Source organism: Hibiscus syriacus, unplaced genomic scaffold, assembly GCF_006381635.1.
Source record: "Hibiscus syriacus cultivar Baekdansim isolate YM2019G1 unplaced genomic scaffold, ASM638163v2 tig00110933_pilon, whole genome shotgun sequence".
In the NCBI taxonomy this organism is placed as follows: Eukaryota; Viridiplantae; Streptophyta; class Magnoliopsida; order Malvales; family Malvaceae; genus Hibiscus; species Hibiscus syriacus.
In genome coordinates this window covers 1,356,170-1,417,877 of record NW_024062919.1, presented here as the reverse complement: position 1 = coordinate 1,417,877, position 61,708 = coordinate 1,356,170, and the positions used below count along the sequence as shown (strand labels likewise).

Here is a 61,708-nt window from a genome sequence, read left to right as displayed (position 1 = left end):
TTTTTTATATTCGAATAATTACATCGAATATACTTAGAAAATCTTTTGTAAAATCTTAAAATTCATTTAATTTAATTTGTTATATCAAAACATCAAAAATGTTTTCAACAGAAGGTAATGATAGTTCATGATCTTTACATTTGTGCTATTGTAGCTAATCATTTAGTTGTTGTATCATGAGAGACAAATGACCAACAATCTCGAGCATCAAAGGAGTGGCCGAAAAAAAATTGTCTTAAGAAAACTGTGAAGTGACAGGCATCAACTGTTTTCGATCAAAATATCAATAAAAAAGAGTATTTTTTTCTTTCTATTTATTTTATTTTTAAGAAGTTTAATTTGGTTTGTTTTATCTTCTCAAGTGTGATTATAGTATCATATTGTTATATTTTTAACAATATTAAGACATGGTAAACTCGTTCTTTATCACTAAATTTTTTACAATGATATTTGATAATTATTATCATTATAATATTTATCTATATTATTCTCAGATTAACAAATTTTGTCCAACAATCTTAAGACATAGTTAATCTTATTTTTCCGTGATGATATAAATTCTTTTAAGTTTAATCATTGTTGTATACAAGGGAAGTGCCATAAATTCGACATAACAAATACTGAGCAAAAATTAAGAAAAATTTACGCAAACGATAAGTTTCCTATTATGAATTCTAAAATCTTATGTGTAAATATTTTACGTTTATTTTTTTATGCTGGACATGGTTCCACCAATTTCTGTGTAGGAATTCAAATAATTAGATTTCAAAATCTTTGAAAGGTCTTTGTGGTTGCGCACTTTGTGGGACACACATTGAATTTTGATAGTTCAAGTTTTTATTGACAACGAAGAAGTCAATCAGATAGGTGGAATTTTAATAATTCTCTTTAATCCGAGAGGATTCAAAACTCTTTCTTCTACCTTTCTTTAATTTAAAACGATTCAGATATCATGGTAAAAATGAGATAGCAAATAAATTTGTTCAACAAAAATTATCTTGAAAGTAACTTCGGTTACTGATTTTATTTCATAATGTTGATTCTGTCCGATAACAAAATCAAAAATAAATGAGAATTACTTTCCTGTTTATTAGAATTTTTGATTTCATATTGAAAATTAATTGAGGTTTTAATTTTGTTGTCTAATAGAATTATTTGATTACTATTTAGAATAGAAATCATTTGAAAGTAACAAGTTTGTTACACATTTAGCTTATAACTAAATTTTGTTGGTGGAATAAACCATAATTTATTTTGGGTTTGTTGTTAGAATTATTATTAATTCTAATTTCGTGTGTTAAACGAAATAATGATTGTCAGTGATCATGAGCCACAATGAGAAATTTGTAAAGTTCTATATATAGAATTTCAAGATGTAATAACGTGTGATGTTATTTTATTTGGTAAATTTGGCCAAATAACGGATAATCCTTCAATTATTAGAGAGGATGAGGTAAACGTTGTTATCATATTTATTGATGTTAAAGCTTGGGAGTATTCTAGCTTCCTATATTGAAAATATATCATAAATGAATTATCAATACACAGTATAAAGTGTATAGTATCCATAAGATGGATAAAAGAATTATGGATGACATTAGACCATGAATACGAAACATAAGATGTTGACACTAAGGAAATTTTAGTGGTCAAGTTCTTTAAATTCGTAATAATGATACAAACGAGAGAAAATAAATATTTTATTACCTCCATTGATGATGCAAAAGTATTGCTATGCGTATTTGCTAAAAGAGCAAAAGTGAAGTTATAGAAAAATTTATTTTCTATAAATATGAAGTTGAAAACCAACTTAAAAGATTAAGATGGTAAGAAGTGATTGTGCACAAACATGATATTATCATGAAGTAACATCACCATACTCTCCTAAAATAGGTGGAGTAGTAAAGCATGAGAATTGAATGTTAAAGGAAACAAATGAACGCATTTCTAGAAAGTTTTGGGTTGTCATAGAACATGTGGGGAAAAGAAAAGTCGTTTTGTCAACTAATTATGTTTTAAATAAAGTCCCCACAAAAGGAAAAAAAAGGATAAGACACCATACGAGTTATGAAAACGTTGAAAATTTGTTTCATAAAAACACTTATAAATGTGGGAGGTGTTTTGAGAAAGTAAAAACTCCATTACCAAAACAATGAAAATAAATCATAAATAATGGATTGTATTTTCTTTGACTATCCTATTATCTTAAAAAGATAGATTGACGCTAGTTAGATATCAATGACACAAGTGAACATGTTTCACACTGGGAGAAGAAGTAGTGTCATAGAAATTCTCAAGAAAACAGTTATAATCATATCCACAATAGAATATGAGTTTGTAGCTCTAGATGAGTCTGGAGATAAGCTGAATGGATTTAGAATTTCTTAGAGGTTATTTCTGAATGGATAAAACATGTGCCCACATTATTCATATATTGTGACTAGCATAGAATTTCAAGTATAATGGTAAGTCGAGGCATGTGCATCGTCGACACAATATCATAGACAATTGATCTCAATTAGAGTTGTCTATGTTGATTTTGTAAGATCAAAGGATAACATCGTGGATCCACTAACTAAAGGGTTAAATCGAGAAAGTTGAGAAAACATCGAAAGGAATGCGCTAAAGCTCATGAAATTTAAAGGCTTTATGTGAAGAAAAATCCTACCTTGTTTACTGGAGATCACAAGATTTAGGTTCAAAGGGACAACCTAATTGCATAAACCGTGTACGGTTAATGTGGGGTTTTTTTTTAATCCAAAGTATGTTCTTATGATGTAAACAATGATCAAAGTGGTATAGGCTAAGTAAAACTTTCAATGACCATTGTGTGCTTTTGTGAGCCAAGCAACATAAGTTACCTATGTGAGAGTAAAGTGGGGGCGCTTTAAGAAGACTATTGGGCATAGTTTTTTCAAACTCTTGCAGAACCGGGCGGTGTTCATGGCTTTAAGGACATATCCATGAGAACTAAATTATTGTCAGAGAGGTAGTTGTGTAAAGTATGTCATCGTTTACACAAACGACAGAACAATTCAAGGACATCACGTCTACTGGTTAGCCAGTAAAGTAAATATACTGCTACAAGGGAAGGTTTAAATGAGGACACATACATGTCCTATGCAACTATCGATCGTAGAGGCTATCAACACACCGAATCAAAATAATTTTGATAATATCATCAATTTCATTGATGCGAGGGGTTGTTGGAAAGAGTGAATTTTATTGATGGATTTAATATTTAAATTAAATTCATATTCCTTTTGAATATTACAAATTAAAAGATATTTTTAATTTGAATATTAGTAGGATAATTATATTTTGAATATGTCAAATTAAAATGTATTTAAATTAAAATGTATTTGTTACCTAGTTAACTTTGAATATTAAAGATACTTATATCTTTTTAAATATTTCAAATTAAAACAATATCTATTTAAGTTTAAATAGTAAAAGGTGATTTTATCTTTTGAATATTAAATTATATCCTATAAATACTTAGTTAACTTCTAGGTTAATCACAATTTCAAAACAAGTTTTCAATTAGTTTTTGAATAGTTCAAAAGAAGAAGAAAATTTCTCCACTAATTTTTCGGTGATAGATAAGGTAATGATAGTTTGTGATATCTACAATTGTGCTATTATAGTTGATCATCTAGTTGTTGTATCCTGGGAGGCAGACAACTAATGATCTCGAGCACCAAAAGAGTAATCGAAAATTTATCTTAAGTAAATTATGTAGCATAAATCCTCAATTTTAGTATCCATCTATGACCATTTATGAGGTAATAGACAATACATGGATTTATCATAAAACTTTGTTTTCCCAATTAATTTTTTCTCCTTTTCCCCTAAATTAGCCTCCTCTTTCCCATTAACTTGGACATTGGGGCATGTGCTGAACATTAAAATTGGTCGCTTTTCAATTCTCAGGCCCCCAATCAGACATCAACATATGTCAACAAAATAATTCCCCAAAATTATTAACGGCAAGACAAATCATGCTATTGTGCTAATCAAACCGTCCTAAATTATTGTACTCACTAAAAAGGAATTCAACGCGTTGGAAGCTGCTGCCCAATTGTTTGTTTTGATTTTTGAAAACAAACTTTAACTATAATTACAAGTACAATTATTAATATCAAAATCAATTATTATAATAATTTCATTATAACATATAATTAGACTTATAATTAAAATATATTTAAATTTGAGTAGGATTATACATGTAAATTTCTTATTATTTCGAGATATAATCAAGATTCATATGATTATCGGGTTCATATATTATAGAAGTATGGCGTCAATGGATGCTCAATTGTTTCTATTGACTAAGGAGTCAAATGTTCATTCCAAGCTTTGAGATATTAGGAATTATACAAACCAAACAAGCCATGTGGACGAGGTAGGTACTCACGTTATAATGAAGTGGTGGGATCACACCATTGAGTATCACCTTCCCCAAAGTTATAATAATTGATATTTGATTTTAGTGATCTAATATTTTAAATTAGATATTGTAAAAAGTAACTTTTTAAATTTATAAATTTTTATTTATAATATTAGAATTTAAAGACAATTTCAACTATATAATAGTTTAAGGAAGATGATTAATATAAAGTGTTGAGTAAATTATTTTTTAAAATAATGTAAATATTACAATATTGATAAAAGATCGTATAAATTATTTGATATCTTTAAAAAAACAAACATAAAATACGATATCTTAAAAGGATGTATGGAAAACATAATATTTTTTTTCTAGGTGCACTCCTGGTGTCATACCTGATAAGATTTTGAAATCGGAACCCTGTAGCTGAATTATTAGGATTGAGGATTGGCATGAGCGTCATCAGCCACCTAATTTATTTTTATTTTTGGGTTGCTGTGGGCTTATTTAATGGGGAGTTCTACAGTGCGACAGTCTTAATATATTGTTAAGAAAGATGTTATCGATTTTGTTATTATTATTTTTAACAAAATCTGTAAAAATTACCGGAAACATTATTATTTATACATAAAACATTAATATTCTTAACATTTTCTGTAAAAATGCCAATAATAACAAAATCAATAGAAAAATAACAAAATCGATAGCGTTTTACCAAACCCGGTAAAACGTCCAATAATAAAAAAACCGATAAAATAAAAATATTTCCAATCAATTTTATCCGTTTTGTTAAAAAAAATAATAAAAATAATACTAAAATTGATAGTACATTTTTTTAACCGGATATTAAAACTACATTGTGATCATTTCCCTGTGCCATCTAATCCCCGCAACACATTGGAAGCTTTTCACTGATTGACAATTATTGTGGTCCACTGCTACATGAAATTGTCCACTCATTTTACAACGAAACAATTATTTCCACCTCACTGGTTTTGGTTTTATTACACGTGTAGATACATTATTTTCAAAAATTATTTATAAAAGCAATATTTTTTATATTCTTTTATTATATTTCTATCATGTAGAATAAAAATTTATTATATTAATTGTGTCTTTGAAAAAAAGTTGTATTTGAGTGCACGTTTGTCTTACGTGATAAAATTAGATATTATTTCCATAAGTAATTTTGGTCTCATGTTATATTCATAAAATAATTTTAAAAAATAATCTTTTTAAGTAATAAATCCTCTTGTTTTATTTTTTTGCGAGAAACTAATTTGGATATCTTAATTTATTATCTTTTTATTTTTAATTTTTTCTTTATTTTTTACTTACTACATCCATATTAGGTATATAAAAGATAAATAGATTAAATAAGATTATGATTTTTTATAATACAAGACAATTACAAGATATTAAATGTTCAACAGCTTTCTTAACTATTGATAACACACATTGTTGCATATGTAGATGTTCAAACCCATAACCTTTAGGGAGAATCGACCATGCTTCACAACAAATACCGTTTTATGAATTTTTATATTTGAATAATAATACTTGAATTTAATAAAAAGAACAAACAAATGTAGGTTTTAAAATAGATTTTTAATTCAAATTTAAATTTCACAAAAAGTACATATATTTAATCTATTATCGTTCATATAATATTATCTGGTAATACTTGGATGGTAATACTTGACAGATGGACAATCAAAGACAGATTAATTCGATTTAGCATAGTGATTGATAATGTTTGTGGGTTATGTGGTGGCAGTCAGAAATCTCGAAACCATCTTTTCCTGGAATGTTCCTTTGCAAGGGTGGTATGGTGTGCTATTATGCAGGCTTGTGGACTCCAACATCAGGCGTTGAACTGCTGGGATGATGCCCTGCATTGGTTGATCTTGAATTTGAAGGGCAAATCCCTTTTAGTTCACATTCTCAAGCTAGTTTGGACTGGTTTTGTTTATTTTCTTTGGGAGGAACGTAATCACATGCATTCTAGAGGTGTGATTCGTTCGGCTGATGCAGTTGTAAATAATATTAGAGAGCCTGTTAGAATTAAACTATATAGGTGTCGCATGAATATGATGAATGATGTAAATAGGAGGTTGTGTCTAAATTAGGGTCTTATCTAACTATTTGTCATATAACTTACTGCTTTCTTTTGGATGAATAAAATTTTTATTTATTCAAAAAAAAATATTCTCTGGTATGCTGTTTTCACATCTAAAATATGTAACCTAAATATAAATATTTTTCATATGGGAAAAAGAGAAGGAAAATGCTTAACATGAAATAAGAATTCTTCATACATTAATTCAAACCCCCAACCCCTCCCCCCCAAATTACAGATTTCCACGTGATCATCTCTACTGTTTTTATTCTCTGAATAATTAAAAATACTTCATCCTTCAAAAAACTCAATTTAATTCTTTTAAAAAAAATTCTCTTAATTTAATACAACATAATATAAAAATATTTATCGACAAATATTATAAAATATTTATTTTTAATAAAAATGGATATTTAATTTAGATATGGCATTCTTATAAGAGTTAGGAAGAAACCTTAAATTTACATTAATTTTTAATCTCTTTAATGGTTTTAAAATAAAGTAATTATTTATCATTTACAGCTCGTGGTAATAAAATACTGGAGAAATGGATAGGGACGTGATAATAATGTTACACATGTATTCCGCGTTTATTATTAATTAATCCCATTAAAGATAGATTAGGTTAGTGATTTAAGTCTAGGATAAACTAAATTAAATATCACTGAGTTTTAGTGTTTGTATTAATTTTATCATTAAACTTTCAATTATTTCAATTTTAGCATTAATTTTTTGTTTGGCTTCGATTGTATCATCAAACCTCCTCAAGTGCATTTTATATTTTTCCTCTATTAAAATGGCATCGTTCTTCACATCGACAATTGTCATCCACGTCATTATACTATTATCAAATTAACAGACCAGAGTGATAATTAAAATCAAAATCAAAACTTAATATTAAAAAATCGAAGCAGTTGAAAGTTTAGTAATATTTAATGTAATCAAAACACACAAACAAAACAATGACAACCTATGAACTTATCTCTCAAGCAGATGGATATTTACGTTCCACGTCAGCTTAATCTTTATCAAGTAAAATAAAGCCACTTGTGTAAAATAAATATTTTTTCTATTACCTACTTTCGTTTTCATGTCTCAGCAAACATCATTATTAACACTGTTTTTAATGAAAATACGAAATAACAACTTGTTTGGCTGACTGTGTCACCTGGGTATTTTTCCTTTTCATGTAGTATTATACTTTCAGGGGAAAATTATGGTTTCAATCTTTCTACTACGCTCTATTTAGGATTTAGTCCCCAAGTTGTAATTTGACATATTCTAACCCCCCTATTTATGTAATGTGATTAATTAATCCAAAGACTAAATAGGCAAAATCTCGTTGATAGTGCGTTGAAATTTTTTTTTTTCGTGAAATAGTGGGATCGCCAGATTAATTGCTAAAGTAGTGTCCTCTACAGTACCGGGGGTAGGTCGCTCGCCTGCACGCCCGGCGACCTACCAGGTCGCTGCACGCCCAGCGACCTGGTAGTCGCCATGCATGCCCTGCGACCTACCAGCCATGCACACCCAACGACCTCCATGCACGCCCAGCTCGCCAAGGTCACCATGCAGTCCATGCTTGGACTGAACAACGTTGGGCCATGCAGGATAGGTAGCCATACAATCCTCTCCACTTGCAGCTGCTCAGGAGAACCTATTCCTCCTGCTCCTCGCGTGATTCCTCTTACATCTGCTCAGGAGACTCATGCATGCAGCTGTAATAGCTGTATTATTGCAGCATGATTTGAGCTGCAAAGTGTCATAGATTCGTGCCCTAGCTTCTAGCCATAGCTTGTCCCTCATGCCATAGCTTCGAGACTGTTCCTCTTGTTATCATAGCTTATTGGTGCAGCATAAAATCAGTTGTGTTTATTGCAGCGTTCAACGGTTGAAAAATTTACAGCTTTCACGTGAATTATACAGCTCAATTGATTGCAACTTACCTACCACCGTTGAAATATCATTATATATTGGATATGAGGGGTTTAGGGTAGAATCATAAGAAAGAAATTTGGCGAGAGAAAGGAAATGAAAGGAAAATAAGAAGAAAGGAATGGAGATAAAGGCTCAAATATCGTTTGTGAGGTAATTTTTAATTGTTTAATTTAGTTTTATTAATATGAAATTATGAAATAATTAGTTTGTTAGTTTAGGGTTTAGGATAAAACAGAAATTTAGTTAATTAGTTTGTTAGTATAAATTATTAGTTTGTTAGTTTAAGTTATTATATTATTTGTTAGTTTAATTATATTAGATTATATAAAAAATTAGTTAATTAGTTTCTTAGTTTAAGTTATTAAATGTAAAAATATTTAATTAATTTGTTAGTGTGTTTAAACGTATATTAAGTTGTTTGTTGAAGTTTAAGTTAAAATATTAAAAGTTAATTAGTGCTTAATTAGTTTGTTAGTTTGTTATTTTAACTAAATTATATTATAATAAAATAGTTTATTAGTTTAAGTTATATTATAATATTAGATTATATATTTAATTTTTTTAATTTATTGTTGTTTAAAGAAATAATTTTTTTACACGTACAGAGCATTATTCCACAACATTTTTTCCACGTACATGATTCGAAGAAAAAACAATAAAGGAAAGGAAAGGAAAGGAAATGAGCAACAACTTTTTCACGATTGTCCATTAATGGACAGATTATGGAAAATGAGATCGGAGTAGTTTCAGTCTGAAAACCATAATACCACTTGAAGAAGATGATGATATTGGAACCATGGTTCGATACATGAGTTAACCAATATAGCAGTTATTGAGTTATTTGTTGATGTGCATAACATATGTGATGTTCCTGGGTCATCAAGAGGTGTGGCTCAAAATCCATCTGAAATGACTTTATATAGTCAGTTTGAGGAGCCGACATACAGTTTCCCGAACAGTTTTATGGCACTATTGGAAAGTGTAAAGAAGTCGGGGGGACATCTGCAACAGAAGAGTGTGAGACGAGAAACATACGGAATTGGTTGTTGATATTGACGCTGAAAATCGATGGGGAGAAATTCATGATGATTCAAGCGAAGATGAAGAAACCGAAGAACCCGTTTTGGGCGGCGACGAAATATTTTGGTGGAGGTGCAATTGATGAAGTTCCGCACCGTATGAAGCTACTCCTCACATGTAAGATAGACTATGATGCGATGAGGGCACCTGAATTCCCAGACATGCCACATTACCTCCATACCAAATGACTGCATCATTCGATAATTCTGGTGTGAATTTTCAGTTGGGGTGCAATTCGAGGAAAAAATGAAGCTACCCTAGCGATTAAAGAGTACTGCATAAAATGCCATGTTGATATCCATGTTGCAGAGTCCAACCAGAAACCCTATACGCGAAGTGTGTAAATATGGCCTAGAGTGCAAGTGGAAGATCAGAGTGTCGAAAAATCAAAGGCACGATTGTGGGTCCTCACGAGGTACAATGGTCCGCACACGTGTTTGCGAAACTTCATCGAACAAGACCACCGACTATTGGACTCCGATGTAATATGTGAATACGTGAAGGCGATGGTTGAAAAGGATCCAAGGATATCTTGTTCAGTGTTAGCTGCATCTATTCGAAGCCAATTTGGATATAAAGTAAAATATGGCAAGGTGTGGAATGCGAAGATGAAGGCAATGAAGCTGACGTATGGAGATTGGGATACATCGTACAATGAGCTACCACATTTGCTACAAGCAATGAAGCGATTTATCCCAGGAACAATAGTGAAGTCTCAAACCATGCCCGCATATGACGAAGAAGGTCAACTTCTGCCAGGGAAGAAAATATTTCATAGACTATTTTGGGCATTCAAGGCATGTATTGAAGGATTTCCATTTTGTAAACGTATGATCCAAGTAGATGGTACGTGGCTGTATGGTCAATATAGGATTTCCAAATGACTTGAAATATGTTCATTTTCAAGTCTCAACAGTGGAATTTGGTCAGCCATTGGAATGAATCTGTACAAAAGTAAACAACAATATTTAAAAATTCATTTAATGTAACTAATATAATCTAACTAACTAACTAACTATTTTACAACACAACAAAAAAAATTTAATATAATAACTAATATATTAAACTAATAACTAACAAACTAAACTTTTAAATATAAATTAAACGTAAATTTTCCCTTAAACAACTAATAAACTATTCTTTAATATAAATTAAACTAATAAATGATTTTTAATTATAATTTACTACTAAAAAACTAATTAACTCATTTTTTTATATATATAAATTCAACAAACAAATATAACTTAACTATTAACTAACACAAACTAATTACATATTTTTATATATAACTAACGACTAACACAACTAAATATTTTATTAATATGTAACTATCAAACATGCTTACATAATTTTTTATTTCTATATGATATAACTTAAACTAACAATAATATAACTTAAACTAACAAACTAATTAACTAATTTTTGTTTTACCCTAATTTATAATAATAAACTAATTACTAATAATTTATAACATAAACTAATTTAAATAATTATTCTTTTATAACTTAAACTAATAAACTATTTTTTATTATAATAAACTTAAACTACTAATAAACTAATTTTTTATATAATATAAATTCAACAACCAAAATATAACTTAACTATTTAACTAACTACAAACTAATTAAATATAGACTAACTAACACACTAATTAATTATTTTTTTATATATACCATCAAATAAACAAATTAAATAATTAACTAAAATTTTGTTTTAACTTAAACCATAAACTAACAAACTAATAATTAAAATAATAAACTTATTAAAATAATTAAAAAAAACTTACCTCGATGTTGTGCTCTCCCTTTCTTCTTCCTCCTCTTTTTCTCTGCTATCTTCTCCTTTGCTATTTTCTCCCTTTCTTTCTCTCTTAATTGCCATCCATCCAATATAATACAACAACCGGTATTGCTTCAATTATAGGTGGCCGATTCACGTTCACGGGCTGCAATAATGCAGCAATAAGTGCTGCAATAATGCAGTTGATTTCACACCCATGTTGCTGCAATAATGCAGCTGATTTCACGCTGCATGGGACCAGAGACGCAGAGGCAGCAAAGTGGGGCAAAGGCATAGGTCGTCCAGACGCATGCCACGTTGCCCTGCAGAGACTCCAACCTCGCCCAGGGCCAACCCTAAACCACCAACATTGTTCAGTCCAAGCATGGACTGCATGGTGACCTTTGGCGAGCTGGACGTGCATTGCATGGTGACCTTTGGCGAGCTGGACGTGCATTGCATGGTGACCTTTGGCGAGATGGGCGTGCATGGGCGTGCATGGGCATGGAGGTCGTTGGCTGGTAGGTCGCAGGGCATGCATGGCGACCTACCAGGTCGCTGGGCGTGCATGGCAACCTGGTAGGTCGCCGGGCGTGCATGGCGACCTACCCCGGTACTGTAGAGGACACTACTTTAGCAATTAATCTGGCGATCCCACTATTTCACGAAAAAAAAAATTTCAACGCACTATCAACGAGATTTTGCCGACTAAATACCATTAACCATTCCAGTTAAAATGTTGAGGTGATGTTTTCTTTTAAAATAATTCTTCCAATACAAAAAGTCATATTAGTAGGGGAGAGATCGGATCGGTTCGGTCATGTCTATCAAATGTTTTAAATCATCCATGATAATTTGATCCGAATTGATTTAATTATTGACTTTTTTCATATGAATTTTGTGGTTTGATTGTTTTTAGATTTTATTATGATAAAGTTTCTTTATTTTATTTTATAATATAACATACTTATTTTTACATTACAAAAAATCAAAAGTAATTATAAATTAAAATATAACTCAATTCGGATAATTGTGATTTTAAAATTTGTGTTCTACAATAAGTCCAAAATACTACAGTTCGAGTCAATTTCAATTTAGTTCAATTCCCGTAACCATCTTAACCTAAACAATTGACCGTGCTAATCGTTTGAATTAAACAATGGCGAAATCAAAGAACGACTAAATAATATCAAATTAAAATATAGAGATTAAATGTCAAATTTGATCACCAAAAAGGGGACCAAAATAAAAATTTGATCATGTTAATATGATGGAACAATCAATCACGCATGCGGCATGTCATGATCGATCATCAAAGGCTAAGGTAAATGTATGGAATAAAGATATCCACGTGGCTTTGATGATGATTTATTGACCACTGCTTCTTTTTTGGTGTATATAAAAGATTCTTTTTTTTTCAATATACATATATTAAATAATTATATCGAAAAAAATCTCATTGAAAAAGTTATTCATTAAAATTAAATGTACGATTTATATTGATTTAAATTAATTAAGACGAAACTTTGAGCAGGACAAAAAATTTTACACCATAATCATAAACTAAACACTTAATTAATACATTTTACTATTAATTTTCTCAATTATTTGTTTTCCCAATTAATTTTTTGTCCTTTTACCTTAAATTAGCCTCCTCTTTCCCATTAGCTTGGACATTGGAGCATGTGCTGAACATTAAAATTGGACACTTTTCAATTCTCAAGCCCCAATCAGACATCAACATATGTCAACAAAAACTAATTCCTCAAAATTAGTAACGGCAAGACAACATCATGCTATTGTGCTAATCAAACCGTCCTGAATTATTGTAATCACTAAAAAGGAATTCAACAAGTTGGAAGCTGCTGCCCAATTGTTTGTTTTGAGTTTTGAAAACAAACTTTAATTATAATTACAAGTACAATTATTAATATCAAAATCAATTATTATAATAATTTCATTATAATATATAATTAGACTTATAATTAAAATATATTTAAATTTGAATAGGATTATACATGTAAATTTCTTATTATTTCGAGATATAATTAAGATTCATATGATCATCGGGTTCTAGTGATATATTATAGAAGTATGGCGTCAATGGATGCTCAATTGTTTACACAATAACCTTAAACTAAACACAAAATTATGATATTTTTCGATAATCATTGACACCATAAACTACACGATCACAAAAGAACTATACAAGAAAAATGTTAGAAACCTAACAAAAAATCTCATGCAAAAGATAAATACGAACACATCTGATCACATCTATAAACGAATCATAAAAGGGGATCAAGTTGTTGAAAGACCACCGACAAATCACAAATCATCGTCGAGTGATGTGAGAAAACTATCTTCGAACGTAAATTGTGTATCCAAATCTAATCCGAGGGTCAAGAACAGGGAAGATCAACATGATAACAAATAAACGTCATCTTGGTGGCGATGTGAAATTTAACCCTAAAAAGAAGATAAATGGAAGGAATTATCTGATCGAAAACGTACCAAAAGATAAAGAAAAATATGTCATAAATATAGAATTATTAAAAATTAAAAAAAAATATGTGATATAAGAAAGTATATTGAAAATAAAAATTACTGATGTAATGATAATACCAAAACTATTATCGTCGTATATCAAACAAAGATGAAGAAGAGAAAATATGTTTGTTAATATATAAAATATACTAATACTAATCATACTAGTCAGCAGTTAATAGCAACATGCCAAAAATTAACGAGAAGAAAACGCAAATTTGTCTACAACTACCCTCCTCCCAAGTTTCAGATATATATATGCAAGGCTCGTCCAAGCCTCCATATTCCACCTCTCTTAAATTCATATCCTCCTCGCCGGAAAAATGTCCACCGATGATCCGAAAACCCCACTTCTCCCCATTGACGATCGGGACGAACCGTCGTCAAGCTCAACCTTTTCTCTCCAATCCTTAGTGACACTCAAAACTTTGTATGTCCTATTAGGCCCCATATTGTGTGCTATCGTCTTTCTTTTTGTCAAGTTCGATGGCCCAGTGACTAGCAGGAACATGTTGGGGGTTCTAGCCTGGGTGTTTTCGTGGTGGCTCACCGAGGCCGTGCCGATGCCGATTACCTCCATAGCACCTCTGTTCTTGTTTCCTCTCTTCGGAATATCTTCTGCAGATACTGTTGCACATTCTTATATGGACGATGTGATTACCCTTGTTCTGGGTAGTTTCATACTTGTTCTTGCTGTTGAACGTTACAATATTCATAGAAGATTGGCCTTAAATGTGAGTTTTTATTTTTGTAAAAATATTTTGATTCCATTAAATTTTATATTCAAATCATTTTAAATTCGAACCATTGAATATAACAACAACTAATGGCTCTGCGTGGGTCACATAGATCACATCACGATTCTGCGGGGAACCGGTGAATCCACCTCTGCTCCTACTCGGCATCTGCGCCACCACGTTCTTTGTCAGCATGTGGATGCACAACGTGGCGAGCGCCGTCATGATGATGCCGGTGGCCGCCGGCATCCTACATCGTCTCCCGACGGGTTCCATCCAATCAACTCATGTCCGCAACTTCTGTCGGGCTGTCATCCTCGGGGTCACGTACGCCGCACCCATCGGCGGGATGAGCACCCTCACTGGAACCGGCGTCACTTTGATATTGGCGGCCATGTATAAAGGCTCCTCGCCGGAAGCCGATTCCATCAGTTTCAACACATGGTTCTTCTTCGGTTTTCCATTGGCAGTGTTGATTTTCTTCGCCTTGTGGGCAATTCTCTGCTCGCTGTATTTACGCCGGGGATCGAGCCAGGCGCTCGCTCCCTACTTGGATAAAGCGCATCTGAAGCGAGAACTGGACTTGTTAGGTCCGATGGCTTTTGCCGAGAAGATGGTTTTAGCAGTATTTGGGGTTAGTATTTATGGAAATTATTCTATACATATATCGAATACATAATCTTATCTATTTTAATGTTAAATCCTATCGTCTAAAATCTTAAACCCGAAATTCTAATCTGGAAATAATTTATTTTCTCTAATCATTGATTGTCATGTTAATAATTTAATGACTTAATTACAGATGATGGTAGCTTTGTGGATGACCAGAAGCATAACAGAAGACATTCCAGGCTGGGGAGCTCTCTTCCATGGCCGTGCAGGCGATGGAACTGTCAGTGTGAGTAATATAAACTTTGGGTTTAGTTATGGTTCAGTCCCTGTCCTATTTATTTCAAGGATTTAGCCCTTGCACTTTGGTATATAATTTGGTTGTGATCAATTATGATATCATGTAGGTTCTCATGGCTACACTTTTGTTCGTAATTCCAAACAAGAAGCAGAAGGGAGAGACATTGATGGACTGGAACGAATGCAAGAAGCTGCCGTGGGGCATTATTTTGTTACTAGGGGCCGGTTTCGCAATCGCCGATGGCGTCCAGTCGAGCGGACTCGCCAATGTCTTATCGGGGAGTCTAGAGTTTCTCGAAGCGGTTCCGTATTTAGCCATCGCCCCTGTGGTTTGTTTGGTTAGTGCCATAATCACCGAGTTCATAACATCGAACGATGCTACCGCGACCCTCGTGCTTCCACTCTTGATTCAAATGGCCAAAACTATGCACGTCCACCCATTGCTCCTTATGGTTCCCGGCGCGATCGGATCACAACTCGCTTTCATGCTTCCGACCGCAACTCCTTCGAACGTCGTCGGATTCATGACGGGGCATATAGATATTCCTAATATGGTGAAGACGGGGATACCGCTAAAGATCGCCGGCGTCGTGATTTTGTCGATATTAATGCCTACACTTGGTACACTGATTCTTCATTATTCAATTCTGTTAACCCCTTAATTGATGAATTAGTACCACTTACTAATTAGTCGATTGTTTTGATGGTGCAGGAGCTTTTGTTTTCGGAACAAACCAAGGAGTTCAATAGCTGCTGCCATTGAAAGTTCGATACATTGTGTTTCAATATTCGATATATTTTAACACAAAACTCGAATTATCAACATAAAATTTCAATCACTTATTGAAATTATTGGAGCGAAAGCTCCGTTCGATATGTTGCAACACTTCGAGTGTTGCAACAAAGTGATTAGTGGTCACAAGAGCTGTAGGGGAGAATTCCCTTTGCTCTCTCATTTTGCTGTGTATGTATTTCACTTGTTTTTTAATGTTATATAGGAAATGTTTATTTATATGTTATTATAGATTTTTGTGAAAGGGTCGATAATTTTTACTTATTTTATTTATTTAATTCCATCATTTCATATTTATTTGGCCCGGCCCCCTCTGCCTGCTGCTCTCACTTTTCTCCTTCTATTGGGTTCTTAGTGGGCAACAGCCAGCATGATTAGCAGAGTTCACGTGCTTGGATGGGTATAATTTGGAATAATTTACTTTTTAAATAAATTAAATCATTTTTAAATTTAAATCGTTTGACGTTCAAATCATATATACGTTTAACTTTTAGAATTGAGCCATTTCATGTTGAAATTAGAGATTAAATAGTTTGAATCATTATAAATTTATTTATTTTTTGGATTAATCGACAGAAGTTGATACGATGAATATATATATATATATATAATTCATGATTGCATAATTTCATATGTATTGTAATTTTTTTAAATTTCATTATAAAATTAAATCGATTCATACACAGAAGGGATAAAACTTTTTTCCCCGATAACTAAAGGAAAACGTAAGCCTAATCTAACTTCCCAACTGCAGCCCTCTTTACTCATCAAAATCTCCTCAACTGTAGGTCAATTTTTTTAAATTATTAATTAATATTAAATATATATATATAGATATATTTTAATTTAAATAAAGAAATTTATCATGCTCCTCTCAATTAAAAAAATTTGTATTTATAAAAAATAAAATATATTTTAATCTCCACTATAATAAATTCTTAGTTCTGCCCTTAATTCCGCCTTTATCAACTTGGTCATTCCATATGCTATCCTAGAAAGAATTCCTAATTCCTCGGAGAAAAGTAACGCTATATAAATTTGATAGTTGTGTTTTTAATAGTTTATAGAATACTTACTAAGTATTAAATTATCTCTATAATTTTTATTCATGACAAGTCCTTTTTGGTGTGTATGGTCGAATTTTGATCGGATGAATATTTGTCAGTCTAATTTAATTATGCTCTAAATAAAGTGTCGATCAATCAATGTGACATATTTAATTCGATTTATAACTACATTGGATAAAAGTGTTACCCTACATATCATGTATTCGTTGGATGACATAGTCGTTTATAGAAGTTGACTATTTAACTTATAAAACGACGACAAATTGAAATATTAGATCCTCTAAAATAAATAAATAAAAAGATAGAGTTTGGCCATTTGTTTCTGTTTTAAGCCTACATTTACTGCAATTCCGGGAAATCGATCCACTTAAAATACACACAAATTGCAGTTCACACCAACAGATCATAATCCAACGGCTCCGCTGAATTCGTGTTGCTGAGTTCCACTTTTGAGCTTCGCTGCGTTTCTGAATAGCCCAAGCCACGCGGCAACACCATTATTTCCATCCATTTCAAGTCTTAAACCCGCCTGCTACGTTTCACATTCCCCAGATCTATAAATAGATTCCCAAAACCTAAAATCAAACTAGGAAAAGAAAATCCCCCAAAATTCACGCAATGCAGCGGAAGTCAAGTTCCTCCATCTTCTTGCTTTCCCTCGTCTTTCTTCCTCTCATTTTCTCCGACGCCAGAGAGTCGAATCTCCCCGGAGGTTGGTCGCCGATCGAGAACATCACGGATCCGCACGTGACGGAAATCGCAAAGTTCGCCGTCAGCGAGTACAACAAGCAGTCGAAGGCGAGTTTGGAATTGGTGAAGGTGGTGAAAGGCGAGAGTCAGGTGGTTTCAGGCATGAATTACCGGCTGGTTTTGAAGGCGAAGAATGGAACGGCCGTGAAGACGTATCAGGCCGTCGTGTGGGAGAAGGAGTGGCAGAATTACAGGAGTCTTACCTCCTTTAATCTCGTCAAGGGTTAAATTTGATTGTAATTATAATAATATGTGTTTATGTATGTTCATCGTGTTGTTTTATGTCGAACTTTGATGTTTACTTAACTGATTGGAGAATAAAAACTAGAGTAATTTACATTTGTGTGTGTGTTTTTTGGATTAAGAAATTGAGTTTGCCGTTGTTCTTTTCATTTCTTTTATGTACAAACAAGAAGATAACCTACAAAAATTATATATAAAAAGTAAAACGGAAAATAAAAGGCGAAAAGAAAAATCCACCGAATTGTACGTTTCGGTTTCTTGCAAAGAAAATTTATTTGACCGAACCGAACCGAACATCAAGTCCAAATGTCCAATGACTAAACACTCATTTTCTACTCAGGGGTCGTGTAGTATTTTTACAGGGCCGATTATATAATAATATTTTGTTAAATCTTCTTATCATTAAAAGTTATAGAATTATCTTTAGACTATAGGATGCTATTTTGTTAGGTCTTTTCACTATTAAAATTTATAAAATAATCATCCAACTATTTTTATATTACAAACTCTCTTTTTTTTTGTTAAAAAATTGGTGATCGTCTGAGTTAGATATTAACTTAATGATTGAGATATAATAAAATTATATTTTAATGATGTCTATCGACACTTTCGTTGTTTTTTTAGTATTGACTTAATGGAATAATGTTTCAAGCAATTGCTTAATATATAATGTAAACGGATAGTTGATCTACAAAATACAACTTATATTTTACTCAACACCTTAATGTTCAACTCAGACGATCTCAGAATCGTTTGAGTTGTATTTTGTTGATCAACTCTCCGTTTACATTATGTCATTGAGCAAGTGCTTGAAACATTATTCCATTGAACCAATACTTAAAAGCAACGAAAGTGTCAATAGACATTATTAAAATATGATTTTATCATATCTCAGTCAATATGTTTACATCCAATTTTTTAACATATAAAAATATGAATTTGTACTTTGTAATATATGAATAGTTGGGTGATCATTTTATCAATTTTAATAGTTGAAAATCTCAACAAAATAGTACAACATTGATCTACATGCTTTGAATATGCTTTACGTTAGATTCGAGCTATTATTTCATGCTAAATCTAACCGTTATACTGACGGAAAATTCTGATTGATACATATTGAAATATGATAGTAATGCGTACTAGTTGTTGCTAGAACAGGATGCCCGTCCATAGTTTCCTAGAACTACTTATGGGCTATGAAAAAGAAGGCCAGAATGTTTCGATGTCTGCTATGGCTTAGCACCATGGCCGTTAACCCCATCAATACCATACGGTGTCTTTTCTTCACCTTCTGACCTTTTCCTCTGTAGGAAAAACCATGTGTAGACTTCCAACATTACAGCATTGCAGGCCAAAGCAACGACGAGACCAATGTAAGCATTCTTCCACTTCTTCTCAGGTTCCAGGATGTCGAATCCCTTGAAAGGATTATGACAGTATATCCCACCAAATGGTGATATATGTTCCAGTAGAATCTGTATTTGTGATCTGATTTTGGCCTTAGAAGCAAAGCAAATACCTAAATCCAAATCAAAACTCTTATCAGTGCCAATATACTACATTTACCAAAAGGGGTTATTGGCACCACTTATGCTGACAAGCTAATGGAAGGATTTGATAGATACAATTCTAAAAACATCTGAAACTTTATGAACTAATTTAGAATATGAATGATATTTTGAGAACGGTTAGTGCAATTAACCCATAACCAATATAAGATATATACTAGAAGAATAGATTGTCTTTGGCATTGCTTTTTGTGTGTGTTTTGGATACCTGAAGTGTTCCAAGACAGAAAAGGATGATCCCAATGGTTCTATGAGCGTTGTATTGAATACCAGGAGATTCACTGCCTAGTTTTAGACCGGTACCCCATCCGGCAACGCCGATGACATAGGCCGAGAACTGACATGAAGCGTGCAGATAAAACCATGCAGGATCAGCAGATTTGAATACCTTCAAGTACCTTGCTATCATGGCTCCTAGTGGAATCAATATAGCCCAACTTACTGCGTTTAGCACCCCATGTATCTGAAAATTTCGTTGCATGCAATCTGTAAGTAACTTCAAGTTGATTAAAGTTTATTTCCAGATAAAACAATTTACCATTTTACTTCTTTAGCAATTTTCTAATGTTATAAGTAGGGTTTATTTGATCTCCATACTTTAAAGTATTTTAGTTAAGTCCTTAAAATATAAATATCATATAAATAATATCCTGCTATCTTAATCATTAAATGTTAGCTTCAATTTGACTTTGAATCATATTTAAAATAGGTGAATCAAATTTTAAATACATGCGAACCTACTGTACTGATAATGTTTTAAATGTTGTTCAAAGTCGGATTCCAAGTAACATTGATATTTAAATCAGTGGTTATACTGATAGAATGACCTGATTCATACAATATTAATTGTTTACCTCTTGCTTTCTTTGTATGGAGCTTCCCCCTCCGATTGTTCCATCCTCACCGGAAACTAAATTCAAGGTCCCCATGGACTGAATATTAGCACCAGAAGCAGCATGCATCTGTGGTGTATTCCCAGACATGGCACCTCCTTGCCAAACGTGATTCAAAGTAGTCCAATTATCAGAAATCCCCAAAGTAGCAAATATGATAATCTCATTGTCCCCATATGCAGCCGATAAGTCTGAGACATCGAGACTAAGCTCACCGTCATGCAGCTGAGTCTGGTATTGTGCGATAGGAGATGTATAAACTCTCATACTTCCATCACTCATTCGATAGGCAACGAGTGCTTGTGACCCGACCATGCCTTTGGAATTCGGATTTATGGCCCATGCAACCCACGTAGGGGAAGTGATCCCAGTGTGCCTATAGGCAATCTCCAGCTTCCCCGAAATGTTATCGTAGTGGTAATGAAGAAAATAATTCAAGACAGGAAGATCGGAGCATGACTTGAAGACACGGTTGTTGGAGAAGGTGTATTTGGCACAAGTATGTGCATGGGATGTTGGAATCGAACACGTGAAAAGACAGAGATACAAAGCAAGCTTTAACGTTCTTTACATGGTTTCTTAAACTTTACAAAGGACTGATAGGTGATTTAAATGATACGAAGATAGTTTTCGGGGAAGAAGAGAGAAAGGCGTTAAATATAGAACTAGGTGATGTTAGGTTGTCGGTCGGTTGGTTGACAAATACCAATTAGAATAACATATATTAGAGTATGTTGGATTCAGACAACTACAACATTGAGAAATCAAGTTCATGGGTCACAACTTAGATGTATTACTTCTTAAATCATATATATAATTAAATTTATGTGAATATTTAAAGAATTGGTAATATATAAATTTATGTATTATAATAAGCTAAATATATTTTACCATTGAAAAGAATTCATATAAGTTTAATTATAAAATTTTATGATAATGCGTATATAATTATGTATAGTTAGTGTATATGAGCATGATCTAATTACATTAGTTTTATACGTTTTTAGAGTCGTTGGACAAGAGAAAGCAAAGTATGAGATTAACACTAGGAAATTATATATATATATATAACACTAGTTAATTTTGGCTTTTGATTTCCACTTATCCAACGATCATAAAAAGGTGTAAAATTAAAAATTTAACATTGGGTGTAAATGAATCTTAACCTTATATATATATATAACGGTCCTAAAATAAATGTAAAACTCTTAATTTTACAGTCGATGTAATTAAATTCTAATATATATATATATATATATATATATATATATATATATATATATTATAGAAGACATGATTTGCTTGAGTTGTGCAAACACATTAACTACGTGTTTGTTTTGTAGTGCTTGAAACATAGTAGGAAAGTGTAACATTTAGGCATCAATGGTCGACTATTTTTTATATTATAATAAAATGGTATCAATGGCTATACAAACTAGAAAGCTTTTCTACCAAATTATATCATTAACTAAAGGGATGGTTGTTATACTTAGAGGTCTTAGATTCGAGTATTAGTAACTACAAAGGTATTTGAGTTTTCATTGTTAAATGATTGTAAATCTTTAGAACATATACTACCTTGTAATCACCCTAACTTAATAAAAGAAAAATAGAAAGCGTTTTACATGTATTATTCAGGGGTGTGTTTATGGTAAAATTATATATGGTAAAAATATGTCTTGACCTCTTAAAATAAAAAATATATAATTTAACTTTTATAAAATTACAAATTAAAATAGTGTTAATTTTGTATTTTAACTTGTATTAAAACTATATTTCAATTTCACCCGAAAAAAAAATTGAGCCATGGGCATATATAAACCTTTCTTTCTATAGGCTCATTCACAGGCTGGATTTATATAGGCTCATAGTCCATGCTGAATTTACATAGGCTCATAGCCAAACCATTTTTCTTTTTTCTTTTTTACTTCCTACATTATTAAAGATGAATACAGTGAGGCTGTATTATTTATAATTATATAATGATAGTTTTATAATATTCTAAATAATAATAGTATTTTTATAATTATATTCTAACTAATTAGTGTGTATACATTTTAAAACTGGCTTCGTCCTCAATCTCTTTTTTTTTTTTAAAACGTTATAATCTTAAAAATATCGATTTTATAAACTGAATCAAATCAAAATACATCGGTTTCAAATTTTTTCACCTCATCTCTAATCGTAACACTACAATTACTTGGTCCATTTGTCATGGATTTTATTTCAATTTTTTCATATGAAATCAAGTAAATTATACGTTTAATACCTAAACTATCAGTTTTGATCCGTTTTAGTACATAAGCTTTTAATTTTTTAAAAACCATACCTAACATTTAGTTTTGTTTCATTTTAGTACCCCCATTAAAAACTTAATATAAAGTTTTGAAAAAATGAAAGTTTAGATATTAAAACGGACCAAAACTGCTAGTTTAGGTACTAAACGTGTTAAAATTTTAAGGCAGAGTACTAAAATGAAACAAAAATTAAAGATTAGGCATGGTTTTGAAAAATTAAAAGTTTAGGTACTAAAACGAATTAAAACTGATAATTTAGGTATTAAACGTGTAGTTTACACTTAAAAATCGTAAGATTCGATTTGAAAAAAAAAATCAAATTCAACTACTAATTTGAAAAAAAAAAATCAAGTTCACCAGTCAATTTGAACCAATAATTCAAATTCGGGTATTTAAGTGGAGAAAAAAAATTCAAGTACCAAATTGAACCTTAAATTTGTGTTCAAGTATCAAAAAATATATATATATCCAACTTGAATCAAACATTACAACGCATTGTTGGTCTGAAATTGTTTTTAAACACATGAATAGTTGAGTTCATGTATCAAACTATATAGTTGTTCATCCTAAATCAAACGTTACGACTCACAATTAAATTGAAATTATTTTTTATCTAAATATAACCTACACATAATTGAACTTAAACTAGAATAAAATATAGAGCATAATTTATGAAACTTCAAACTTAAGATCTTAAAATTTTCAAATTTCAATCTCAATTTAATCTTTCTAGATAAGTTAATTTTAGTCTTTGGATTAGTATTTTCCCCCTTAATTTTCTTTATATCTTTTTTTGTATAAACTACACTTTTAATATCTCAACTATCACTTTTGTTATGTTTTGGTCACTCGGTTATTTTCTTTAGAACCATTCATAACGTTACGCTTCGGTTCATTTTGGTCACCCATGGTTAAAATATTAATAATGATGTTGATGTGTCACCATAAGATAATGCCACATCATCACTACAGAAAATAAAAAAAAATCATGTCAACATTTTTGTTAATTTGTTAACGGTGGATGACCAAAATGGAACAAAAACGTAACGTTTGGTATGCTTTTAAAAAGAAAAATAGTTTGATGACCAAAACGAAACAAAAGTGATAGTAAGGATACTAAGTATAGTTTATCTTATATTTTTTTAATGAGAAGCATAGTAAAGGAAACTGTTGTGTTTGGTTTAAGTTTGATATTGGAATTTATTGGAAAAATAAAGGCAAAACAGAGCATAAAGGAGTAGGATTTTGAGATAACTTTACATAAGTGGAGTGTCTGCTGCCGACACCAAATCTGTTTGGTAGATTTGGTAAAAGGTTCAATTTTTATCGAAGCCAAACCAACTGTCCATGTTTGGGCGAGAGTGGTTCGGAAGTTGCTGTCCTAACACTCCCATCAAACCCGACCTGTTCACGCAGACAATTCTAAGACTCACATTTAGATTTATTATTCAATGGATCCAGTTAATTTTAAGTCGTATCAATCTAGGGTTTTCTAATCTAATAAGGTTACATTCATGAAAAGGCGTGACGCATGATTGTATATTCGGAGTAAACTTTTAAAATTTTAAGATAAAATGAATTTATAAAATTTTTAGGGGACGAAAAGATATTATCAATTAATACTATAAAGAATTCTAAAATATATGATAATTTAATTTTTTTTTAGAAAAACAACTATTTTCATCCATCCCTTCAGTGACCGAAAATGTCTTATAATATATGACTTTAACCATTTTTTTTGGATTTGAGAAATTAACCAACAAATTCGCAACGCGAACACCAGTTTCGCAACACAGTTTTCAAATTCGCAACGCAATTCTCCAAAATCGCAACGCGGTTTTCAAATTCGCAACGCGATTCTCCAAAATCGCAACGCGAATTTCGTTTTCGTAACGCTAATTACTGATATAGGTAAACACGCAACTCAGATTTTAAATTCGCAACGCGATTCTCCAAAATCGCAACGCGAATTTCGTTTTCGCGCTAATTACCGATATAGGTAAACACGCAACTCAGATTTTTTTGTTATTTTCGTAAATCCAAAAAAGTTTGTTAAAATCATATATTATAAGGTATTTTTGGTCATTGAAATTATTTTCTTTATATATTATCTATGGTGTTTGGACGAGATTGGTTTAGAAGTCGCTATCCTAACACTCTTAAGAAGATGAAGTTATTTACATCAAAAATTCAAGGTTCCAGTTATTTGCTTAGGAACACTATTTTTTAAATTAATTATTGATATTCGATTTATTGACTAACTAATTTAGATCGAATTTTATAGAGTACATTAAATTTTAATTGAAAACGCACATCTCATACTATTAGTTGTCGATAAGATTAGTTATTGTAGCTATAAGACTAAATTCAATTACGAGTGTAATAGTAGGGTGTATTACATTTTCATAAAGTGAATTTATGTTTGAATTTTAGAGATAATATTATTAAAAATGATAATTACGAAATTAAAAGATTAGTCTTTGTGAACATCAAAACAACTATTTTAGTTATTGATGTAATTATTTATCTAAATCGGGATATATCATTTTATGTATTATTTTTTTGGTCCAAATAGATTTTTGAACTTATTTTATTCATGATTCAATTTGATATCTAAACTTGACTTTTTTATGTTTAAATTGGTACTTATAATAAATGACTTATTTTAATAAAAATTAACAATGATGTCAAGTTTAAGTACCAATTTGAACAATAAAACCAATTTCACACAAAAAAAAATTAGGTGCCAAAATTGAACATTTAGGTCAGGTTCGGGTACCTAATTGGATAAAAAGACTTGGATATCAAATTGAACTTTGAAGTAAAGTTCAAGTACCAAAGTGTATATTATCTCTTGAATATATACATATATAACTACACAAAAAGTTGTCCCTCAAAGCCATTCCAAATATTCAATCGAGAATTTTGAGTCATTAATCGAATGCCACCCTACACAAGTCATTAACAAAAATCCCATTTTAGTAACTTTGAATTATTATTTTGGTGAAATTATGGTTTTGATACTTTAATTATATTTAAATTTAAAATCTAATCTTTATATTTTAATTTGAAAAGATTTTGTCCTCTACTTTAATAACTTCATTCATTAGTTGAAATAATCAAGACTTTTTGTTCTTAAAAACACCCTTCCATCTCAAGTATCATTAACTGGTACATGTATTTATGTTGTATTTTATATTATTATTTTATGCCATATTTGTATTTTTTTACAAATTTATATATAATATTTTATATAAACTAATTAATTATTTTATATACTTAAAACGTTAATTTGATTTTTTTTCAGTTGTGAGACTGAGAATTATTCCTAATTTAAAATTCGATTTTTCAAATGGTTAATAAATAATATCAATATTTTTTTCTTTTTTTAATAATCTAGCGTGATTACAAAATAATATATGTTTAGATTATTCTTAGTCAATGTACACACATGTCGACGCACCTACTTTTTCCAAGCATAAGTACTTAAACTTTTAATTCATAAAGTAGATATAGTTGGCATTAGCATTGGGTTGACAATATGAATGGTTTACATTCAATACCAAATATTCAAAACCCTAACATATGCCTTCTTGCCATTTTATTTTATTTTGGCTTAGCATAAAAATAAGTGTTCAAACTATAATATTATTCTCATTTAGGTGCTTAAATTATTTTTCGGTCAATTCAGGTGTCTAACATTATAATGTTATCATTTTCAATGTCTTGACTGCAACGGCCGATAAAAAATCTCGTTAAGCGAAACGTGTTACCATTTTGATAATTTTGAAGATTTAATTAAAAAAAAAACTTAAAAGAAAATTATTATATTTTAAAATAGTTTTATTTAAATTTCACCTGTTCTTTTTTATTCATTTAATGTTAATATTTCCGTATAAAATTAATAAATTTTACATAAGTATAGATAAATTATATTCATTATGAATTAAGCAACATATAATCTTAATGTGAAAAGAGTTCATGCCTTGACCACAAAAATAAGCTTGAAAGAAAAGTCATACTACAATTTGTGAAAACATTCTTGAGGTTGAGGATATAATCATCAACGTATAGAATTGAAACAATTCTCCAACTTCATATTTGGTGCTGAAACGAGGCGCCCGCCATTCTATTAGTCAATGACAAGGACGACAACAAAAGTAAAACTTCAAATCATTGGTGATAGGGGATGCATACCTAGATTAAAATTAGAACGTCAGTGTGATAAGACATACATTAAGTTACTTGATTTGATTAAAATTTGGCTACTTTTTAAATTAAATAAACCTAATTTAAGTTCGAATTCGACTCAAATTCTTAATGAGTCGAAGTGAGCTAGTTGATATCCGACCCGAAAAGTTTGTAAGTAATTTAAAAATTAATATATTAAATTTTTAGATTGTTTAAATTAAATTATTAATGATATTAATATTTATATGTTGTTTTTTTAAAATAAAATAAAAGACTTTCATGTACTTAAAGTTCAGGTTCAAGTTCGAGTTCGTGTTTTAATCGAGTTAAGTCTGAGAATATTTCGAGTTCAAGTTTTTTCGAGCTCGAGTCGAGCTTAAAAATTTTAAGTTCTTGAGCTTTCGAGTCGAGTCGAGTCGAGCTTCAATTTTTTTATTTTGAGTTCGAGTTAAACTTGATAATTTTAAGCTTGTGAGTTTTAGAGTCAAGTCAAATTCAGCAATACTCGAACTCGACTCAGATCGTTTAAAACCCTAATTAACATGAAAAGAAAAAAGAAAAGAAAGGAAGATATGTGACAAAAACACTAAGATACTATTTTTGGACAAATAAAATTTTTATATAATAATTAACTTAATTTATTTTTCTTAAATAGAGTGGTTTTTATAGTAATGTAGAAAAGTCGCATAGACTACTCGACGTTTTCATGAAGACGTATGAAAGGCCCAACATCTTCTCCTAAGATGCATGCATATCTGCAAGCTAACAACACTGCAATTCGAATGGTGTCTTCCCAAAGACGTTACGTAATCCTAACGTCTTATAAAAGTCGCCAAGTAATCCAAGCATCTTCCATCTCTTATACGAGAAAATACTCTTTTCAACCTCATTATGTAAGACAAGTTGTCAAAATATGATGGTAAACACATGGTTGAAATATTATATTAGTATTTATTTAGAATCGATAAATTACTATTAAGTCGTTGAAATTATGATAAGAGGATATCCTTATAAATGAATTTTGTAATATCAGATAAGTTGATTAATAAATTAAATATTAATATTTAAATAAAAATAATAATTTACATGTAAACTCGACATGATACATCAAAATACAATGACACATACTAAAGATGTATATGCAAGTGGACGTCGTAGGCTTGAAGTTTTTCAATCCATTCACCATCTAAACTCATGGTGACCATTATGAATATAATAATAATAATGAAGTTGCTTAGCTGGCTTTGAGAGTGGAAGATTATAATTGCTTACTTACACGGATATTCTACTCGTTATTTGTGAAGAATCAACATCGTACGCATTACCACTGGAAAACAACTATTCATGGACCAACTTGCAATAACATCTTCCCATTACCAATATCATCCCCTCAGCTAGCATACATTTAAATAACATTTATACCAAAATATTTTATCCAACTAATTATAACTTCAAAATTTTAGACTAAAATAATTAATTTCCAAATAAAGTGAAAGGGTTAAAGTATTTTTATAGTTAAAATGTGCTGATAAGTAGAGTGATCAACAACCGTAAAAGGTGGTAAAAAGTTGATTCTGGTGATAATTCTAGTAGTTCTTGTGGGGACTTAATTTTGTGATGTACAAGTGTGTCTGTTCCTTCTGCTCTCTATTAGATGAGTATTTATAATGTCTTGGACAGATGTCAATTGGGAATTGTTGTGTCATTGATATGGATAAATGATCGGTGGTGATTTCAATCCACATTTTTCAAGTCGAAACCTAATTTTGGGACTCAACCAAAAGACAGTTACGACAAAGTGAAAGGGTTAAAGTATTTTTATAGTTAAAATGTGCTGATAAATAGAGTGATCAACAACCGTAAAAGGTGGTAAAAAGTTGATTCTGGTGATAATTCTAGTAGTTCTTGTGGGGACTTAATTTTGTGATGTACAAGTGTGTCCGTTCCTTCTACTCTCTATTAGATGAGTATTTATAATGTCTTGGACAGATGTCAATTGGGAATTATTGTGACATTGATATTGATTGAACGTCATAGGGAGTGATGACTTAGATTAGGATACACGTGGTAGCTGGTGATGTTACGTGAGGCGTGTTTATAAGAATAATAGGTGATCGACATGCAGTCACCTGCAGGATACGAAAGTTCGTATAAATATATATTATGTACGCATGCCCGAAATTCACAGAGTTAAAGGTTCACAAATAGTAACAAAATATAAACTGAACTTTTAGATAAAATACGATTAGAAGAGACTTAAACCTGCATTCGTGTGAATATAGATCTCAAACGTGAGTAATCATCAAAATTTATATCTTTTTAAAAGAGGGAAAAAGAATGTCTTCCACATGTTAATTTGCAGTTTGCTTTGCGTGGAGACTTCGTGACTATTATACAAAGGTTTTGAAGGTGTCAAACCCCCCCACTTGAGTAATAATTTAGTAGCATAAATTTGATCCTAATGTTAATTTCAAACTAAAAAGTAATTGATTAATACCTCCAACAAAGATATGATCTTCGTGTTCAAATCTGCAGAAAGTGATTTTTTACAAGTCTGCGCAGTCATCATGAATCTCACAAAGTAATAATAAATTAGGGTAAACTAATTATTTGGTATTCCACCTATTTTTATGTTTTTATTTTTGACATTCTAACTATTTTTTAATAAAATTATATCTAATATTACGTTTTCTTTTTGTTATGATTATCGGATGTTAAAAATTTAACATAGATGGTGATTTGGGACGGGGTTTATAAGTCAAGGGTTTGAATTCTTAATTCGAGTTGGACAGGTCAAATACTTAAGGTTTGATTCGATGATGATTGGGTACAATGATGGTTGTGTAGCTACATCACCATCTATGTTAAGTCAACAGTTAAAATTAACGATAAGTGACCAAAATAGAAATAAAAAATGTTATATATAATTTTACAAAAAAATAGTTAGGGTACTAAAATAGAAGTACAAGAATATTTGGGGTACCAAATGGATAGTTTACACAATAAAATAAAATATAAATGAATTACTTTAGGAAGTAATAAGTAAAAGGTCAAACTTTACCATTAACTCTTATACTATGTACAAGTTATGAATTCGGTCCATATAATTTAATTTAGTCACGTGACTGCTATATTGATCAGAATAAAATTTTAAAATTTAAAGGTACAAGAGTAAAAACAACAAATTGAAGTATAAAGATTAAATATATAATTTATATATAATATAAGGGCTAAATACATAAATTATACATAGTATAAGGACTAATAAAAGAATTGACCCAAGTAAAAAAGACATGGGATTAGACATGAATCAAGGTTTATTTGAAATTAGATATATCAATAAGTTTGGTGACTTTGTGGTTGAAATTTCTTATTTAAATTTATTTTTAGTCAAATTGATTTTTTTTTAAAATTAAAATTTTAATAATTAAGACTACTTAATAAATTCTATAATTTTTTATTTACAACTATTTATACTATAGACAAAAAAATTATTATTGCATGTTGATTAAGATAGATTGTTAAAATTCGTCCCTATTATAGTCAAATTTATAAATCATAAATTTATATTAGTATTATTCTATTCTGCTAATTAAAATTGGATTGTCGGTAAGCATGGTGTTTGTCGGATCGACAAATAGGACAACTTATTACATATAATAAGATTTACATAAATTAATAAACTTTCAATCACTCTTATTATTATTATTATAAATTATGTGAAAAATTATAATAATCATATGTATTAATTAAATTAAATGCGATTTATCAATGTTTGGGGAAAGACAAGGGTGATCTTTTCGATTTTAATTATTGTTATATTGTATACTAAATAAGAATGGTTAAGTTAGGGTGCTAAACAACTCAGCATTCCATGTCATGTTACGTAATTAAGGGACAACCATATAATAATTTATAATATTAAATCATAAATGGTACAAAATTAAAATCAAAATCTTTTTCATGAATAAAATTAAAAATATGTTGAATGTTTTTTATATTTTAAAAAATAAAATAAAAATATTTTTCTTGACAAATTCTAAATTTAATCTTAATTTTATCTAGAGGGAGGAGAAGGAAACATAATGCTCTTAATGGGTATAGAACACATGACTTGAGGTAATATGAGCGAGTAAAGATAAGCAGTTTGATCATTCGACCAAATATGCTTGTTCAAATATAAATAAATTAAATATTTATAATCATTTTAATCATATTTGTATAATTTTTTTAGTAATTCAAAATAATTGTAAAATAGCATATATTCAAAAAAAAATTATTAATAATATAAATATTTTACACGTAATTGTTCAAACTCATATCCGATATTGAGAAAAAACAACATATTTTTTCATCAATGAAACTACTCAATAATTCGTAAAAAATATTTTTAATAACAAAATATCCAGTAATGATTTATATATTTATTTATTTTTGCAAAACCCAAAGTGGGAATGGGTGAAATTAGATGTATAAATGGCTCTTAATGTGTAAGGTTGATTGGCTAATGGCTACCCAGTCTTAAAGTTTTGCCTTATACGTTGAAGGAGACAATATTGCTACCAATTAAACTTGGCTCTGCTCGAGGCTCTGGGGGACCAGAAATCAAAGCTTCTTGTTGAAGAATTGTGTTTCATTTAAAAAAAATGGATCACACATTAAATTAATTCAATTATAACTCATTAAATATTCTCAATGATAAAGTTAATTATTATTTTTTCTAAAAGATTCGTATTTGAATATCTATGTTTGTAGTGTGTTTTTGTATTGTTAATAACTAAAAAAATTATGAACAAATAATATTTTGTATCTCACAAACTGCGTCATACCAAATCTCCCAGTACTTCGTCAACAATTAATATTCACACATACCTTTTCGCTTATCAAAGACCCTAAAAGTTTAGGTTCTCCAAGTACAACCCCTCAAGTTAACTACAATACATAAAAAATACCTAGACAAGACCCATTACAAGTCAACATGACTTACTAATATGAAATATAAGGTTTGATCACAAGATTTTGCTAGCATGATAACCCTACGAATAGTCATTATGACCCTATTATTTACACCTTAAATATCATTATAAATACCTTCAACCGGAATTGAAAAAGGAGATAGATCGCTTATAATCAATCGACCCTCCTCGTCTTCCTCATGATAGTTAATTGTCTCCCTCTTCCAAACATCAAAAAATTATCATTCTCTCGTTGCATGCAACTCTTCATTAAAATTAAAATGTAACTAACCAAATTTATTTCAATCAATAATATTAATAACGATGGCAAGCAAAATATATGAACCATTATAGACAGGGGGTCCTGTTTTGGAAAAACAATATGGCCAACACTAATTTGTTGTGAAATTAAAAATTATTTGAATGATTTAACGAAAACAATTGGGAATATTTGGCTTAAATGATAATTACTGCAAGTTTGAGTGGCTGTCTGTATCATTTACTGTTTGTGATCTGTAGCAGGTAGGCTGGAATCAATGGTGCCCAGTAGAGTTTAAAAAAAAAAAAATTCGAATATACGATTTTGTGTAAAAAATATCTGAAATTAGATTTGAGAAAAATCAATTTTTTTTAAATCGGATCAGATATTTAAAAAAAGATAGTATAACCGGTTTGGAAAAAAATTAGACGATCGATTTTTTTACCAGATTAAAAATCGGTTTAAAAAAAAATTGATTTTTATCCGAAAAAATCCGGTCTCGGATTTTAAAATCTACCCGGTAATATAGCCGTTGGGGGGGTTTATGACTGTTTTTTGACCGTTTTTTTTAAATCATCATTTTACCATTCTAAATATGTATAAATAGTTTGGGGATGTATTTGGTTGATTACAACTTTCTCAAATCTTATTACACAACATCTAAATATCTCTCAAATCTTATTTTTGTAATTTTTTGTTCATCATGACTACAAACCGATTTTTTTATATTCGTTTTTTTAAATCGATTTTTTTCAAACCGAAACCGGTTACACCATATGACCCTCCAAACCGATTAGGATCCAATCAAATTTTTTAAAATCTGATTTTTTGACGGTGAAAAACCCAAATCGATTTTTTATCTGACTTTGTGCATGTCTAGTGCCCAGACCCAGCTAGCAGTATTCACTTATATATATATATATACAGTTATCACAACAAATATCCTAAACTTTGAATCAAAACCGAAATTAATTTTGAATTTTTAAGAAAAATATTTTTTTAAATGCCAATTCATTAAACCATTAATATAGGGTTTAAATGTCACAAAATTATGATTCAGATCTTTAGTTAATATTACACTTGAAACTATTGTAATAATATTGATAATACAATATCTTATCAATAAGTTATTTTTATTATTTTAAATAAGGTAGTATTTATTTAAATATTCTTAATTCTTTGATAATAAATGTTTAAATTCTTACATACGCGGTGTTCTAACCTAAAATTTTAAGTAATATTTTCTTAATTTACATATAACTGAATGTGATATTCTAAACTTGGTTCTGACTTTGTTATTTATAGATTAAATATTAATTATTATTTAGTACATAAATAATCTGTTTATTTTAATATTTAATTCTAAAATTTAGAAATCTAAATCATACATCCTAAATTAAAAAAAAATCTTAAAATCTAAAATCATAAGCCATATATGTAAATCTTAAATCTTAAAATATTAAACTCTGGATCGACTTAGTAGTAAAATTATTTATAAATAATTTATATAAAATAAGAATAAAATAAAATATAAAAACAACTTGTATAATATTTTATATAACATGGAGTCGATTTAATTTACGACAGAACCGAAGTTGTAATATTTTGAATCGAAGGGTAAAAGTGAAAGGGGAAAAAAAAGTTACAGCTGGGGCAGCAGCACTTTTACCACGTTCCATTAGGTTGAAAATGGCGGCCAGCCAGCCGGGCCCCCAGTTCTGGAACTGAATTTATTAAAATAATAAAATAAACTTTTATAAAAAGCGATGAAACACACATGGCTGTGACCACCGTCATATCATCACTTTATTCACCACCGTAGATCTTTCCAAACAAGGCCAGATGGAAATGACCTGACAAGACCAGAACTTACCACGTGTTCTTTTACTTTTATAGCTATTCCGTCAATGGTTTACTTATTCACCCACTGTAACTATAGTTTTACGCATAGCAAATACCAAGCAGAGATCAATTCCTATTTTGGCTTCAAATTCAGTAATACAGTCCTTATACTTTAATTCTTTATGATGTTCTCATTAATATTTAATTTGTTGATCCATAAACAAATCGATTAATATCAATCAAGTATTATAATAGTTTATTATAATAACAGTTCTTTCGATCCAATTTATGTTTTTTACCAACTCATTGTGCTAACCATTGATTTTATGTGTAAAAAGGGTGCTTTTAATAACAATTTCACATCAATAGAAACATATAATAGATATAACGAGAAAAAAATATTAATAAAATTTGATTAAATATTCCCTTTGATATTTATTCTTATTTTAAATTATTTTCAGTGGCAATGTTTAATTTTAGAGCAAAAGAATTTTTGTTGGATGAAAATGATTAGTTATGAGCATTTTAACCCCTAAAATAAAAAACCAGAAGCGAAAATATTATAAAAAAATGCATAAAGTTAAAATTAGTCTTTAATATTTAAAAAATGTTCATTTTGGTTCTTATTATTTTTTAGAGTATTTTGAGTCTAATGTTCCATTGTAAAACAAAAAAGTCTAATATTTAATTGAATAATCATATTGATCATTTTTTAATATTTTAGCCCTAACATTTTATTTTAGGGTAAAAAACTCATATTTTAGAGTGTTAACTATTTGTTAACTAACGATTCTGAAAAGTCTTTTTACACAATAAAAATGTTAGGGTTAAAATACTTCATAAAAAGCCAAAATATTATCTTGGTAAATATTAGGGGCTAATTTTAATATTTTCCGAAAAATATGAGTGATTATTTAATCCACAGTTAATATTATGCCTAGTTAATAATATCAATTAATGATATTATAAAGGTATTGGGACTGAATTTATAAATAGAGTATAGTGGAGGGACTCAAAATTAAAATATGACCGAAGGAGGAGTTAAATAGCAGCAGAGAGACAAAGCAAATCCAGCTTTCATTTCCCGTCCCACCTCTTTCATCGTTCCACTGATACTCTTCATCATCAATATTGAAATGAAATTTGTCTTAAAAACGTCGAAGGGGTGTTTTAATTTGAATTAATTGGTGTTGTTGAGCTCTTAAAATTCGTTTCTTGTTTGCAAAAAAGATGGTTTCGTTGCAAGATTCTCACTCGAATTCGAACCCGTTCCCTCTGGGTCGAAACTTGTACACCCCCGGTTCAGCTTCCACCACCAGAATCCACCGACACGCCGGCCGTTCCATGCGTACGATTCGCTCCAATTTCTACCAAAGCGCCGACAACAGCAGCTGCTCTTTCACCAGTTCGGTTCCCGATCCGTCTAGTTTTGTATCCGAGAATCTCACCGAATCCGTTATCGACATGCGTCTCGGCGAACTGGTTGCCAAAAACAACGCTAAATCGGTTAAGTCCGAGTCGGAAAATGAGTATTTTTTGGATATTTCTCAGGCCTTCAGTGATTTCTCAGCATGTAGCAGTGATATCTCCGGTGAGTTGCAGCGGCTAGCGACCTTGCCGTCACTGGATAACGTCTTGAAAGAGAGCAACGGTGGAGCTGAGTCTGAGCCGGAACCGGAACCGTGTCACGGCTTTCTGCAGAGAGAGAACTTCTCGTCGGAAATTATCGAGAGTATCTCGCCGGAAGATCTTCAACCGACGGTCAAGATCTGCATCGATGGCCTTCAATCACCGTCCGTTGCGGTGAAGCGGTCGGCTGCTGCTAAGCTAAGGTTACTAGCAAAGAACCGCGTGGATAACCGTGCGTTGATCGGAGAGTCCGGTGCGATCCCTGCTCTGATTCCCCTCTTACGGAACAGCGATCCTTGGACTCAAGAGCACGCCGTGACGGCGTTACTGAATCTGTCTCTTTTCGAAGCGAACAAATCCCTAATCATAAATGGCGGCGCTATAAAATCATTAGTGTATGTTCTCAAGACAGGCACTGAAACCTCCAAGCAAAACGCGGCCTGCGCGCTTCTGAGCTTAGCTTTGATCGACGAAAACAAGACTTCAATAGGAGCCTGCGGCGCGATCCCGCCGCTGGTATCTCTTCTGATGACCGGATCTAACAGAGGCAAGAAAGATGCACTGACGACTCTTTATAAGCTCTGTTCAGCCAGGCAAAACAAAGAAAGGGCAGTGAGTGCAGGTGCAGTTAGGCCTTTGGTGGGGATGGTGGGCGAGCAAGGCACCGGCATGTCGGAGAAGGCAATGGTTGTTCTAAGTAGCTTGGCTGGAATCAAGGAAGGAAGGGAAGCTATTGTCGAGGATGGTGGGATTGCAGCACTTGTCGAAGCGATCGAAGATGGGTCCGTCAAGGGGAAGGAGTTTGCGGTGTTGACACTGTTGCAGTTGTGTGCTGATAACATCAGGAATCGTGGTTTGCTCGTTAGGGAAGGTGGGATACCTCCCCTTGTGGCGCTTTCGCAGACCGGGAGTATCCGAGCTAAGCACAAGGTAATTGCTGCCGAATGCTTGATAAATTACTAGATAGTTGAACCTTGAAACTGCGTTCCTAATGCAACTGCAGTTTATAGTTCATTGAATTGCTTGATTGGTTAAACAACACTCCATTTTTAAGTAGCTGAACTTGGTTGTTAACCATAACATCAAATGCAACATGTATATGTTCAAATACGGATAATGCTGGCTTCTTATCGAGAACTAACATGACTGTTATGTCTTCAATTATGCAGGCTGAAACACTTCTTGGATATCTAAGAGAACCGAGGCAAGATGCTTCATCATCTAGTCCTTAAGAAACTGAAGTTTAATTACTCGTAGAGGTAATCATACCTCGGTAATTTTTTCTTGTATATAGGGAGTGTTTTGATGGTTTGTACAGTGTGGTTGAGGGAAAAAATTTAGGTGAGGCTCAAGAGACTGACATTTATAGATTGTATGTTTTCGAGTAGGTTTTGAGGTTTTGCCCTCTCCTTGTTTACATGTTCTGAAGGGTGGAATACTTGGTTTGGTTTGCGGTTTCGTATTAGTTAGATTTGGGTTATTTTCCTTGTGTTTTGTTTAGGTGACCCAATTTCTATTTTGCATCGTTTGTATCGACCGAGTACTAATAGTCGGTTTTCCACATAGTGAAAATGGACAGTCTTGTTGATGATATGCTCTATCTTGTATGTAAACAACTCTTAGGTTATTGCGTGAAATTCATGTAGCCATCACATATTATCATAAACCATGTTCTTTTTACACATTTTCATAATCATCTTTGTGCTATGAAATTTGGTAATAGCCATATATGTTTCCGCACAGGGATGGACCAAATGGGGTTGGCGGGGCAGTCACCTCATGAACCTAATAGTATAAAATCCTGTGTTTATCCCTAATTCTGCACCAACATCTGGTTCTTGCATGATGTTGGAGCAATGTACAAGAATCCTGTTTTTTGTTTTCGTTTCCCTCAAGCTTTCTCCATATGGCAATGGGGGAATTATGATATATGCATTAGTGTTGAAGCATTGAATAAAGAGGTGCATATGGTGGCATGGGTAGTAGGGCCCTGGATATGCACATGGTGTAAAGCAGTTAATATGCTTATGTGCGACCATCACCGTTTGTCTATATCCTACTTGCATATACATCTAAGCAATGCCCACCAACCGGTTCTAAAACCCACCACATTTGTTTTTATTGTCCTCTCGATTATTCGTGGTTTTGTTTTGATTATTCTGGACCGATTTATACCCACATTTAATTTTGATGGGTGAATCTTCTAGCGGAGATTTTCTGCATACACAAAACTCAAACTTGAGACCTACTTGAACGAAATTAAACTGATTACCATTTAAACCGTCATATATATATATATATATATATATATATACACTTACCGGCATAACTTCCCCTTTTTTCCTTCTTGTTTCTTCCGTCGTTATTACTGGTGCATTAGCTGGCAGAACAGGGCATGTTTTGTCCTAATATGGTGCAAATTTTATTTGAAAATTTAGTTTCTTGTTAAAAATAATTTAATTGTAATTACGTGCAATATAATGATATAGAACGATTTAAATTTATTTATTTATTCTGATCATTTATCTTTCTTTTCTAAAAATAATTATTATTTTAAATTATACAAATATTTATAATATTATTTTTTTATAAAATATGTATTTTGAGGATAAAGTATTAATGGGAGAATAAAGATTGGAAAAAAATATAGTTGAATGATCAAATTGAATATAATAAAAATTAAAAAATTAAAATATAAAAGTGAAATTTCTTATTAAAAATAAAAATTGGAAGAGTACAAGTGTTAAATTTGATTTTAAAACGGAGAATGAATTAAAGAAATAAAAAAAAAATTAGAGATTAAATTATCGTTAAAATGAGAAGGTGAAATTATAGTTCAAGGACAATAAAGAAATGAACTAAATCCTTCAAATAATTAAATTATTTAGTTAAAGATTAAAGTGATGATTTATTATTTAATTATTTAAATTTTATAAATTTAAATCCATCTTTTTAATTATTTAAATTTTATAAATTTAAATCCGTCTTGGAATTGAAATTGAAATTTGAAAAGTAATTCTTTTAATCAAACTGAAATTTATGTATCCTTAAACAGAAATCTATTGAATTTAGGTAAACATGAGTAAATTATCTCATTAGTCTCTCATCCTTTTTTAATACTAAAAAAATTCCTAATATAAATCGATTAAAGTAAATCTTAACCCTTAGAAACACTTGGTATTTTCTTTGACATATAATAATATATTTGAATATTTATCTTTACCATTCTACAAATAATAAATTTGGATTGGTTTCATTCTATGTTTTACTTTTACCTTTAATAATTTGACTTAAAATATCGATTGGGTATTAATTCATTGAAAGATTAAGAGTAATTTAGGTGTTATAATTTATATATTTAAAAATATTTTTTTACTCAAAAAAATAGATTTTAATTGAAATATTTAATAGATTCAAATATCTTGTCTATATATATATTTTTTAATTCACATTGGATTTAAATAATAATATTCAATTTTAGTGTCATAAAGAAATCAAATTTTAAAATGTTACCTAATTCAAATTTTATAATTAAGTAAAAGGTCAAAATTTTCTATTAGTTCCTATATATCGGTTATGGATTCCGTCTTTATTTATCTTTATCTTCTTTTGAATAATTCTTACCCAAGGGAGAGGAAAGGAAAATTTTGAACAATTTCGTCTTTATTATTTTAAGTTGATGAGTTTTTACTAGGTGTAGGTGGATCATAATCTCAACTATCTATTTTTACTCATCTTACGATCTTAAATCTGTGTCAAACTAAAAGAGTTATACATTGAGAAACAAGATATATAGGATCAAATTAACATGCCACGTCTTTTAAAGTTATTATATTTTAAACAAATATCGTGATATATAATAAAGTCCACCTCATAAAATTAATAATATTTTTAAAAATTATTAAAAACAATCATTTTATTCACTTTCCTAATAATTAGAAGTTTTTATTCCTATTAAAAGGCTTGACATAAAAATATTTGTCTAAATTAATATTATTTTTTCTATTTAGGTGCTTAAAACTTTTTTTTGATTAATCCAGTGCTTAACTTTCAGACCCTTTGCATTGTATCTATTAGTTGTCGAGTTAATGAATTTGATTTGCGTATAGGGTTTCTGTTTCTGGATCATTTCTGAATCTCATTTTTGTTGTTTTTCTTTTTCTTATGAACAATTTGTTTTGTATGTTGGTTTAAGACTTTGATGATATTATCTAGTGCATAGTTATCCTAATAAACTATCATCATATGTTATCTTGTAAGGTCTAGTGCATAGTTGATGTATATCGTCGTGGTCCAGTGGTAATGTCCAAGAGCAATCCTACTGAACTATCATATGTTATCTTGTAGGTCTAGTGCATAGTTGATGCATGTCGTCATGGTTGTGGTAATGTCCAAAAGCATCCTACTGAACTATCATATGTTATCTTGTAAGGTCTATTGCATAGTTGATGAATATCGTCACACATTCAAGCATCTTTATATTGCAGTTGCAGATTATTTGTTACTCATGATAGATCTCAAAGAATCTTATCAGTTCTTGGCTTCCAATTCTGGTCTGTAGTTTTTGTTATCTAATCCGACTTACTATATGTTATCTTTTAATGTTTGTACAAAAACAATGTGATGTTTTACTAGTTAAGGGAAAGAATGGAACAAAGGATTAGGAATTTTAGGTGTGCTATAAATGTCTCACGGTTATTGGGTGAGATAAGTTTTCATCCCAATCTATTAGTTGCATATTTCGCACAAATGATCTGACATATATCATATGTCCTTGTTTTTAGCTTCAAAAGTCCAAGCAATAGAAGGAGATTAACCGGGATTTCAGGTGTCAGGCGAGGTGTAAGCAAGTTAAAAGGAGAGATCAAGGTACTGTTCCTTGCCTCCCAAGGAATATCAATTGTTTCAATTAATCACTCAACTATGTACTTTCAAATTCTGATAAAAGTTTTACTTATCTTCATATTTAGCTGGACGCTGTGTACTAACAATTAGTACATCTGTTGGTTGTACACCACGATTCTCCTTTTATACTAGTCATTGCTATCAGTTGCAGCATTTGGTAATTATTTGTGTTTCCCTCTATTTCAGGTTGATACTGCAGGACACTTAACATATTCACTTGTAAGGGGATTAGTACTCCACACAGAGCGCCTCGGGTAGATTTTTGCAGGATGGTGAGAGTGGAGTAGAATTTGTTCATTTTTTATTCAATTGGCCCAATATATGCTTCACAAGAAAGGTATTTTCTCAGGTCTATATAAGCAATTAAATGGCACCTTTTTACTTTATTCTTACTTTTGCTTCCTTTTCCAGCTTCCCTTTGTTCTTTTCTTCCCTAAACCCGTTTCTGTTACTGAACAGAATATAAGGTTGGTGTTTCTTAGGTGATAACTTGAGTCCCGGAGAAGAAACTGAATGCGGAGAGCTTTTCATTGTTGATATGATTGTATAGTGTCACTCCTCAGAAGGTTGGAAAATGGCTTTTGTTTCGGAGGACGAGAAAACTGAGGATTACCTTTTCAAGATTGTTCTGGTTGGTGATTCGGCTGTTGGGAAATCAAATTTACTTGCACGATTTGCTAGGAATGAGTTCTACCCTAATTCAAAGTCAACCATAGGAGTATAGTTTCAGACACAGAAGTTGGATATAAATGGGAAGGAAGTTAAGGCGCAGATCTGGGATACGGCTGGTCAGGAGCGCTTCAGGGCCGTTACACCTGCATATTACCGAGGTGCAGTTGGAGCTCTCCTTGAGTATGACATCAGCAGACGACAGACTTTCGATAGCATTGGCAGATGACTAAATGAACTTCAAAGTAAGAACCATGACGAGATTGTGCTTGTGTTGATTACACTTTGATGCATGTGGAAACCCTCTCATAACGAATCTCATTTCTATGATCTATTGAAAGTTCAGCGGTTCAAAATAGATTAATTTATCTTACTTTGCAAGCAACCGTTAGCCATATTGTGGCAAATTTTTGCCAATGTTATGGATTTCTTGTTGGCTCATGATGACTTAGGATTGACCTCTGTGCTTTGTCATTTTGAACAGCTCACTCCGACATGAACGTACTCACCATTTTAGTAGGCAACAAGTCAGATCTCAAGGATTCCAGGGAAGTACCCACCTCAGAAGGAAAGGCCTTAGCACAGGCGCAGGGTTTATTTTTCATGGAGACTTTGGCACTCGATTCCTCCAATGTAGCAGCTGCATTTCAGACCATTGTTAAAGAGATCTACAACATATTGAGCCGGAAAGTTATGATGTCTCACGAAAGCAAGAAGCAAGATGCAGCATTGGATGGGAAGGCTATTGTTTTACAGGCGGAAGAGAACCAACAGCCCGAAACAGAGGCCAAACCTGCAGGGTGCTGTTCATCCTGACGCTTTATGAAATATGAATCAATCTCCATAATTTCCACTGAAGTTACTGATATTTCTTCTCCTCCATACCTTCCTTTATCGACGCCGTTAAAATGTTTGTTTAATAACATTTGTTTCGCTCATTCACACTTTGCTTTTATCATATGGTGGCCGAGGAAGAGACTTGTAAGGAAATATAGAATTAGCAAAGTGTAAATGAACTCAAAGGGGGATTAGAAGATGAAAAACAGAAAGATCAAATTCAAATGCTATGATTTTTAGAAATGTTAACATATTTCGTTGTACCCCCATTTCCTGCAGGACTTTCATTTTCTGCTGTTATGTAATACAATGACACAGTGATTTACATAATAAACCATATTTTTGCAGAACATCTTGCTTAGTGCATATCCTTTATTTTTCATGCAATGCGAACCCATGTTCTAAAAACTCGCCTCGTCGGACGCCTCAAGAAATATCGTAAACTATTATTAGTAAGAACCTGCCATATTTCACGAGGTCAAAATGCTCATTAAAATGATGCCCCGGCAAGCGAATAGGGCGTATACCCTACCATACCTAAATGATTAATTCTGCATGTTCAATGTGTTAAATTTTGTGTTAGTTGCACTACCTGCTGCAGAAGCCTGCTGATAGCTTTACCCTTGTTGCTGACGTGAAACTTTGCCTTTGCCAACAACCCCTACGACTTGAAGGTAAAGTTTCGGGATTAAAAAAACGATCGTATGACGTTAGAAAGAGAGAGTAATTGATTACCTCACCTCAGTGTCGAACTCCACGGACTCAACAGTGATGTTGATGTTGGTAATGATTTTTAAAAGATCCACCAGCAACCCTGCGCGATCAGCGGTCTCCAAGTACAGCAAGCCGAACCAGATTCATTTGCAAAACTAAATTATACTGAAATGAACCAATGATTGGGACCACTATCATCAACTCTTATGTGGGTTGCAATGTCCACATCAACCTTGTGTCATATTATTCTCAGCTTAAACATTTATGGATAATTCGTAACGTTTAGGATCACCAGTCTCTATTTCAAGCATGAAACAAACCATCGGAATATACCTTTACATGGCTGCTGTAAACCTGGTTTCACCAAACATTCAACATAAAAAAAAATGCCTTAACATACTGGGATGAGCTGAGGAATATACCTTCTCTTTTGGTGGCTCAACACGAAAGTCGCATCCATTGCTAGCTGGGAACTTGATTTCTCATTAGGAATTACAAAAAAGGAGATGATGATTACAGGATTATACTCAAGTTGTTTATAATCGTCATACGTATTGCCTCGAGCAGTTCCGGGTCTTAACTTTCCTTCCAGTATCACTGCAGAAAAGAACCAACACTATAGCAGACATGCATTTGCACACCATTTCCATGCTCACATTCGAGTTAAAAGGCGTACAACTTAGCCTCAGTGATGGCGAACTTGTTATGCTTCCCGGTTAAATCCAGATAGACATTTGCATTAGCAACATTCAACCCAAGATTCTTGAGGGCATTCATCTGCAACTCATTCACTAATAGTTGGATCATACACAATAAATTCTCAGGGATAACCCCAAAATTTCCATATGAAAAGCACAGTGAGTAAAGGAATTTATACAGTATCCATAAGAGCTCCAAGCCGATCACCAAAGGTTATTTCAAACATACAACAACCATAAGAAATGGAACTTTAGCCAGTTAATACATAGTTAAAATTCAACCAAATATATCATTTGTTCATCCACAGCTGTGGCTGATGGTGTTGCTCTTGGAATGATTCTCATCATTGAAGATGACAATCTAACACTGACACACTGTTGAAGATACAATAGAAACATTGGATAATGTTTTAACAAGTGCCAATCCAGTGGAAAAGTAACAGTGGTAACTTGATGTAATATGTACAGTAAAAACTGCAGCTTTTTCTCCATAAAACTGATTGAATCAATGGAGGATTGAAGAAAGGTACCTTTTTTTTCTCTCTCGAGAATGATGGGTGGTGGTGAGCCGACAAAGGCAGCGGGCCAAGAATGGTTTTTGGGTTCAAAGATGGGAAATTTATATTTGTTATTAGCGTTGGCTGTAAAGTATACACCATGATTTGCAGCAGAAGCCATAGCCAATTAGCCACAGGCGTTGTAACAGGAGAGATAAGGAGACGAGAAAGAAGCAACAAAACCAAAGAAAAATATAAATTTTAAGGGAGAAGAAGGTTAACTGTTCAAGAAATGGGAGTGGGCTCTCATTTTATCCGCGCCATGAGAAAGTGAGAGACAAGAACTCCCATATTTGGGAATTTTGCTCTGTTCACTGCGTATTTAGATTCATTTTAACCATCAATCATTAAAAAATTAATATAATTATTAACTTAATATATATATATATATATATATATATATATATATTGAAAGTATATTTTTCCAATGATAATACTGTATTACTTTGTGATAACACGATAATATCACTCTTAATATTTTAAAGATAAATAATTAAAATCAAATCAAATTTAAATATTAAAAATAATTTATAAAAAATAATAGTTAAACGTCCAAAACATAATAAATTTTCTTTTAGAAATTTCATTGACATGTGAATTATTCCTATAAAGAAATCATTAGTGTAGTAAAAATGTGGATAAACTATAAGTTTGTTCACCTTTATTTTAATTTTGTGTAGTTTTGATCCTTAATTTAAAATATATATATTTCAATCATTTATATTATCGATTTATATATTTTGATTATTGAATCGTTAATTCTCTTTAATTTTTGACAAGTTAAAAGATAGTTAATTTTTAATTGGTCATATTTTTTTTAGGAGCATTTTGATTTTTGACCACAAAAATATCATTTTACGGTAAAAAAAAGTCTATAATGTTTAACTAAATAGTTATTTTAACTCTTATTCTTCTTTTTTAGAGTATTTTGATCCTTAATGTTTCACTCTAGGACAAAGAGACCCCTATTTTGGAGTGTTAATCTTTTGCTAACTAACAATTTTCGTTAATGACTAAGAAAGATTTTGAGTAGATAATTGAGACATTGTAACACGCATGCATGTAAATTCAATGGAAATTCAAATCAAACCGAATATCTCATTACAGTTTCAACCTACAAAGTACAATAAAACCCAGCAAATTCACTGGATAACATATCATCGCAAGATCATCCAACAACTCTAAAGTAATGACAAAAGGAAAAACAAAAAGGTCTGCTCTTATATGTATGCCACTGTCAACCAACAGATGCATGATACATATTCTGCGTATACCCACAATTTTGATTTTACATCTTAATCAACCCCATACCTGTATTGAAAAATTAAAAACAAAAAGAAACCCCAAAGCTCAAACCTTTCATGAATTCTTCTTTGCAACTCGTCTCTATATCAAGTTCTTTCATCAAACAAGGTGAAACAAATTAGCCCTACTCGTATCTTCTTTCCATCTAAAAACTGAAAATATTTCACTAAGGAGTATGTAGAAATCCGGTCATTGAGCCACTCCGCTGTACGAATTTCCTACAAATTATCTTCTTTTTTTCACATTATGGAACCGTCCTCCTATGCGGCAATTCCTGCAGAAGAATGATGATAAAGAGATGAGTACCACAAGGAAAATGAGGTATTGAGTACGAGATTTAAGAAATGGGATGTAGCCGATACAGCCTCGTGAACTATATGTGTCGTTTTGGGTCTAGATTTAGTCTGGTCATATATTCTTATTGTAATTTCTATAGTTGAAAGTGCAATGTAGATTGAAATGCTTTCAGCTAGTATACATTCCCTGCATCTGTTGATGAGTGTTCTAATATCTTAGACATGCAGAGCTGTTAATAAGTAGAAGCAAACATCGAGGCCATCCGAGGAAAAACAAATGGGTAATAACAAAACAGTAAAATGGAAAAGAAATCGTCCTACCCCTATCTGACTGCATATTGGTAACACCATAGCCGCCAATGTAACCAGCAGAGCTATTAGTCCTAACATCTGAAGTTGTGTTTTTCAGCCCAAAACCGAAGGAACTAGACCGCTCTAGGTCTAGGGGTGAAGGCAGCCAAGTGGAATCCCCATAAAGTGATCCATTTTCATCGGTATCAGCATAAGCCCTGTTATAACCACCATTTGAAGCACCTTGGGATGATACATGTGCAAAACCGGCCCCGTTGTTTCTCTCGTAGCCTATCCCTACTGATCCAACCCCAAAATCTCCATTTCTGTATCTGAGATTGCCGCTATTATAAGAAAAAGCTGCACCACCTTGATCTGAAGAAGGAGAGGAATCCCAAAGTGGTCCACTGTTGCCGAAAGAATGCACCCCTAAATTCGCACTTCCAGAACCCATGATAGAATTAGAGTTTGTGGAGTTAGCAGCATAGTTAAGACTGCCATTTCCCCACATATTTCGACCTGCTACATTTGAGATAGAGCTATTTCCTCCACTGCCCCCACCATACCCGAGTAGGCTAGCAAGCCTGTCTGGCTTAAATGAAGTGTTCAACCCCCGTCCGTAACTGAGGTTAGAACTAAGGTTTGAGCTTCCTCCATAACCTGGACTAAAATTCGGCTCAAAATTAAGTCCCATCCCGTAACCAGGGCCCAGCGGAGGAAATCCACCCCGACCAACAGTAACTGGGCTAAATCTACCTTCCGCTCTAATACCGTAACCTCCAACTGAACTAGCATTATAATTCTGCATGTAACCATTAAGGAAGCTATTGACTCTACTCAGACCAAAGTTATATCCTCCTAACTGGTTCTGACTTGGCCCCGGAGATGATTCTTTGGGGACAGCCCGTTTGACCTCAACCATTTTTCCATTGAGTTCATGAAATGTTCGTTGCAAGACCTTATCCACAACTTCCTCTGAATCATAAGTTATGAATCCAAAACCTCGTGGCCTCTGAGTATTGTGATCATACATCACAACAACATCTGTAATTGTACCAAACTGCTCAAAGTACCTCTTAAAGTCACCCTCGGTAACTGTGGATGCTAACCCTCCAACAAATATCTTTTTTGTTCGAGCAGGACAGGGTGATCCATGAATGCTAGCATTGCTTTTGTTTAGAACATTCCGGTCATCCCTAGGAACTGCCTTCTTTGCCTCAACCTGAAAGAGAAAATCCGAGTTCTTCAAGTGCACAAACTCTTTGAATCATAATGTAAAAAGTTGTTAACTTTTCCAAATTTTGTGCAAGCAACTTAGAAAAACAATGTAAAAATATACTCTTCCGCATGATATAAATTGTAATTTTGAAACACTATATGTTCATGATTTGCCAAGTCTCTTGGATGGTAAATTATCATCGATGGTGTTTCAGAATTAGCGAATGTGCCTTCTGAATGCAATTGTAATGGGAATTTGCCTTATTTCTAGGCATCAATCAGTTCCTTCTAAGATAAGCACTGGTCCTCATTTTTATCTATTCGAAAACCAAAAGTGATATCCTACTGATGATTAAAACTACAAAATGAAGCATTCGACACTGACAATGTTCGGGACTCTACATATTTTACTAGATCAGCTCTTACTCAATTGCAACATGTTGCCAAGCGAAACTCGCAGTGAGCAATATATATGTTCATCTAACAGCACCAGGACAGGAAACTTGCCAATTCTAAATCCTTGAATTGTATGTTACATATAATTCATGACATGAAATAAAAATCAATCCAAGAGTATCCTTCATATTTTTGAATTCATCATGTTATAAGAGAGTTGAAAACAAGGAACTTACAGCTCTACCATCTATCATATGCTTTTCCATTACAACTCTTTCTGCTATAGTCGGGTCCGCGAAAACAACAAACCCGAAGCCCCGGGCACGACCGGTAGCCCGATCCTTCATTATAACAGCTTCGACAACATCCCCAAAAGTCTGAAAATATTCTCTAAGACGTTCCTCATTTGTGTCCCAAGAAATCCCACCAATGAATAGCTTGCCAAGTTCCATTTCCATCCTAAAACACAAAATAAAAAAATCAAGCCTTTTTCATAGATCAAATTAAATCATATTCAACTAGAGAAGACAGGAAACATCGGATCTACAAACAAGGTATAATAGAGACATCGATTCCTTAAACTTCAAGGCAATTCAGGATTGAATATTATGTCTTGAAGAACAATCCAACATAAAACATGGTAATGCAGATTAAACAAAAGAAAACTATACCTTGTCTGAATACCGAAAATCAAACAAAGCCTTGTATTCCTTTTTTATATATATCAATATATAAAGAGAGATCGGGTGCTGCTGGATTCAATCGAAGCGCATGAGACCAATTACAGATTCGATCATCAACCGACCAACAATCCAGGATTCCTAAAAGACCCAAAGCCAGAAAAAGGATTCAACTTTCATGAGAAATGAGAATAAACAGCAATACCCAGAAATGATAAACAGCAAAAAATGAAGAAAAAAGAATCAACCTTTGCTGGTTATGGTTTTTTATTTAGTTTTTAAAGAAACAATAATATTGAAGAAGGAAAAAAACCCAGATGGAGAAAAGTAAGAGAATCTAAGATCTGAGAAGAAGCATAATAAGAAGAGAGAGGGGCTTATAGGCCCTTCTTTCTCTCTCTCTCTCTCTCTTTTTCTTTGTTTCTTTGTTGCAGCTAATGTTCTTTGGTATCAATGGGGTAGGATTATATATACACACACGCGTGAATGAAAGGAGTCTGAATCGAACAGGGAGGCAAAGATGTGAGAGTGAAATCGATTTGGATGAAAATAGATTATATTTTTTTTGTATTTTTTATATTTTTAAATTTATAGAGAAAGAGAAAAGTTCGGGCATCCATGTAATAAACTAACATGGGAGCTCATGAACATGGAGACTTGCTAAATTTGTGTTTTGTTTTCAAATTCTTTTGTATTGTATTTAGTAATTTTCAAAATAAAAAACTACTATTTCATATATTTATTTATGTTTTTGTTAAATATGTTTAATATATATATGATGGTCAATTTTCTAACGTGATGTAATTGAAAAAGATTATTTATTTATATAAAGGGTTTAATTTTTTTTTTCCATCTAAGGTCATTGCTATAGTACACCATGAAAGACGCTCGAATTATCTGACGATTTCTGAAAGATGTCAGGATTATACGATAACTTTTGGAAGATATCGTTCGATCTACATGGTCATTAATTTACGGACGCACCTTCATCTTGAGAGAAGACACTAAATTTTTCATACGTCTTCATAAAAATATCGAATGTCCATTTAACTTCTCTACAACACTATAAAAATTACCTTATTTGAAAAAATAAATTAGAGTGAACATTAAAACTTATAAGATATTATTAATTTATTTTCCTCAAAACAAAATTTCAGTGATTTTGCCTATGTATACGATTATTTTAATTATTTATGTATTATTAGTTATATCAAAATTATGTGTTGTGTGCTTTATTTTTTCTATTTTTAATTATATTATTTTTTAAGTTACTTTTTTTTATATTTATATTTCCATCATCGGTGAAGACAAATTTGTCTTCAAATTTTAGGAGTAAAGAATTGGGTGGTCCATTTATTTAATTTTAGGAGTAAATACGTTGAGAATTAAGACTCTGAACTTTCATATGTCAAACTGAGTCCTAAGATCTTAAGTTGTCTAAAAGGGAACGAGCTAGAAGCTCAGTGTGGTCCAAAAACTCTACAATAAACAGAACACAACAATGTATAAAATATACAACAGAAATAGTGGATGCAATATATACATTAGCAAGGTGATAGAAATAATTAAATCTAAATGACACAACAATCAAGACAAGATAACTTATGACAAAATAACAGGACATGATATACATATAAAAATGCATAACGCAATATGCACGGACAATGCGACTACTAAGCCCACTAATATATGGATTATAACTTATACATAATATATGGATTAATTACATACTTTGATCCTTTTCTTTATTGGGAAATACAATGTAGCAGTACTTTTGTTGATCAGATTGAGAGCCAAATAAAGGGAACAGTAATAGTATTAGAATGAATGTTGAAGGTAAATTGTAATTAATATGATGATACAATTAAGTGAAAATTCAAAAAGTGCCCTTGACTTGCCTCTCTTCATAACTTCCAGCTAAGACTTTGCTTTAGGTTTAGGGTAGTCCGAAAGTTGTTTTATTGGACTACTGCCAGCTACCATTTGCCACCCATTATCATCTTAAAAAATGTTTTTTTAAATAATATGGATAATTATGTGATAATATCTGTTCAGAATTTTCTTAATAAATATCATCGTGTATATATATATATGTATCTTATAAACAAAACTGTTCGAACCATAGACCTTTAACGAGAATAACACTCATTTCTAGAAAATGAATATTATTTCATATGGTTAGAAGGATTTCTATAAAATTTGAAGTCAATTGGAGTTAGATTATACTTTTGGTATTTTTTTTGTTAGTAATATGTTGTTTTATTTAGGGTTAATTACATCACATGTTCTTAAACTATAACTATTATTTTAAATTGATCTTTAACTTTTTAAATATTTCAATTTCATCCTTAAACTATGACTCTTATTTTAAATTAATCCTTAAAGAATAGCGGCATGATGAGATTCAGTCGTCATCACGGTTGAAACAAAAGCGCCCATGTTTTGGCGGGTAGAATCAGGATACCTGTTTTGATTTTGGCTTACCATTAGGCAGTCTCCATATTGCAGTGTGGCAGGTTCTTCTTTAAACTTAATATTGCATGTCTATTTCCCATAACCAATCAAACGGCAGCGAAAACAGATTTTTGGGAGCCTTTCGTACTTCAATGCCCCACACGAAGTGAACCGGCAGTTTTCTGTCCAAGATTGATGATTCGTTTAATCGGTACTGTGGCGTCAAGCTCAACCCAGATTTGGAATTAAGCGCCCATATTTCCATTCTTATCTCTGAGGTCAACAGCAAGCACTTTGCTAATAACATTTCCCATGCTTTCTCCTGCATCTTTGTTCATGCATCCCACCGGGACTCCATTCACTCTTATCCATATATCAATAGTGTATTTAAATATCCCACTAAAAGGCAAAAGCAGCTCCAGGAGATTATTGCTAGGTTGGTGGAAGAACCGGTTAGCGTTGACAGTGTGGATCGCCTGACTGGTGATAGACGCGACCTTAAAGACCTGCTGAACAAGGAAGTAGTGTTATGGATGCAAAAGTCACGAATAGCGTGGTTGGAGAATGGAGATAGGAACACCAGATACTTCCATGAGAGAGCTTCTCGTCGCAGGAAAAAGAACTGGATCCGGGGAATTATGAATTCGGCAGGGGTTTGGAAAAAATAGCTTGGATGACATTTTTGAGGTAGCCACTTACTTCTTTACCGGACTGTTCACATTGACAAGAAATGGAAATTCGAATCGAATTTTGAACTCCATCGAGAAGTGTATTACACCGGAAGCAAATTCAGAGCTGTGTAGTGAGTTCACCGTCCAAGAGATCTATGCTGCCTTCCAAAAAATCAATCCTCAAAAACCCCCTGGCATCGATGGTCTTCCTGGCAGTTTCTTCTGCTTTTATTGGCATATTTTAGGTGATAAAGTTGTTTCCTTACGCCTTATTTGTTGAATGGGTTGGCAAATTTTGAGAAGGTCAATCGTACTGTCATTGTACTTATCCCTAAAGTTGATACTCCTACTTTTATGAAAAATTATAGACCCATCAGTTAATGTACAGTTATTTATAAGGTTGTCATATGTTATTGTTAATCGCCTTAAGCCCTTAATGCCTCTTTGCATAACGGAAAATCAATGTGCCTTTGTGCCAGGGAAACTTATTTTCGATAACTTCATTGTTGCCCTCGAATTGTTCCATTACCTAAAGGGAGCAAGGAACGGACAAAACAAAGGGGCAGCCATCAAGCTTGATATGGAGAAGGCTTGTGACAGAGTGGAATGGAGCTTTCTTTACGATGTTATGTGCCGACTTGGGTTTGATCTACGTTTCATTAATCTTATTATGAAATGTATTTCAACTGTTTAATACTTCTTATGCATCAATGGCCAAGTTCCAGGTTTTTTCCGACCGGAGCGGGGACTTCGACAAGGGGGTCCTCTCTCTCCATACCTTATCATATTCTGCACTCAAGGTCTCTCAGCGATCCTTCTCTCGGAACAACGAAAGGGAAACATTAGTGGAGTAAGAACTAGTGTGCGTGGACCTCGAATTAACCATCTCTTGTATGCGGATGACTGCCTGCTCTTTATCAAGAATTCCGAACAAGAGGCTAGAACACTACTCTCGGTTCTTAATGAATATGAGGCGGCTTCGGGTCAAAAAGTCAACCTCGACAAGTCGCTGATTTATTTCAGCTCGAAAACTCCCAGGGAAGCAAGACAGTCTATCGCATCATTTCTGGAAATTCAGGAGGGCACCGAACTTGGAATGTATCTCGGGCTGCCGCTGCTTGTGGGGAAAAACAAAACAAATGTTTTCGGTTTCCCTGGATACAATCTCCAAGCGTATGGGGGTGGGGGGTGGGGGGTGGGACAAAGAATCTACTTTCCACAGGTGGCCGTGAAGTCTTCTTGAAGGCAGTGGCACAAGCTCTTCCAACCTATGCCATGTCGTGCTTCTTAATCCCGGAAAGTATCATCGATTCAGTTACCTCAGAGATGAGGCGTTTCTGGTGGACGCGGAAGAACAAAAAGGGATGGGCCCATTTCGCTTGGAACAAAGTCTGTCGCCCTAAGAGAGGAGGGGGGCTTGGCCTCCGGGACCTAACGCTCTTCAACTATGCTCTGCAGGGGAAACAAGTGTGGCGCCTGATCCATAATAAGAACTTCCTAGTGACCCAAGTGGTGGCTTCCAAATATTTCCCTTCAGGTGATCTGCTTGAGGCCAAGATTGGGAACAATCCATCCTTTATATGGAATTGCATCCTCAAAACTAAAGAAAAGTTGAAGAGAGGCTTCCACTGGAGAATTGGTCTGAATAGCCCTACACCAATGCATGCGGCTCGATGGGGTGGGGACACTCCTATCACCTTCTCTGCCTAATATGCTGATGGACAGGAGGAACCAATTCGATGCAAGGACTTTATGATCCCAAATGAACCAAGGTGGGATGAAGCAAAGATAAACAGGGTATTTTGGGAGATTGATAGCTCCATTATTCTTGGCTGTCCTATTACCCCGGTGTCCGGTGACTGTCTGGTTTGGAGTCACTAGCTCGAAAGTTTATAACACCAAATCGGGCTACACTTGGCTACTAAAAGAGCTCCAGGAAAGCAGGGATAACTCAAAGATTTGGAATAGTCTAGCAATTGTCAAAACGCTCCCAAAGGTAAGTCTTCGGCTGGAAGGTGTGCCATGAAGCTTTGTCGGTAAGTGCAAAATTACGATCGATCGGGATTGGAAATGGAACTTGCCCTCTTTGTAATACGGAGCAAGAATCCATCTTCCACGCGCTAAAAGACTGTCACTTTGCCTGAGAGGTCTTCCAGCTATCCAACCTTGACCCCCGTTGCTTCGATGGTGAGTTTTGCTGCTTCGATCCTCCCCATTGACAGGTTTGTCAAATTCCTGCTGTTGGTATGGAACCTATGGAACCGGAGAAATAAGTGGACCCATGATGATGTTCTTCAACCTGCAAGAACAGTGATCGATTCCGGCTGGCTCATTGGTGGAGAGTTCCTCGCTGTTGCAAACTCCCCTGACCGGCCTCCCCCACTCAACCTGTTCCAACAGTTAAGAGGAGGAGGAAACCCCCATTAATTCCATCAAATTCAATGTTGATGGAGCCTTCCTTCCGGACTCGAATGTTGCTGCCTTTGGTGTTTTAGCGAGAGATCATAATGGGATGCTGGTTGGAGGCCTTGCCAGACGCCTCTCCGGGTCGTACAATGCAGAGCTCATGGAGGCTTTGGCGCTGATTGCTGGATTGAAATGGTCCGCGAGAATGGATGGACTCAAGTTATTTTTTAGAGTGATTCATATGCAGTGGTCAACAAAATCCTTTCTCCCCATTTAGACCTGTCTGTTTCTGGCTGTCATATCCACCATGCTCGTAATATTCTGAAAGAGGAAGCCAACTTCTTGGTTAGTTACACGCCTAGGTCTGGTAATAGAGCAGCTCATGTTTTGGCTAAATGGGCAATGTCTTGTTTTGCTCCAGTTTGGTTTTTCATTTTAATCGATAAAATTAAATTAAAAACATAAATTAAAAAATTCTTTTTTCATTTTTTCGATTAAAAGATAAAAAAATAAGAAACATATATAAAAAATATTTAAAACTGAACTTAAATATTTGATTGAGTCAATAAAAAGTTTTAAATATGAAATTACACATAGAAATTTGATTCACATTAAAATGATATGTATCCTTTAAATAATTTAAAATAATATTATTTAATTTTAATCATATAAATATATATTAAATAATAAATTAATTTTAAATAAAAACTAATATAAATAAATCAAATAAAATTAGATTAGTTTGAAATTGGATTTTATTTAAAAACGGATCTTATTCCAACCCGATTCATATATGCTTGTTATTTCCCACATTTTCTCCCATTCCGCTTGCCACACAAAAAATTAGTATAATGTTAAAATTAACCCCCAAACATGTATTAGAATGATTGTTTTGACTCTTATTCTTTTTTTTTGGAGCATTTTAGCCCTAATTCTTATTTTAGGACAAAAAAATCCCTAATATTTAAGTAAATAGTTGAGTTGACTCTTATTCTTTTATTTTGGAGCACTTTGGCCTCCAATGTTTCATTTAAGATAAAAACTCCTATTTTTTAGCGTTAATCATTTGTTAACTAGTAGTTTCCAACAACATAGGGTTTTTTTCTCTAAAATGAAACGCTTGGAGATTAAAATGCACTAAAAAATGAATAGATGTCAAAATAATCATTTTGATAAATATTGAGACCTAATTTTAGCATTATGCCAAAACAATTCTCCCAAATTCATATTTTCTTCCCATAAATGATAAAACCCACCATCAACAGTGGCTTAAACTACTCCCCCGGTTCTTTTTAACTACAATTCGAAAACAACACACACGGTCCTCGCAATCTTCTTCGCCGTGCGATGAGGTCCCGGTGATGGTAGGACCCATGTTTGCTGGCAAGACAACCACACTGCTCTGCCGATTCCAGGCTCAAATCAACAATCGCAGGTTTGAATCTTTATCTTGTCATATGTTATTGTTTAGATGAAATTTTGTAAGGTATTTTGTTGGTAAATACACTAGCTTCCTGCTTCCATTGTTATATATTTTGCTCACTGCTATTAGATGACCGACTGCGATAATAACTACTCTCAGCTTTCAGGCCAAGCTCCATAAGAGCTACGTGCACCTGAATAAGGCTTTAATGAGTCTTTGTTTTTCGGGAAGACTGAGGGAAGCCTTGGGGCTTTTATGGCGTACGAGATTGAAAGCAGATGATGCTACTTATGCACTTCTCTTGCAAGAATGCATATTCAGGAAAGAGTATAGAAGTGGGAGAAGAATCCATGCTCAAATGATTGTTATTGGATATGTACCCAACGAATATTTGAGGATTAAGTTGTTGATATTGTATGCGAAATTAGGGGATTTAAGAACGGCCCATGTTCTGTTTGATAATTTGCTAGAGAGAACTTTGATTTCTTGGAATGCAATGATTGCTGGATTTGTGCAAAAGGGTTGTGGAGAATCTGGACTCGATCTCTATTACGATATGAGAACGAATGGTTTAACGCCCGACCAATACACATTTGCATCTGTGTTTAGAGACTGTGCATCATTAGCTTCGTTAGATCATGGGAAGCAAGCTCATGGGATCTTGATAAAGAGCCGTATTAGGGAAAATGTTGTGGTCAGCAGTGCTCTTATGGATACGTATTTCAAATGCAGCAGTCTTATCGATGCGTATCGGGTATTTAATGAAGTTGATAATAAGAATGCTGTTACTTGGACGAGCTTGATATGTGGATATGGTCAGCATGGAAGGGTTAACAAGGTTTTATAATCATTTGATGAAATGATAAATGAAGGTTTTCGGCCAAATTATGTTACCTTTCTTGCAGTTCTTTCTGCATGTAGCCATTGAGGCTTGGTTGGTGAAGGTTGGCACTATTTCGTATCAATGACAAGAGACTATGGAATCCAACCAAGAGGGCAGCATTATGCTGCCATGGTTGATCTTTTAGGTCGTTCTGGGAAGTTGCGTGAAGCTTACGAGTTTGTTCTTAACTCTCCCTTTAAAGAGCACCTATCCATATGGGGTGCTTTGCTTGGGGCCTGTCGAATTCATGGGGATATGGATCTGGCAAAGCTTGCGGCAGATAAATTCCTTGAATTGGACCCTGAAAATGCTGGAACATATGTGGTCTTGTCTAATGCCTATGCCACTTTTGGTTTTTGGGAAAATTTGGCAGAACTTAGGAAGAAAATGAGGAGTACTGGGGTCATAAAGGAGCCTGCTTATAGCAGGATTGAGATTCAAGGGAAGGACCACTTCTTTTTGAGGGGTGATGTATCTCACGAATGTTCTGCAGAGATTTACGAGTTGATTGAATTACCGCCTTCCATTTTAAAGGATCCAGACTATATTCCTGATATAAGTAGCACCTAAAATCCCATGTCCTGCTCCTAATTCTGGTATGTGCTGTGAATACTAGCTGGTCAAGGGTTCTAAAAGTTCTTCACATTTGAATCTAAAACTTACGGTGTGAGTGGAGAAATGTACGGAATTTGATTACCCTGTCAATAGGTAAAGCTCATTAAAATGTTGTATTCTATTTGCTGAAAGTTACCCTGCCACGTACGTGTTAATGTTCACTTGTAATTTGGTCAACTAGTTCAAGTTCAACTTCATATTTGTTACGCAGATCTGTGCTCAAAACCAAACAAGGATGCAAGATATGGGTTGGATTCAATTGTGAAAATTGGTCATCATTCAGCTGAAAAACTCTCTGATACTTATGATGAGGTCTGTCATATGTATGTTTATGTATCAGACTCTTTTTTGTAACATTCTCTTCATCATCCTCAGTCTTATCGGTATCGGCATCGATGAAGCTCATTTCTTCCAAGACCCTTTATACCTTAAGCTGTGAAGCTGATTATCATGATGGAAGAACTGTGATGGCAACATATTCTAGGTATTTATCTGATATACTATCGTTTCCAGGGTGTGTGCGTACTCATCAATTGTTGTGTTTATATTCCTGTTTTCAGGGTGTGTGCATAATCATCAGTTGAAACTGTGGCAAACGTGGTTTCTCTACCTTATTGAATGTCGATGAGACTCGAATATAATTGAGTGGCGGTACTAGTGTCTACATGCAGCACTATGTGAATAGCAGCTGACAGAAATGAGTTTGGGTTAATTGTATCGTTGGTTCAGAAAATATGATTAGCATTTGTTAACATTTCTGAACATATAAACAAAAATGTACGCAAACTCTAAACAAACATGTTGGCAAGCATCAAACGCACATATTAACGAACGCTAAATGAACCAAATACGAATACCTTCAAAAATAAATAAACGAAAACAAATAAGACAAATAAAAATTGAAATAAACACGAACCAAGTGTGAACACTTTCAAAAGTAAATAAATGAACACGGACATAATCTTATTCATTCAAGTCCGGTTCATTTACGCCCCTATGTGAATGTAAGCATCCGGTCATTTTTAAGACCGTAAAGTTAACAAAATCAACATCCTACTATGCCAACAACATAAACTGTGTCAAATGGTGCTATCTATATGATATTGATGCCAATACATCAGAGACTAATGGAAATGCATCATCCATTGTCCGCCGAAACTTTAAATTTTAAACAAATAAATTAAAAAAACCTATAGCCCTGGAGTCGAACAAATCAAACACTTCACCAAAATACTGTCCTCTAAAGAGAATTCAACATTCGTCAAGATGTTGAGATAGACATTTTCCAGTACTATATCTGCTCGAAGAGCATGTCATCCAGCAAGAAGATATGAAAACTACAAATGCACATAATTTAATATTGCATTATATCAGAGTATAAGTACTAATTATTTCCTATTGTTTACTTAATCATCCTAGAGAGCCTATTTAACCCATATCAGTTTATTAAGTAAAGCTAGCTATCCTTCATATGGAGTGAGAGGCTATCCTATAGATGAAATTGCTGAGAAACAAAGGCTACAAACAGAATCCAGATAAGTTCGAGGGCATAAATGTTTCGGTCCCATTCGTGGTCTAACTTGAGTTCTCAACTCAATAGAAGCAATGTGTTTTTCCAAGCAGGGAAACTCTAACCTCTCAAGCCCAGAAGAACAAGTTTTGCAAAATATTAAACCCAGAAAGATGGCCAGAATACTTCTTATTCGTAACAAAAAGCCAGTGATAAGTGATTGTAACAGAGCTGAACTTCCCGTTTCACAAAAAACGAGCTATACCAGGATCCATCTAGGTTGGATGAACCTACTTTGAACAGATCTAAACATGACTTGTGCGTATAACAATAAGCTGACCGAAATATAAGGATAGATCATCCCAAGCAAGAAGCTAAGTACAGTTCCAAAAGTTATGGATTGTGAAACATCCTTTAGAATTTATATTGTAATATCAGCACAAAGAAGCAAGCTAAAAAGCCTAAATCTTCTATGACGAAGAAGTTGAAGTTGCGTTTTACAACCCATTGAGAAAGCAACTAATGTTCAAATAACTATAAGTCTATAAGTTGTAAGCTTACAAGCTATGGTACTGCAACAACTGTTTACAGAGTACAGAAGCTGATGAGAACCCAAGTACCATAAATAATTCCCATCTTATCGAAGACATAAATTCATGGCAAATCAGCTGATATGGAAATCCAAATTTTGTCTCTCCAATCTCGATATGGTAATTGGGTTCTCATCAGAAGCCAATTTCCAACCTAGAGAATAGCACCAGAGAAATACTCCAGTTATCACATAGGCGATGAAGATCAACTAAAGAACATTCACTTCAGTCTAAATTGTTAAGGAAAACAACAAAACAAAGACTCTTTCAGTAAAAAAGAAACAAAGATACTACTCAAATTCAGTGGCCAACTGGAACTTAGATCCATAAGTTAACTTTTCTAAAAGCCTGTAGGAATACAGCAGCAAGACAAACAAGACATGAAATGAGAGCAAAATGAAACCAGCAGAAGCAATCTGATTATTGACAATAATTCAAATAATCCCAAATCGTTTTGATTATAACAAAGAAAAAAGATCTATTTGTTGAATACACGTTTCTGGTTCTGAGCGACCTCACCATCATTAGGGAAAAATCCCATGAGTCGACCAGCCGAGTTCTGGTAAGCGTACATAAAACCACCCATTAGTCCTATCAGCCCTCCCGTCACCATTGACGGTCCTTTCAATCCCGGCTTTATCCCTAAAAAAATTTGAAAAGGGGTCAAAACCAAATTCTATTTGAATCAAATTCAGAGACCCAAATTGGGTTTGAATGCTAGAAATGAGATAATGAATTTACCGGAGAGGTAGCCGACGGTGACGGAAACGCCGGTGATGGTGACGAAACGGAGGTAATCGAGGGTATTGAAATTGCCACAGACTTTGGTGAAGGGAGGATTCCGATCTATAACGGGGTACTCTGGTTTAGCCGACGCTGTAATGTCTGTGTTCATCTTTGATTCTTTCGATGGTGGCTATGGTTGTTGCTCGGTTTCGACTTTCACTTAGATAGGGGAAACACAACACAAAACTTTGTACCTGTTTATGTTGTTCTTGGGCCTTCAGGTTTCGGGCCTCTTAGAAGCTTTGTGTTTCACATTTGGTCTGTTTCTGCTGTTGTAATTAATTGGGTTGAACCCATAAATATTATTCTCTTGAGAAATGTTTAATTGGAACAACTGAATTTATAAGACGTGTGTTTTGTTAATGATTAAAAAAAATTAAACATATATTATATTATAATTATCACAAATTATTAAAAAAAAGGTTAACTTGGGTTAATAAATTCACTAGAAGAAACTAATTACATTAATTTAGTATAGAGGTTGTAGTGAGTAGGTTCACAGTCCATGTCTCATTTGCATTGCCACTGAGGTTGTAGTGCGTAGGTACACAAATGATCCTCCAACTATAAGGAGTTGTTTTGTTGAGTTTCCCGATGTGAGAAAGCAGCCATGGTGACCGGAGATATCCCAGTGGTGATGAATGTGGAGTTAAACGGCTAGGGTTCAGTAATTGACTAAAATGAATATAGAGAACAGAGCAATACTAAAAGTGTATTTAGAATTGAAGTAAAAGGCAATACATTCAGCTAGCCCACTTACAATTATTGGGTTTATATAACCCAAAACAATAATAAACTATTGACAAATCTAACTAATCAATTATAATTGCATCAATCGTATACTATAACACCCGACTATTAAAAGTTATAAAATGATATTTCGACTATAGGGTGTTTCTTTGTTGAGTCCCGACAATTAAAAGTTACAAAATAATCACTCGACTGTTCATATGTTCCAAACTCGTCATTTTTTATATGTTCCAAACTCGTCATTTTTTCGTTAAAAAATTGACGACAGTCTAAGCTGAACATTAACCTTTAACTAAGATATGTTAAAAACTGATTTCAGAATCTCAAACAACTATTATATTTCAGTCACCATATTAATGTACAACTCAACTATATCGTCAATTTTGTTTTTAAAAAAAAAGGAGTTTAAAACATATAAATAATTAAGTGATTATTTTTTAACTTTTAATTATCAGGACCATTTGTATATTTTACCCTTGTTTAATTATCTTTCTCTATATATGTGTTGGTGGATGATATGTGTATCAAAACATGGACAAAAGGCTACAAAACAAACAAAATATACATGTCAACTTTTGATTAATTTAAACCCTAATTAATTAGTGCAAAAATACATAATGGTTATGTAACTGCACGCCTTGTCTATCAACCCATAATCCTTTTCTCATTCCACCCACCACCAGCTCCAAACATCGATGTTCCAAATAGTAAATTAATAACAATAGACAGAAGTATCATTTAAGAGTGTAAGGAATCGAATTTGAATTAATATCGTATTCATGTTTATTTATTTATTGTTCATGAATATATTCGTTTAACTTTTACGGACATGTTCAGAAATGATGATATGTCACTAGTCCTTTAGATCCTTAGATTTCACAGTTTGAACTCCAAAATTCACCATGTGTTAATTTAGTCGTTATCTTCATCAATATTTAAAATATAAAAAAGGAAAAAAGAGAGAGAATTGAATAAACAAGCTTATAAACGAGTCAATAAACAAACTTATAAATGAGTTTTTTCGTGAACATAAACGAACAGAACACACATTTGTTCATATTCGTT

At 32.8% G+C, this 61,708-nt stretch overlaps 5 protein-coding genes and 4 pseudogenes across 8 annotated transcripts; 5 read left to right on the top strand and 4 right to left on the bottom strand.

The window, feature by feature from the left end:
- Positions 1-14,125: 14,125 nt before the first annotated feature.
- On the top strand, positions 14,126-16,253 carry LOC120147228 (tonoplast dicarboxylate transporter-like). The gene is made up of 5 exons (XM_039160666.1): positions 14,126-14,587; positions 14,703-15,224; positions 15,393-15,488; positions 15,607-16,120; positions 16,212-16,253. The coding sequence occupies exons 1-5, from the start codon at positions 14,177-14,179 to the stop codon at positions 16,247-16,249; spliced, it is 1,581 nt and encodes a 526-aa protein (XP_039016597.1). The 5' UTR covers positions 14,126-14,176; the 3' UTR covers positions 16,250-16,253.
- A 1,696-nt stretch (positions 16,254-17,949) lies between these two features.
- Positions 17,950-18,452, top strand: LOC120146947 (cysteine proteinase inhibitor 5-like). The gene has a single exon (XM_039160425.1). The coding sequence runs from the start codon at positions 17,978-17,980 to the stop codon at positions 18,335-18,337; it is 360 nt and encodes a 119-aa protein (XP_039016356.1). The 5' UTR covers positions 17,950-17,977; the 3' UTR covers positions 18,338-18,452.
- Positions 18,453-19,571: 1,119 nt separating this feature from the next.
- On the bottom strand, positions 19,572-21,389 carry LOC120147042 (annotated as a pseudogene).
- Positions 21,390-34,928: 13,539 nt separating this feature from the next.
- LOC120146999 (U-box domain-containing protein 4-like) lies at positions 34,929-37,580 on the top strand. Of its 3 annotated transcripts, none has more exons than XM_039160476.1 (3): positions 34,929-34,939; positions 35,524-36,919; positions 37,159-37,335. In XM_039160476.1, exons 2-3 carry the CDS (start codon positions 35,591-35,593, stop codon positions 37,219-37,221), a joined length of 1,392 nt encoding a protein of 463 aa, XP_039016407.1. In that variant the 5' UTR covers positions 34,929-34,939; positions 35,524-35,590; the 3' UTR covers positions 37,222-37,335. The 3 variants fall into 3 exon arrangements, with proteins under 3 accessions (XP_039016407.1, XP_039016409.1, XP_039016408.1); XM_039160478.1 differs by lacking the exon at positions 34,929-34,939 and adding an exon at positions 37,491-37,580 and having other exon boundaries at positions 35,433-36,919; positions 37,159-37,248; XM_039160477.1 differs by lacking the exon at positions 34,929-34,939 and adding an exon at positions 37,378-37,491 and having other exon boundaries at positions 35,433-36,919; positions 37,159-37,248.
- Positions 37,581-40,384: 2,804 nt separating this feature from the next.
- LOC120147000 lies at positions 40,385-42,752 on the top strand (annotated as a pseudogene).
- LOC120147099 lies at positions 42,603-44,175 on the bottom strand (annotated as a pseudogene).
- Positions 44,176-45,909: 1,734 nt separating this feature from the next.
- LOC120147131 (heterogeneous nuclear ribonucleoprotein 1-like) lies at positions 45,910-49,042 on the bottom strand. Of its 2 annotated transcripts, XM_039160574.1 has the most exons (5): positions 48,804-49,042; positions 48,547-48,696; positions 48,112-48,334; positions 46,292-47,483; positions 45,910-45,948 (listed from the first exon to the last, which is right to left on the bottom strand). In XM_039160574.1, exons 3-5 carry the CDS (start codon positions 48,331-48,333, stop codon positions 45,935-45,937), a joined length of 1,428 nt encoding a protein of 475 aa, XP_039016505.1. In that variant the 5' UTR covers position 48,334; positions 48,547-48,696; positions 48,804-49,042; the 3' UTR covers positions 45,910-45,934. The 2 variants fall into 2 exon arrangements, with proteins under 2 accessions (XP_039016505.1, XP_039016506.1); XM_039160575.1 differs by lacking the exon at positions 48,547-48,696.
- Positions 47,976-60,057, bottom strand: LOC120147134 (NADH-ubiquinone oxidoreductase 20.9 kDa subunit-like). Its single transcript, XM_039160576.1, has 4 exons — positions 59,849-60,057; positions 59,573-59,749; positions 49,432-49,442; positions 47,976-47,981 (listed from the first exon to the last, which is right to left on the bottom strand). The coding sequence occupies exons 1-2, from the start codon at positions 60,000-60,002 to the stop codon at positions 59,586-59,588; spliced, it is 318 nt and encodes a 105-aa protein (XP_039016507.1). The 5' UTR covers positions 60,003-60,057; the 3' UTR covers positions 47,976-47,981; positions 49,432-49,442; positions 59,573-59,585.
- Positions 55,387-57,568, top strand: LOC120147133 (annotated as a pseudogene).
- Positions 60,058-61,708: the final 1,651 nt, after the last annotated feature.

Bases quoted from the DNA above. Each gene is read 5' to 3' on its own strand.
- LOC120147228 (XM_039160666.1), top strand. From the start codon at position 14,177: ATGTCCACCGATGATCCGAAAACCCCACTTCTCCCCATTGACGATCGG. The intron at 14,588-14,702 runs GTGAGTTTTTAT...TGGGTCACATAG, and splicing joins ATAGAAGATTGGCCTTAAAT to ATCACATCACGATTCTGCGG. The intron at 15,225-15,392 runs GTTAGTATTTAT...ACTTAATTACAG, and splicing joins TGGTTTTAGCAGTATTTGGG to ATGATGGTAGCTTTGTGGAT.
- LOC120146947 (XM_039160425.1), top strand. From the start codon at position 17,978: ATGCAGCGGAAGTCAAGTTCCTCCATCTTCTTGCTTTCCCTCGTCTTT.
- LOC120146999 (XM_039160478.1), top strand. From the start codon at position 35,591: ATGGTTTCGTTGCAAGATTCTCACTCGAATTCGAACCCGTTCCCTCTG. The intron at 36,920-37,158 runs GTAATTGCTGCC...TCAATTATGCAG, and splicing joins GTATCCGAGCTAAGCACAAG to GCTGAAACACTTCTTGGATA.
- LOC120147131 (XM_039160574.1), bottom strand. From the start codon at position 48,333: ATGGAAATGGAACTTGGCAAGCTATTCATTGGTGGGATTTCTTGGGAC. The intron at 47,484-48,111 runs GTAAGTTCCTTG...TTTCTCTTTCAG, and splicing joins ATATGATAGATGGTAGAGCT to GTTGAGGCAAAGAAGGCAGT.
- LOC120147134 (XM_039160576.1), bottom strand. From the start codon at position 60,002: ATGAACACAGACATTACAGCGTCGGCTAAACCAGAGTACCCCGTTATA. The intron at 59,750-59,848 runs GTAAATTCATTA...AAATTTTTTTAG, and splicing joins CACCGTCGGCTACCTCTCCG to GGATAAAGCCGGGATTGAAA.